Source organism: Urtica dioica, chromosome 4 (assembly GCF_054948205.1).
Source record: "Urtica dioica subsp. dioica isolate 48M chromosome 4, U.dioica_male_clone48M_v1_H2, whole genome shotgun sequence".
Lineage (NCBI taxonomy): Eukaryota > Viridiplantae > Streptophyta > Magnoliopsida > Rosales > Urticaceae > Urtica > Urtica dioica.
Genome location: NC_142759.1, coordinates 18,946,245 through 19,017,677, shown reverse-complemented (window position 1 = coordinate 19,017,677; position 71,433 = coordinate 18,946,245). Strand labels below are relative to the sequence as shown.

General features: G+C 36.6%; 5 protein-coding genes and 1 long non-coding RNA gene across 6 annotated transcripts; 4 read left to right on the top strand and 2 right to left on the bottom strand.

Annotated features, from left to right (window-relative positions):
- Positions 1-27,798: 27,798 nt before the first annotated feature.
- Positions 27,799-28,298, top strand: LOC149401012 (uncharacterized). Its single transcript, XR_016296831.1, has 3 exons — positions 27,799-27,915; positions 28,015-28,118; positions 28,204-28,298. It is a non-coding gene; the product is annotated as an uncharacterized LOC149401012 (long non-coding RNA).
- Positions 28,299-31,191: 2,893 nt separating this feature from the next.
- Positions 31,192-35,251, top strand: ATNUG2 (GTP-binding family protein). The gene is made up of 11 exons (XM_089612641.1): positions 31,192-31,482; positions 31,803-31,936; positions 32,043-32,172; positions 32,255-32,415; positions 32,812-32,913; positions 33,004-33,108; positions 33,242-33,370; positions 33,955-34,095; positions 34,256-34,356; positions 34,525-34,582; positions 34,713-35,251. Exons 1-11 carry the CDS (start codon positions 31,251-31,253, stop codon positions 35,073-35,075), a joined length of 1,656 nt encoding a protein of 551 aa, XP_089468767.1. The 5' UTR covers positions 31,192-31,250; the 3' UTR covers positions 35,076-35,251.
- Positions 35,252-37,562: 2,311 nt separating this feature from the next.
- Positions 37,563-38,807, top strand: LOC149401010 (uncharacterized). The gene is made up of 2 exons (XM_089613474.1): positions 37,563-37,932; positions 38,604-38,807. Exons 1-2 carry the CDS (start codon positions 37,612-37,614, stop codon positions 38,613-38,615), a joined length of 333 nt encoding a protein of 110 aa, XP_089469600.1. The 5' UTR covers positions 37,563-37,611; the 3' UTR covers positions 38,616-38,807.
- Positions 38,808-47,388: 8,581 nt separating this feature from the next.
- On the top strand, positions 47,389-51,883 carry LOC149401009 (MLO-like protein 11). The gene is made up of 14 exons (XM_089613126.1): positions 47,389-48,291; positions 48,744-48,801; positions 48,915-49,144; positions 49,226-49,342; positions 49,433-49,493; positions 49,593-49,678; positions 49,777-49,851; positions 49,950-50,035; positions 50,148-50,197; positions 50,284-50,324; positions 50,410-50,616; positions 50,699-50,766; positions 50,840-50,900; positions 51,237-51,883. Exons 1-14 carry the CDS (start codon positions 48,166-48,168, stop codon positions 51,618-51,620), a joined length of 1,650 nt encoding a protein of 549 aa, XP_089469252.1. The 5' UTR covers positions 47,389-48,165; the 3' UTR covers positions 51,621-51,883.
- Positions 51,884-53,227: 1,344 nt separating this feature from the next.
- On the bottom strand, positions 53,228-53,970 carry LOC149401008 (HrpN-interacting protein from malus protein). Its single transcript, XM_089612917.1, has 3 exons — positions 53,853-53,970; positions 53,654-53,747; positions 53,228-53,564 (listed from the first exon to the last, which is right to left on the bottom strand). Exons 2-3 carry the CDS (start codon positions 53,724-53,726, stop codon positions 53,464-53,466), a joined length of 174 nt encoding a protein of 57 aa, XP_089469043.1. The 5' UTR covers positions 53,727-53,747; positions 53,853-53,970; the 3' UTR covers positions 53,228-53,463.
- A 5,948-nt stretch (positions 53,971-59,918) lies between these two features.
- LOC149401007 (Plasma-membrane choline transporter family protein) lies at positions 59,919-64,618 on the bottom strand. Its single transcript, XM_089612640.1, has 9 exons — positions 64,223-64,618; positions 63,457-63,815; positions 63,215-63,360; positions 62,933-63,116; positions 62,717-62,790; positions 62,500-62,613; positions 61,984-62,340; positions 60,463-60,954; positions 59,919-60,337 (listed from the first exon to the last, which is right to left on the bottom strand). The coding sequence occupies exons 1-9, from the start codon at positions 64,420-64,422 to the stop codon at positions 60,125-60,127; spliced, it is 2,139 nt and encodes a 712-aa protein (XP_089468766.1). The 5' UTR covers positions 64,423-64,618; the 3' UTR covers positions 59,919-60,124.
- Between the last annotated feature and the right edge of the window lie 6,815 nt (positions 64,619-71,433).

Genomic DNA, 71,433 nt, shown 5'->3' with positions numbered 1-71,433 from the left:
CATTTCAGCAATCTTGTACATGAATTCCATATCTATGAGAACTTCACAAAGTTACTCATGACATACTCATAACTTAGTACTTCACCAATAGGCCCTGTTCGGAATCACATAGTGAGTCCGAACTCTGACTTTCTCAAATGAGAATATTAAGGTGTGAAATGGCATGTCTCATTTCAGGATTAAGGTAAGCATAATGCAATTCATACATAGTGACTTCGAGACATAAGAGGTTAAATGGTTTGTTCTTATCTTGTCTCTAGAAGTGCACTGGTCAATTCAGTACCTTCGGAAGATACCTAGAAGAACTATAGAGTCTCCAACTCTCAATGCCTCATAACCAGACATCATAGATTCTTCTAACAATCATACTGAGGTCAATAGTCCTTTGACCCTTAGATTGCGAATATATCGTTTTAAGCAAACTACGAAGAGTTTGTTCATGCAAATCTACATTTGTCTCTTCGTAAGTTGTTAAGTTTGTTTATGGACTAAAAGACTAAGGTTTTATCATAAAGCTTCAAACAAAGAAAGAATGAATGAACGTTTCAACTTTATTTTTAATGAATAAGCAATTACAAGCAAGAGTCTTCGTAAGACTATATGACATCAAATGTACATAAATAGACACTACTACTCTTCTTGTGGGCACCATTGACAACAGAGCATAATGCAGTATGGTTTCCAATCTCTAGTGTTGGGCTTGAACGATTCTGAGACTTTTGTGTTTCTAGCAGCTCTTTTATCATTGTTTTTGTTCACTATTCCCCCTTGAAGCCATTTGTCCTCGAAAATCTTCACATCTCCCCTCCCCACCAGCACCGTGGAGTTCTACTAGATTAGGGATTTCGCTTGGTAAATATCCTTTCACCCCTTGACCACGTGGTTTTTTCCTCAACTTCAAAAAAGCTTTTTCTTTACAATATTCCGCGTTAAGAATTTGGACCCAAAATAGCTTGGGATTCACCAAAAATATACCAAGCCAATTTGGCCAAAAAGGCTCTATTGAACTCATCCACGGACCTGAAACCCGGCCCCCCATTACATTTCGCTTGACAGATCTGTTCACAACTTACCAAGGCCTTATACCGATCATTCTCTAATGTTCCGGTCCACCAAAAATACCTCGTGGCTTTCTCGATTTTAATCCAAAAGGACTTCGGTAACCGGAAGGTGGACATGGCGTAAGAAGGGATTCATTGGACCACCGCTTTGAGTAACGTAGCTCTCCCTGCCTTGGAAATCGATTTGGCCATCCATCCTTCAAGCATATCGAAGACTCTATTTTTGAGCGCCTCGAAGCTTGCTGATCTATTTCTTCCCAAGAAAAGAGGGTTGCCTAAGTAAGTGATATCCTCCTCACATATCGGCATTCCCAACATGACGGAGATATCTCCTCTCTGGATTGCAATTTTTTTATAATAAGACTTCTGACTTTTGGATGTTCACTCTTTGCCCGGACCACTTTGGTAAATGTCAAGACACTTCATAATCTCGTTTACCTCCTCTTTCTTAGCATGGAAAAATAAGATAGCGTCATCCGCAAACATGAGATGCGATATACTCGACATATTTTGGCCAATGCTAATCCCGTTGAAAACTCATCTCTCATATGTTCTCACAATCATCCTACTCAAAACTTCGGACACTATAATAAAGAGATATGGAGAGAGAAGGTCACCTTGACATAAACCACGAGAGGGCATGAAACTTCGGAGCAACTTCCATTGAATAGAATGGCTTTGTGGCCGTAGTAAAACATTGGCTAATGATCTTAAGGGTTTTTTCCGAGGCCCCGAAGCACTTTAACACTTGAAGGATAAAGTTTCACTCAAGCCTATCATAGGTCTTGCTCATGTCAATCTTAATCTCCACAAGCCCATCCTTACCCTCCTTCCTCTTCATACCGGCCATGATCTTTCTCGCCAAAATCGTGTTCTCCGCTATCCATTTTCCAGGGACAAAGACTGATTGATAAGGCGAGATCATTTTATCCAAGTAAACCCTTAGTCTAGCCGTCAAAATCTTAGTGATGACATTGAAGCTCACGTTGCACAAACTAATCGGCCGGAACTTATCAAACGAGCCTGCCCCACTTGTTTTCAGAATCAAGAAAATATGGGCAAAATTAAATTTATTCAATAATTTTCCTTTTGGAAAATTTCTTGAACAAAATGAATCAAATCTCTACCCACAATGTCCCAAAACTTGTGATAAAAGACACCTTGAAAGTTGTCGGGCCCTGGAGCCTTGAGAGGGTGGATATCCCACACCGTGAATCAGTTGAATGAGCCCTTCTGAGTCCTCGAGAAAAGTTGGACTTGTTGTAGTGAAAATATCCATGTACTTTGAGTTAAGGAACTCCCCGATTTCCTCGTGATAATCAAGCCATCTCTCATCATCATGAGTCATACCCCCAATATAGTTACTCTTCCTCATTAACGTGGCCGTATGGAAGAACTTTGTATTAACGTCTTCATCCCTAAGCTAAAGTTCTCATGATTTCCGCTTCCACGCATTTTCTTTGGCACATTCAAGCTCCACTAACTCATTCTTTAAATCTGCCTCCGAGACCCCCACCTCCCTCATGTGCCTTCCAATATTTATCTCAAGAAGCTTCTCCTCACAAAACTTGATATGAGCGTTGTTGTGGTTTCATTTCTTACGTTGCCATTCCTTCAACTTTATTCCCTCCTTATAGATCTTAGTGGATAAACTCCAAGCGTTAGACTCCTTTCCTTTTTCGGCCCAAACTTTGCTTAACACTTTCTTATACTCATGATCCTTGGACCACGCATCAAAGTAGCGAAACGGTTTCACCCCCCGACTGTAAAAAAAATAGCAATTCAAAAGGATGAGGGCATGATCTAAGCCCATAATCGGGAAGTGTTTGACCGCCGATTTGCCAAATTTTCGAAGCCAATCCGTACTCACCACCACTTTATCCAACCTTTCTTCTATCTGATTCTCTTCCTATTGCCCGTTGCTACAAGTGAACAAATTTTTGACCACCCCAAGGTCCACTCCCCCCGCCTCCCAATGAAACTTCCTTAAAATAAACCCGTACTCCAAGTCACTATGGTACCTCATTTCTTCTCCGACTCATTAAGAATGAGGTTTAGATCCTTGTCTGACACTCACGGTCTAACCAAATTTGACATCTTGTACCAAAAACGAGCTCTCATGTCCCGATATGACGGCCACACTCGAAGAAATCCCACACCGAAGAAATCCCAATCCGCCACACCCAAGTCATCACGAATAACTGCCCAAGTAAAGTTTGACAACAACTTTCAAATTCCAAGCTTTATACCTCTCCTCCACCAAATACACATTCCTCCGGCCGAACCCACCGCTGCCACCGCCGTATCACCCCAAAACCTCAATCTTTCCTTAAGATGTTGTATATTTCCATACCTCATTTTAGTTTCCATAAGAAAAATAATATCCGATCTCCCATTCCCCACAAGGCTCTGAATTGGCTCCTCTATCGGTTCTTGATTGAGACCCCGACAATTCCATAAGAGAACTAACATAGACGAGGTAAAAGGTTGTTAAGGCTCGCATCCTCGGCCATGTTGGTAAGAATTTCATCACTCCCTTAGCATGAAGGGTTTCTCCATTTGCAATTTACACCTTCTTCTCTTTTGCACCATTTTGCTTCTTTTCACTTTGGAGTGATAACCTTCCTATCATTTTCCTTCTCTTCACTCAGCTTCTGCCCCGAATGATATTTATCCTCCTATCTGACTCTCCATCAGCTTGCTCTTTGCCTCGCCATGTTCCTGTTTACCCGACTTAGTAGTTTCCTGAGGAATCTCATCTACACATTTTCTTTTAACAAGAAATTGGTATTCTGGAATAGAAACTTCAAAGAGCCCAGTGTCTCTTTTGGTAGACTTAGAGGAAGGCCCACACTCATCCTCTTCCTCCATCATAACAGACGGACCAAGCCCATTTCCCTTTTTCTTGAACTCAACCATACCTCAGGCCTACAAGGGATACGAGGCCACTCACTTTGAACCTTTTCTACCTCTACGTTCTTTGTTATCACACACACTTTACCATTGTTGTCCGACACCAGCTGTCCATTATTGACATCCTGCTCAAATTGTGTATTGTGTCTCCCACCTTGAGTCAACAAAAGAGCAGGTGGTCTCGTCCTCTCAGCAATCAACATGTTGCTCATGCTAGCCCCCAAATTCAGAGAATGCCGTGTATCACCAAACGTCCCTCGCCCCCTCCTTCCTCCACTGGTTCGTCTTCTCCGAGATTCTCATTGGTCATCTTCTTCCACTACCCAAACACGTCACCGGGATTAATAAGATGTTTCCTTTTTTGATTTTCTGGGAAAAAACCCCATTTCAAGATATTGAGTCTAGTCAAGCGCCTTTTGGTGTTTCCCCCTACCGATGATAAATTCTAGACCGTTGTAGCAGTGCTTGAATGTTGATTCATCGTGAATCCTGCCATCGTAAATGTTTACTTCTGGTGTTTCCCCATACCAATGATAAATTCTAGACTGTTGTAGCAGTGCTTGAATGCTAATTCATCGTGAATCCTGCCATCGTAAATGTTTACTTCTGGTGAATGGTCGATCTTGACTTTCGCTCGATCCTTCCTCAAATAATCCCATTCATCGTGTCCAAGGAATCCACATTTAAAGCAGAGTATCCAACTTTTCGTATTTCCCCTGAATCTATAGCGGAAGCAACTCCCTCTTGTCTAAGAAAAAACTTGGGTAAACTTGCCGTGTAACATTGACCAAAGCTTTGAATCTAAGGTCGTTTCCTTCTTGCCTTCCGTAGCTTAGATATTTTTCAAACATTGAGACCAAACTCTCGACGCTTGCTTAGTTCAAATATCCTGGAGATAGACTACTCAATCTGATACCGAATGGAACAAAAGAGAAATCCAATTCGTTGATCCTCTTCTTCGCAGGGCAATCAGTAAGGATGAGCTTGAATTCCTGTGTCGTCCATGGCCGACCTCTCAGCACTCTCCTCGCATCCTCCAGGCTTTCAAACTAGAACTGTACGAGTCTTATTTCCTTCACAAACTACTTCTCTTTACACCTCCACAGACCTGCAAAAACGTTGAACACCTTTTTTCGCACTCCACCTCCATGGCTTATTTGACAACACTTTTTTGGAGAGAAATGTCGACTATGCACATCTCCCCTTATTATCAATCCTTCTCGTAATGACCAGATTTTTGGCCAAAAAGGAGGTCGTGAGATCAATCTCATTTTCCACTTCAGTGTTCTCTGTCATTTTGTTCCAACTCGAAGCACCTAACTCAGTGTTTCTCGACCAAAATCTCATCGTTCTTCTCTTTGTATTTCCCCAAACAAAAAAAAAACCTGAAAAACAAAGGGAAAATGACACATATGAACCCTGTGTCTTAGTGAAATATCGAGTAAAAGGTTTTAAAAAATGTCGAGTTCATACCCTATGTTTAACTTAAATGACAAAATTATACAATGAAATAGCAATCAAAATTACATATTCGAACAGAGAGTCCAGGATTCAGAGTTGCAATTCGAACACGGAATGAAGTCATCTCTTGGGAGATATGAATTTTATTATTTAATTTCGATTTAAAACTATTTTTTATTCAAAAATTCGAATTTGGAAGTTAGGGTACTGGTTTGGATTTGATTCGGTTTTTCTTATATAAGAGTTAAAATCAATGAAAGGGAGATTTGTAACACTTTCATTAATTTCAGGGTATAATTTTGTCATTTTAGTCAATAAAGGTATGAACTCGACATTTTTTAAAACAAAAAGTTAAATTTGATATTTATTAAAACACAATGTATATATGTGTTATTTTCTAAAATAACAAATGTCCCCACTTGTCTCTGTGTTTCCCAAGAAAACCACAACCAAACTCTCACCCAAATGACCAAAGACACTTACCTCACGACTCTATACCCCTAGCAATCATAACCCAAACCACCGTTACCTGAAAGACCCACCAAACAAAACTCCCAAAACCCTAAACTTGCTTCCGAAAAATTAGAGAGAAAAAACTTTCACTACACGACAGACATACGTCTCACTATACTCCTCTTTTTTTTATTTACATGTCTTGATGTTTTATTGATTTTTGTGTTTTAATCTCACGGCCTTGGTTTTCATTGTTTGATTGACAATATTGATTAAGGTTGTGTTTGTCATCATAGTTTCAATTGAAATTGAATTCTTGGAATTAAAAACAATTGATTTTGTATTTTTAACACCTATAGCGTTATCAGTGTTCTATTCTTTGAAATAAAACTCAAGCTGTTACATCGTTACTTTATATATTGATGCTTTACCTCAATACCAATGTACCATCATTTGCAATATAAAGATGCATTTATTTTATCATTTATTGTTATTATTTTTTATATGCACCATTACATTTGGTTTAAGCTAATGTCCTTATATAGCCATGCATTTATTTGAGGTGATATATATATATATATATATATATATATATATATATATATATATATTATATATATATTTGTAAAGTTATGTCTATATTTTTATTTGATACGATTCTATTGGATATTTAAACCTTATGTTTCAAAGGTTGTGATAGGACTGTGATCCGAAACCGACGAACCGAGTAAACCGGCCCTCCAACCCACTCCGCTGATCCGACGAAGTCGACCCACGAAGACCCGATCAGTTTCGGATTGCACCGAACCGAGCCGAAGGCCTTCGTCGGACGGATTCGGCTCTTGTCGCCAAAATCGCGGGTCACACCGACCCAACCTGAGGTAAGCCCTAATTCAGTACCTCTCTTCACTATATATTTGATCGATATTCGATAGTTCGATACCATATAAATTTTTTTACCCTCCCTCTCGTCTGACCTAGGGGTATTTGATCGACAGTCGCTACCTCTGTTGTTCGTATCGTACCAGGGGTATTGGTTTTTCACAGTCGCTACAATTTGAGCCTGTGTGGTTAGTGAGTTGCTGAATTGATTATGAATATTGTTTTGAATCTGTTTATGAATATTGTTTTGAATCTGAGATTTCTTACGAATCTGTTATGAATATTGTTGAATTGATTATGAATATTGTTTTGAATTTTGATATCAAATCGAACTCTTTTTTTGTTTTAGTTTTTTCAAACACCAAAAGCAGGAGATGAGAAGGGAGTTACATATTGGCTAGCACACAAACTCTGCTCGATTTTCTCTTGTTGGTTGAAACTTTGCATATCTCTCTCTCTGTAAGTAAAAAAAATTGACCTCTATGTGTTCGATGTATTGATCTGTGTACCATCTTATGCATGTTTTGAAAACTAATTAAGGACTGACATGATTATGTGTGTAACTGTGTGCACCATCTGTTTTACATTGTAGTGATGGTTGTAGTCATCTGTGTGCACCATCTGTTTTACATTGGACTGGCATGATTATATGTGTAACTGACATGATTATGTGTGTAAATACAGATGACTTGTATCTGTCAATTTTGTATTTAAGCTTTGTTTCGATATATTAATACAACACTTTGCAGATCAAGATTGCTGGATAGAAGTTTTTTGAGCCTGAAACTAGGCTGACCGACATCAGCTGAAAAAGAAATAGAGAGAGAGAAGAAGAAGAAGAAGAAGAAGAAGAAGAAGAAGAAGAAGAAGAAGAAGAAGAAGAAGAAGAAGAAGAAGAAGAAGAAGAAAACTTGCATTCTGCCAAGATTCGACTGACCTCAACACTGTTCTAAGGTGAGTGTTCTAAAATTCTCTTCTTTTCTTGCCACCTCATCAGCCGCATCAGATAAAGAAGATGAAGGAGGTGGACATATAACGTGACATGGCTGTTAGTTTGACTGTGTTTTGTAATAACTATAATTAGTTAGACAAATAATAGCTTGTATTTAAAGAAAGCAATGATCATTGAATCAGTAATAAGAAATCAGTTAGAAGAGGCTATCTCTCTAATATTCATCAAATCTATCTCTCTCTCTCTAGAATCTAACTGGGGTATATCAATGGCTGAATTGTTATCCATGGTAATGCTAAATAGAAGGTTAGTAAGGATAAAGAATGGTGTGAGAACTTTGACTGGGAATATTCGTATATGAATATATTTAGGTCTTTTTTTATTTTTTTTTACTAATAAGCTAAATAGCAGTCTTGTGCTTCTACAGCAGGTTAGTTTTTCTACTTCACCGAGAAAAATAATTAGACGAGCCATTTGGTTTATTCTCGTGTAGGGTTAAATAAATGGAGAATTGAGTATGTTGTTCTTGTTACACATAAATAAATAATTACTTGCAGTCACACCTCACTAGGACAAAAAACGTTATCTGGTGCGACGATTGTCGCACCAAATACCTCATATGTCGCACCGAATATGCCGTCGCTAAAGGCATTAGGTGCGACATGTCGCACCTAATAGTCATACCTTTAGATGCGACATATCAGGTGCGACAATGTCGCACCTAATATGTTTTTTAAATTAAAAAAAATTACAAAATCAGAAATAGATGTTGTTCGATCCAGGCGGCGGGGCGGAGGCTGGTCCAGGCGGCGGTGGGGCGGGGCGGGGGGCTGGTCCAGGCGGCGGTGGGGCGGGCGGGCAGGGGGCTGGTCCAGGCGGCGGTGCGGGGCTGGTCCAAGCGACGGGGCGGGGCTGGTCCAGGCGGCGGCGGGGCAGGCTGGGAGAGACATACAGAGTGAGAGATGGCCGGTGAGACAGATAGAGATAGAAATAGAGGGGGACGTACCAGGAAGGTCCGGCAGCGGCGGAGCGGAGAGGGACGGCGGCGGGGACTGGCTGAGAGAGAGAGAGACAGTGTGAGATGGTGAGAGACGGCCGGTGAGACAGAGAGAGAGAGAGAGAGATGAGGACGTACCAGGATGGGCCGGCAGCGGCGGAGCGGGGAAGGACGGCGGCGGGGGCTGGCTGAGAGAGAGAGACCTTGTGAGATGAGAGAGAGAGTGTGAGTTAATGTGTGAAAAAGGAGAAACGCAGGGTTTAAAACCCTAAACCTATTGGGTGCGACATTGTCGCACCTAATAATCATATTGGGTGCGACATTGTCGCACCCAATATGAAATCCCAGATCAAAAAAAAAATTCGGCGCGATTCGCTAACAAATTTAATTTTAAAACTCATTGGGTGCGACATTTGTCGCACCTAAAGGTATTAGGTGCGACATATTCATATTGTCGCACCGAATAACACTAAACATTAGCGAAATTTTTAGTCATCCGGATGAGTATCCGGTGCGACATGTCGCACCTAATATGGGCTTAGGTGCGACTATTAGGTGCGACATGTCGCACCTAATACCCTTCCACACCCAATATGCTAATTTGTAGTAGTCACTACCAGAAATATGGGATACAACTACAATTTTTTTTTAACTCCAGTTTAGCCTTTTAATGGAGTCTTTGTATACAGACTACGGTCACCTTTTTTTAGGTCTATATTAGACTCCAGTCGAATACAAAGCTGTAGATTGTTGTCAATGGTGCCCACAAGAAGAGTTGTAGTCTTTATTTTGTACATTTGATGTAATAAAGTCTCATGAAGACTCTTGCTTGTAATTGCCTATCTATTCATTAATAAAGTTGAAACGTTCATTCATTCTTTCTTTGTTTGAAGCTTTATGATAAAACCTTAGTCTTTTAGTCCATAAACAAACTTAACAACTTACGAAGAGACAAATGTAGATTTGCATGAACAAACTCTTCGTAGTTTGCTTAAAACGATATATTCGCAATCTTAGGGTCAAAGGACTATTGACCTCAGTATGATTGTTGGAAGAATCTATGATGTCTGGTTATGAGGCATTGAGAGTTGGGGACTCTATAGTTCTTCTAGGTATCTTCCGAAGGTACTGAATTGACCAGTGCACTTCTAGAGACAATACAAGAACAAACCATTTAACCTCTTATGTCTCGAAGTCACTATGTATGAATTGCATCATGCTTACCTTAATCCTGAAATGAGACATGCCATTTCACACCTTAGTATTCTCATTTGAGAAAGTCAAAGTTCGGACTCACTATGTGATTCCGAACAAGGCCTATTGGTGAAGTACTAAGTTGTGAGTCTGTCATGAGTAACTTTGTGAAGTTCTCATAGATATGGAATTCATGTACAAGATTGCTGAAATGCAATGTATGTCACCTCATGCTTTGTTCCTTGGAGTGTGAATAAATGAACTGGCCAGTGTCCAAATTGAGTCCTGACTCTTTTGGATGAAACAATGTGACTTGTTAGCTCCTCGTCAATACATTGTTTCTAACTTATTCACAAGCGACAAAGGAGTTGAGGAAATAACAGCTAGAAGGGTAAAATGGTAATTTAGTAAATCCCGACTAGCTGATGACATTCATGAAGGGTAAACATAGATAATATTCAGTGGATCCGCTCATTATAATTAGGTGAATTCTTGAGTAGAAAATAAATTCATTTGAATCGAGAGATTTTCAGTGTCAGCTCTTTAGTGGAGTCAGTTGGCATTAAGCTAAACTTGGAAAAGGTTTGTGAACTTTTGAGTCCAAGTGTTTAGCTCAAGCTTTGTTCATTTGGGTCCATGAGGTCACTGTCACGAATCACATCGATAGGAATAGTTAAACTGGAAGCTAAGTCAAAACAAGAACGAAAATTATCGAAAGGGTATTTTTGTCTTTTGAGACATAAGGATGAAATGGATGTCAATAAATTTTGACAAGTTCATTTGATGACTTAATGTCACTCGGCCATAATATGATTAATTGGGCCTTGTGAATTAATTTCATTTCATGAGAATTTTATTGAAAATTCTTAATGGGCCTTTCTCATGTTGTCATGAACAAATGAAGAAGCTTCTAGAAGCTCCTTCTAGAGAGACTTGGGCGCCTACCCTAATAGAGAAATAGGAGAGTTTATTTTGTGCATAAATGTATTTAGATACTTGCCAAAAGAAAAAGAGGAAACAAATTTCCTCCAAGAGGAAAGTGGGAATCGGCCAAGTGAGAGACAAGGCAAGGCCTTGAACAAAATTGGAAACAAATCAAGGCTTCTAGAAGCCTTGAGTTGGCCGAGTGTCTCAAAGGGAAAAAAGAGGAAATTGCTCATGAATATGTGATATTCTATAGAAGAGGAAACTACCTTATTGAAGGTGAGACCTCTCCTATAAATAGGAGCCTCATTTCCTCACATTTCATTCATCCAAAGTTTTAGAGATTGAGAGCTTCTCTCTCTAGACTTGGCCGCCCCTTCCTCTCTCTCTCTCTAGTTTATATTTTCGATTTTTCTTGTCTTGGCACCTAGGTCCTCACTCGACCTAGTGTTTAGCTCTACGACTTCGAGACTTGTTCTTAAGTCGTAGTGTTTAAAAGTGCCCACTCACTGATTCCTTCTTTTCGAGTGATTTAGTGATAGAAACTTTCGTGGTGGCTCGAGGTGCCGAGGAAAGAAAGAGAGACGTGCTGCGAGGGGAGACGAGCGTTGCAACTTTCCAAAGGCTTCTACAAGGTTCAAGCTTCAAGAAAGGTTAGTAACTTTAATAGCTCATATTAGTTTTTATTTACATGTACATGCTCTTGTCTAGGTTAGTAAAAACTAGTTTTACTTAAAAAGAAAATTTTTAAAATTCCGCCGCTTAACGAAGCGTTAAACTTTTTCTTAAACCCTAGATCGATTCCAACAAATGGTATCAGAGCTATGGTCAAAGGAATGCATGTGCATGTTTTTAAATTATGAGCTTGAAAATCGTTTTCGAAAGTTTACTAATTTTGTGACAAGTTAGAATTGTAATCTTAGATTTTTTTTTTAATTTATTGCTCTTGTCTCTAAATTAAAAACCATGTTGTTTTTCTATGAGTTTGGGATGATGTTAAAACACATTAGAATCAGTTCTAAAAGTTTTTAATTTTTTATATTGAAAAACGTGTTTTAAAGGTTTGAGAAATTTCGAGTAAAATTTTGTGACTAGTTTTGATATCTTGCTAGTTTCTTATTTTTACTTGAATCGTTTTATGCATGTTGTTATTTCTTTTATTCTATGTTATTACCTTGCTAATAAAACACATATAAAAGCTTTAAACAACATCTTAAAACGTTCCGTTACACTTGATTCTTTTTCGCACCTAAGTAGGACCAAGCTTTAATTTATTTCTTTTTCTTCGAGCTGGAGTAAACCCGCATTAAAAGTGGCATAACTCTCTGCTCAGAAATCGAAATTTGATGATTCTTGAATCAAATTAAAGCTCTGTCTGTCCTCTGTCCAATGCCACCGGTTTCGGCTGAAAAGGACATCGGAGCCGCCAGATATGGCGATTTTACTCCGAGGTGCGCGGCTGTCTGAAACTCCAGTTTTTTAGAAATCCGGATTTTCAAACCCCACTACCATGAGTTATAGAACTCAAACGAGAAAATTTTCTTGAGCAAAAATGTTTTTCATATGATTATAAACATGATGTGTAAGATTAAAATGTTTTGTTTTTTGAAAGTTTAATTGAAATTGAATCTTTACAAAACTAGTTTGAATTTTGAAAAACCGTTTTCACTTTCAAACTTGAAAATATTTTGTCATCCAAATCAAATAAATTTTCAAAATGTTTTCAAAACTATATCTATATCACATATGTTCAAAATCTATATGCTCTTGAAAATTTGAGTGGGAGGTCTCCTTGTAGACAAGCCGAAAAATAAAAGGATGTGTAATCTCAAACTTTCAAGTGTTCGAGTGAGTTGAAGTTCACACTTCCCTCACGCACTTTTCCGAAATAGAAAATAGGAAAAGATCGAGTATGTCCCTTGTGCCTTTATGCACTAATACTGTTATGAACATGTCGATCTAGGATTCTCTTCTAGTTGTCCGCTCTGTCGCTCTCTAACTAGGAAATTTGTTTCCGAACTTATAAGAGTCGATGAACCAACTCCAAAAACTAAGTGGGAGGGTTATATTCGTTGTTTGTAACCCGCGATCCCCAACACTAGTGAAAGATGCAATAACGTGGGACTAAGAGCCGCTCTTGCGACCCTCACTTAAATGTGAGTACTCCAAGGCGTTATTGTTTCGATCATTGCTCAATGAGCTACGTCCGAGAGTGATGCAATGATGGCAAGGCCTCCCCTTGGGGGATTGTTTTTCAAAGCTGATCTTTTGGACTAAGTGGTTGGTTGCACACTTAGGCTCAATCCCTAGTATCCTCCCTTGAGGCTCTGCGAAAGGATGTGAGTGATCAAACCAATTTACAAGGTGGCTAGTCAAAGCTGATGTATTGACATCTTGGCTTAGCATTAATGATGTGTCATTTACTTATAAATGGAGATTTTTTGCGGCCTTCTCTTGAGGGAGTAAATTATCGTTTGGTTTATAACACCTTTGGATTTTACAAAAGTCTTAATAAAACTTAAATCCTAAACCAAAGACTAATCATAAACTTGTTTCAACTTTTATAGGCAATATGTCTCTCAACCCTCTCTCTACAATTCTTTCCTCGAATAAACTCGAAGGCGACAATTACGTCGACTGGAAACGTAACCTCGACATAGTCCTTACTGTCGACAAGCACAAATGGGTTCTCACCACCCCTTGTCCTCAAACGAATGATGATTCGACGCAAGAGGAGAAAGACGTCCTGGCGGCCTGGATTCGATCCGATGAGATTGCGAGATGCTATATTTTGGCATCGATGAACAATGTGTTGCAACAACAACATCGTGATTACGAAACTGCCACCGATATGCTCTACAATCTCCATGAGATGTTTGGAGGGCAAGGACGTCAAGCTAGGCAACAAGCGGTCCGACAATTCATGAACTGTCGTATGAAGGCTGGAACTCCCGTTAGAGATCATATGATGCTGATCATTAGCTATCTCAACGAGATGGAGATTCTTGGATCTGAGATTGATGGGGAGACTAAAATAGATATGATCTTGGAAACTCTCCCCGAAACCTTTGATACCTTCAAGTTGAATTATTCCATGAACAAGCTAGAGTACACTGTTACCGAGCTCATGAAGGAACTTCAAACCGCTGAGGCACTCACTAAGAAAAAGAGGGCTCAAGGAGAAGTACATGCTACTGCCTCCACCTCTGGATCTAAGAAGAGACCTCGCAACGCCGAGAAGAAGAACCAACCTAAGGTTCAAACGAAGAAGAAGGCGCCAAAGGCTCCGAAGGTGGACAAGTCTAAAAACAAGTGCCACCACTGCAACGAGCCTGGTCACTGGCGTAGGAACTGTCCTGCCTACCTCAAAACCAAAGCAAAAGGTATTGTACTTGTTACTGAAGCCTGTTTAGTAGCTGATAATGTATCATCGTGGATTATTGACTCCGCTGCTACTAACCATATTTGCTGCTCCTTGACTGGTTTTAGGAAAAGCAAAAGCTTAGAGGATGGCGACTTCTGCTTCAAGTGGGGTGATGAGAGCGTGGTGTCTGCGAAGGCTGTGGGATCCGTGACGCTATCTTTTGAAGATCGAACTTTAAATTTGAATAATATTTATTATGTTCCTTCCTTTAGGAAAACCTAGTATCTGTTGCTCAACTTTTCGAGCAAGATTATTATTTAAAGTTTATAAAGAATGGAATTCGTATTTCTTTTTCTGATTCTTTCATCACTGATGCATGTATGAAGAATGGTCTTTTTTACATCTATCCCACTCAACCTTCTCTTTTAGACACCGAAATAGATAACGATCTAATTAGGGAGCCAAAGAGGATCAAACTTTCTGAATCCTCCGATCTAACAAAATCAACATACCTCTGGCACTTAAGACTTGGTCATATCAGTCTAGATAGGATTAAGAGACTTGTGAGGGATGGTCCACTCCAAGCCTCTGCAATAGGCTCACTACCTACTTGTGAATCCTGTATAGAAGGAAAAATGACTAAGCGACCTTTCTCCGATAAGGGTCGAAGAGCCACTGAGTTGCTGGAACTAATACATTCTGATGTATGTGGTCCGCTCAACCAACAGGCACGTGGAGGATACGAATACTTCGTTACCTTCACTGATGATTACTCAAGATATGGGTTTGTCTATTTGCTTAAACACAAATCCGAGACCTTTAACGTATTTAAGGTCTTTAGGGCTTTAGTGGAAAAGCAAACTGGCAAAGTGATCAAAACCCTTCGATCTGATCGAGGTGGTGAGTATATGTCTGGAGAGTTCGATGACTTTCTTAAAGAAGAAGGTATCGCTTCTCAGCTTACCGCACCTGGCACACCTCAACAAAACAGAGTGTCAGAGAGAAGAAACCGAACTCTTATGGAGATGGTTAGATCAATGATGAGTTACTCATCACTCCCGCTTTCCTTTTGGGGATATGCCCTCGAAACAGCCGTCTACATTCTGAACCAAGTTCCGTCCAAAACGGTTCCTGGTACTCCTTATGAACGATGGACTGGCCGTAAAGTGAATCTTGGCCGCATCCGAATTTGGGGTTGCCCTGCACACGTGCTGAGGCAAAAGACTAGCAAGTTGGCTAGTAGGTCAGAATTGTGCCTGTTTGTAGGATATCCGAAGGAAACCAAAGGTTTTACTTTCTATAGTCCCGAGGACGATAAGACTTTCGTTAGCACGAATGCTCGTTTCCTTGAGGAGGACTTTATGAAGGATGCGAAACCTAGAAGCAAAATTGTGCTTGAAGAAAAGTTGGGTGATGAAGCTTCTACCTCATCTGTAAGAACTGTTCTTACCCCAACTGAAACACAACCTAACTCATCAGAATCTCGTCAAGTAGTACTTCGACGTAATGGGAGGGCTACTCAAAAGCCTGACAGGTACATGTCTTATGGAGACTCTCTTGTAGCCGTCTCCGACATGGATGACCCTGTTTCCTATAGCCAAGCGATGGCTTGTTCTGAATCAAACCTTTGGCTTGACGCCATGAAAGTTGAAATGCACTCGATGTATGTCAACAAAGTCTGGAAACTTGTAGACCTTCCTGAAGGGATTAAACCCGTAGGGTGTAAGTGGATATACAAGAAGAAAAGGGGTCCTGATGGGAACGTCGAGACGTTCAAAGCACGACTTGTGGCGAAGGGTTATACCCAACAAGAAGAGATTGACTATGAAGAAACCTTCTCGCCAGTCGCGATGCTTAAATCCATCCGCATACTCCTATCCATAGCTGCAGCTCTCGACTATGAGATCTGGCAAATGGATGTCAAGACAGCCTTTCTGAATGGCAATCTTGACGAGCGCATTTACATGGCTCAACCAGACGGTTTCGTGGATAAAGGTCAAGAGACCAAGGTTTGTGAGTTGCTTAAATCCATTTATGGACTAAAGCAAGCATCTAGATCATGGAATATTAGATTCGATGAAACTGTAAAGAGCTTCGGCTTTGAACAGTCAATAGATGAGCCTTGTGTTTACAAGTTAATACACGAAGGCAAAGTTGTGTTTCTGGTACTATATGTCGATGATATACTACTCATTGGTAATGACGTGGGTAAGTTATCTGAGGTTAAGGTCTGGCTAGCAAAGCAATTCGATATGAAGGATCTAGGAGAAGCCGCGTACATTCTGGGAATCCAAATCTTTCGAGATAGGAAAAACCGGACCCTGTCGCTCTCTCAAGCATCTTATATTGATAAGGTGATGGATCGCTTCTCGATGCAAGACTGCAAGAGGGGTCAAACACCCTTTAGGCATGGAGTTTCACTCTCTAAGGACCAGTCTCCCAAGACTGCACAAGAGATTGAAGACATGAGGAAAATTCCTTACGCCTCTGCCGTAGGAAGCCTTATGTATGCTATGCTTTGCACTAGACCTGACATCTGTTTCGCCGTTGGCGTAGTTAGCCGTTTCCAATCCAACCCTGGACCCGAGCACTGGATTGCTGTTAAGCATGTTCTTAAGTATCTTCGAAGAACTAGGAACTTGATGCTTACATACTCAGGTACTGACCTGACTATGACAGGATATACCGACTCCGAGTTTCAAGCGGATAAGGATTCCAGGAAATCCACTTCGGGATCTGTGTTCATCCTTAATGGTGGAGCTGTTGTGTGGAGAAGTATTAAGCAATCTTGCATTGCTGACTCCACAATGGAAGCAGAATATGTGGCTGCTTGTGAAGCATCCAAAGAGGCTGTATGGCTTAGAAAGTTCCTTAAGTATTTGGAAATTGTTCCAAACGTCGACGAGCCCATGGCCCTTTATTGTGATAATAGTGGGGCTGTCGCTAACTCAAAGGAACCTAGAAGCCATAAGCGCTCTAAGCATATTGAGAGGAAATACCATTTGATTCGAGAGATCGTGCAGCGCGGAGACGTGGAAGTGAAGAAGATCTCAACGGTGGACAACCTCGCAGATCCATTCACCAAGGCCCTAGCGAACAAGGTCTTCGACCAACATCGTGAGGGATTAGGCATGAAGGACTACACACACCTTCTTTGAGTCAAGTGAGAGTTTGTTGTCAATGGTGCCCACAAGAAGAGTTGTAGTCTTTATTTTGTACATTTGATGTAATAAAGTCTCATGAAGACTCTTGCTTGTAATTGCCTATCTATTCATTAATAAAGTTGAAACGTTCATTCATTCTTTCTTTGTTTGAAGCTTTATGATAAAACCTTAGTCTTTTAGTCCATAAACAAACTTAACAACTTACGAAGAGACAAATGTAGATTTGCATGAACAAACTCTTCGTAGTTTGCTTAAAACGATATATTCGCAATCTTAGGGTCAAAGGACTATTGACCTCAGTATGATTGTTGGAAGAATCTATGATGTCTGGTTATGAGGCATTGAGAGTTGGGGACTCTATAGTTCTTCTAGGTATCTTCCGAAGGTACTGAATTGACCAGTGCACTTCTAGAGACAATACAAGAACAAACCATTTAACCTCTTATGTCTCGAAGTCACTATGTATGAATTGCATCATGCTTACCTTAATCCTGAAATGAGACATGCCATTTCACACCTTAGTATTCTCATTTGAGAAAGTCAAAGTTCGGACTCACTATGTGATTCCGAACAAGGCCTATTGGTGAAGTACTAAGTTGTGAGTCTGTCATGAGTAACTTTGTGAAGTTCTCATAGATATGGAATTCATGTACAAGATTGCTGAAATGCAATGTATGTCACCTCATGCTTTGTTCCTTGGAGTGTGAATAAATGAACTGGCCAGTGTCCAAATTGAGTCCTGACTCTTTTGGATGAAACAATGTGACTTGTTAGCTCCTCGTCAATACATTGTTTCTAACTTATTCACAAGCGACAAAGGAGTTGAGGAAATAACAGCTAGAAGGGTAAAATGGTAATTTAGTAAATCCCGACTAGCTGATGACATTCATGAAGGGTAAACATAGATAATATTCAGTGGATCCGCTCATTATAATTAGGTGAATTCTTGAGTAGAAAATAAATTCATTTGAATCGAGAGATTTTCAGTGTCAGCTCTTTAGTGGAGTCAGTTGGCATTAAGCTAAACTTGGAAAAGGTTTGTGAACTTTTGAGTCCAAGTGTTTAGCTCAAGCTTTGTTCATTTGGGTCCATGAGGTCACTGTCACGAATCACATCGATAGGAATAGTTAAACTGGAAGCTAAGTCAAAACAAGAACGAAAATTATCGAAAGGGTATTTTTGTCTTTTGAGACATAAGGATGAAATGGATGTCAATAAATTTTGACAAGTTCATTTGATGACTTAATGTCACTCGGCCATAATATGATTAATTGGGCCTTGTGAATTAATTTCATTTCATGAGAATTTTATTGAAAATTCTTAATGGGCCTTTCTCATGTTGTCATGAACAAATGAAGAAGCTTCTAGAAGCTCCTTCTAGAGAGACTTGGGCGCCTACCCTAATAGAGAAATAGGAGAGTTTATTTTGTGCATAAATGTATTTAGATACTTGCCAAAAGAAAAAGAGGAAACAAATTTCCTCCAAGAGGAAAGTGGGAATCGGCCAAGTGAGAGACAAGGCAAGGCCTTGAACAAAATTGGAAACAAATCAAGGCTTCTAGAAGCCTTGAGTTGGCCGAGTGTCTCAAAGGGAAAAAAGAGGAAATTGCTCATGAATATGTGATATTCTATAGAAGAGGAAACTACCTTATTGAAGGTGAGACCTCTCCTATAAATAGGAGCCTCATTTCCTCACATTTCATTCATCCAAAGTTTTAGAGATTGAGAGCTTCTCTCTCTAGACTTGGCCGCCCCTTCCTCTCTCTCTCTCTAGTTTATATTTTCGATTTTTCTTGTCTTGGCACCTAGGTCCTCACTCGACCTAGTGTTTAGCTCTACGACTTCGAGACTTGTTCTTAAGTCGTAGTGTTTAAAAGTGCCCACTCACTGATTCCTTCTTTTCGAGTGATTTAGTGATAGAAACTTTCGTGGTGGCTCGAGGTGCCGAGGAAAGAAAGAGAGACGTGCTGCGAGGGGAGACGAGCGTTGCAACTTTCCAAAGGCTTCTACAAGGTTCAAGCTTCAAGAAAGGTTAGTAACTTTAATAGCTCATATTAGTTTTTATTTACATGTACATGCTCTTGTCTAGGTTAGTAAAAACTAGTTTTACTTAAAAAGAAAATTTTTAAAATTCCGCCGCTTAACGAAGCGTTAAACTTTTTCTTAAACCCTAGATCGATTCCAACAGTAGATAATGGTCTATTTTTCTCTACAGCTAATATAAAAAAGTAGTGGTAATACTCAAAAAATGAAAAATGATCAAAATTTCACCATTTTTAAATGGAGGAAAATTTCCCACAAAATTTTGGCACATTTACACTACAGTCAAAGGTAAAGAAGGAGTTGTAATACTTAAAATATAAAAAATTAACAAAACTTTACTATTTGAGTGTGGGAGGGAAATTTCCCACTCACAAATTAGATTAAGTATTGGAAATTTTCATATTCCCACCAATATGAAAATAAAGTAAAAACGACTTAAGTATTGGAAATACTCTAATATTTCACACATATACTTCAAAAAGTTCTATCTCCCTCAAATATTACTCGGAGACAGACTTCAAAAAAAAGTTCGACGCCTCTCTCACCGTCGCTTAGCTCTTCCTCGACCACCGCCGATCCACGACGACTTTCACCACGGCTTCTACCTTCTTCACCTTCGACCTCGATGCTTCTTTTTCTTCTTCGTTATCCGTGCGCGACCTCTCCACCACCGCCGACCAAGACCTTCAACCTCGATTTTCTAGGTTAGCCTATCTCCTTCTCTACTTGTATCTCCAGGCCTCGAGTATTCCTCTTCATTCTTTTTCTCGAATTTGTCGCTAGAAATTTCTGTGGTTCGTTCATGAATAAGAGATAGGAGTTTCTATTTGAAAATTTCTTCTTTCTTTTAGTTCGATTTAGCTTTAGAAATTAGGGGTTTTTTATTTCTCTTGCTTGTTCTGTGATTTTCCGTGGTATATGGATTGGATTGGGCTCAGTTTGTTGTTGTTCTTGATCTGAAATTCCTTGAGTTAGGGTTCATGAATTTTAATTGATTTTTTTGCCGAAAATTTGTAAAGAAATTGGGTTTTTTCTATGTTGTTTAGCTTGAACATGTTAATTGATTTTTGGGTCTTGGTTTTGAGAGTTGAATTGGAGTTTTTGCTTGGTCAATTTCAGATTTTATGTGAATTGGGATTTGATTTAGTCTCTTACATTTGACGTGTGCAAGGAATAGGTCGGCTGAAAAATAGAGGGTTCTCGCCGGAGAAGATTCAAGGTCGCTGGACATCATTCAAGGTGAAGGACATCATTCAAGGTCTAGGGATTTGAATTTCAAATTGATTTGGGGGTTTTTGAGGTATTAGGATTCTAGAGTGTTGATCTATGTGCGATGATGATTCTCGTACTTTGGCTGATTGTTTGGATATTGGATTCGCTGTGGTTTTTCTCTCGCTTCTGACCTCTGTTTGTCTGATTTTTGTAACTAGGAATATCATATTTTTGGCCGTGCTTTTAGGTCTGAGATTGAGATTGAATTATGATATTAAGTAATGCTATTGTGTTCTCTCAGTTTGATTTCGTCTTAAATGTAGTGAAGTTTGGTTTAGTTGTTAAGGCTTTAGCATAAGAAGATTTGCAAAGATATAAGTCAAGTAATTATAGGCACGTTCAAAGAAGTTACGATATAGAAGTAAAATATAAAAGTACTGCAAAAAATATTTTTTGAAAAATTATTTATTGATCGGCACAAATTCTACAGCTACTCTCAAAATCATGTTAAAGCTCTTGTACACTAATCCATTCATGTGTCGCAACGTTCTGTGCTCGCAAAGCTCTGGAAATGGAAGCGCAGGGAAATGAACGATGCTGCACGATATGTACGAGTTCTCAACCTCTCCGCTCCGCCTCCGAATCTGATAGCCGGAGCTCTGTCACTCTCTGCCGCCTCTGCAAAAAGGAAGCTTTGCCGACTCTGTTCTCTGGTCGCGATTGTGTTCTTCACGCTCAGGTCTAGATTATCGTTGCTATTTCAAAGCTGATATGGTTCTCTTTATCTCTCACATTTGTTTTTTCCATTTTTCCTTTATGATATTCATCATGTTTTCTCTATTCGATGTGACAGTCTTGTTGTATCAAAGTAAGATTTATGTTTCTAATTTTAATATTCCACACTTGATTTAATGGACGCTTTCATTAACATATTTATGAACTCACGTAACATGTTAATCTTATTAGAGAAACTAATTATTAAAAGATTCTGATTGAGAAGCTTTCCTTGATAATACAGTTGGGCTTTTAACAATTTGTCTATAATGTGTGTGCAGAGCTTCCACAGCTGAGGGGTACAACATCAGCGGAGTTAGGCTGTGATCCCCGAGGATTTTCTCGTTCTAGAATCGACACTTCTACATGGTACTGTGCCATTGTTGCAGGAAGACAGGGCCCATAACTCAGTAAAATGCGTGAAGTAAGTATTTCTCTTACATTATATTCTTTTTTTACTCTCGGCATGCTTTCATCAAAACTTGCAAAGCCAAATGAAATGACAACATAGTATGTGTTCTTTTCCCGGCTTTTATACGGCCAGCACTGTAAGAAATATCGTGAATAGTAGACCATCAAGTAGAACACATAACATTTAGCTATCGATCGATGACCTGTGCCTTAAGTTTTATGATACTTCGAAGACAAAAAATCTAATCTCGTGTTCTTTTCTAAATTTTGGTGTTGTTTCTTGGTTTTGGACAGATCAAGACCAGATTTGTAAACGCCCAGATTTTGCAGGTTTTGGACAGATCAAGACCAGATTTGTAAACGCCCAGATTTCTAAACGCCCAGATTTTGCAGTACCACTCGGGCCTTGGTGCACCCCTCCTAAAAAAAATTATTCTCGTAGCTAGTTCTCAACCGATGAGAGCAACTATGCTGTGCGCATGGTATATCTCATGTTTTGCGTTTCAAAGTTGGTCTATTTACTTTCTTCTCTGTATTTCTTCTGCAGTGGAGTGGTCATAGCTGAAGGAATTCTGAGTGATAACCATGTCTTTCATAATGGTATGTCTTGAAACTTTTACAATTTTATCATGTGTGGATGAATTAATGCACGTTTTTTTAGTGATGTGGTACTGTTATGTTGAAACTGGACATTGTCAAATGTATTTTTAATAATGAATGATTTATTTTGACTCTGTACTCTATATTTTATGTTATTGTTAAGAAGACTAAACGATTTTTATTTATTATAAATATTCTATCATTTGTAAATGAGGTCATGCAGTTTCTTTTGTTAATCTTGTTTGTTGAAAAGGACATTGTAGAATGTATCATATGTCAACAACTCAGGTGTTTAATACTTTATGTAACTGATTAAAAAGAAAGAAGAATGATATAATTATTTTTTCTTCCCAAAGAATTTCGTCTGATCGTTATGCACTTGAAATTGGGTTTATTTTTAGAAGAATAAATCTATGATGTCAAGTGAAACATCAATGCAATTAGGGATTCGGGTTTGAAGAACACCCTATTTTTGTTGTTGTTTATCATATCCTGTACCTTTAAGGGGATATGATCTTGTCCATAATGTTGGGGCATTTTTTGGGTTCCCTGTGTAAATAGGTCTATGCCGATAATAGTGGCTAATGTTTCGTTTGTGGTTTGTTTTCTGGGGTTCGCGTGCTGGATTGACGTTGGATCCTAAGGATAGGCATCTATCAACTCATCTTTTTGTGCAAGTGACTCGAGTAATTGTTGTTGGAGTTTCATTCCCATTTCTGAAATACTTTGGTTATGGCTTGGACTGGAAAGAGGCTCTTGTTCTCATATGGTCAGGTTTGAGAGGGGCTGTTGCATTAGCGTTTTCCTTATTTGTCAAGGCAAGATATTTTGTATAGTCTCACTTCTGTTGTCTTAATTTATCAACTGCCTACTAATAAGGAGATTTTTTTTTTCTTCAGCGTACAAGCGACAACTTGAACTCTCCACACCTAAGTTCTGAAACTGGAACAACGGTATGTCTGTTTTAAAATATCTCTTGGTCATACATTTGAGAGTTTTACAATAAAGATCAGTCCTTTCAATAAGAGCTGCTAATTTTGGTGATGTTCAATGGGATGGGAAATCTAAATATGGCTGATTGTGTTTTGCGAAATTCCAATAGTGATACGCTAATTAAAGACCCAAAAGAAGTAATCTACTAATCTTGTATTGCAAGTCTGTTAAATCAATGTCATTTGGTACTGGATTTTGTGAAGGCTTGTTTTGGTTTCTTTGTTTTGGGTCTTGTGTTTGTGTGAGGGTCTAGGCTCCGCAATGAGTTTGTTGCGCGGCATAGGCGGGCTCCACAGAGCTCACAACGATTCTGGAAAGCGGAGGCGCTGTGAGAAACGGCGGAGGCTCTGAGCAACGTGGTGGCATTGGCTTGGAAGGTTCGGGCCCCGGATCGGTACAAGTTATGCTTTGTCCCCCCTCTGCCGGTAAATGACTTGGTCTTTGTTTGAATGATAGCTCTGCAAGTCCTACTTGAAAATATAAGAGTATAACTGTTATGATTGGTCATGCTTATTATGGAGTTCACTTTCCAGTACTAATTTTGGGTGTATTTCTTATATTCCAAAAACTTGTAATGCCATATTTATGTAAATGATATTTATTATTGATTGAATGAAATATGAGATTTTTGGATATTATTATTATGTGTTTTATTGGATATTTATATATTATAAATGTATTTAAATATATATTTTTATTAAAAAAATGCTCTACAGAAATAAGATGTAGCCTATATTGTAAAAATATAATTTCATAAATATAAACTACAGCTAAACAATGTAGTCTTCAACAGAAAAGAATGGAGTTATAGGCAAAGAGATAAGACTCCAGTGCAATAGATGCCACAAAAACGCCGTAGTCTGTCCAACTCAATTAATTATAACTACTCTTTAAAGCTGTAGTGTTTATTGACTCAAAATTTGAACAACTACATTATAAAAATGTAGTCTTCAACAGAAAACACTGGAGTCATAGGCAAAAAGATAAGACTCCAGTGCAATAGATACCACAAAAACGCCGTAGTCTGTCTAATTGACTCAATTAAGACTACTTGTTAAAACTGTAGTTTTTTTATCTTATGTAATTGAGTTCTATATAACTACAGCATAACGTTGTAGTAATTATAGATGCACTAGTAAGACTACATCTAAACAATGTAGTTATATATTTTAACTACAGTCTTATAAAACAGATACATTACGGCCAAACACTGGAGTCATAATCAAAGAGTAAGACTCCAGTGCAATAGATGACAGTCAGTAAACTGTAGTGGATTTAAAATGACTACAGCGTTCGGCAGTAGTTAGAGGCCAAATTTCTGGTAGTGAGTGCCTGTCTCCTTGCGGACTTGCTTTCACACCAGATTATCGCTAGTGATTTCTTTTTCATTTTGCTTGTTATGTTAAGAGTGAAATAACGTTGAATTAGTAAGGTCTTCATAGCGAAACAAAGTCCATATAGTGAAATATAAGGGGTATCATTTATATATATTTCACACTCTGGTCTGTTTGTTACCTCTTTCTGCAATTAGTGTATAATCAAATGAAACTAAAACAAGTTTACTCCCTGAATTTTGGAAACTACCATTTTTTTTTTGTTACTGAAGCATTGTGCAAAAATATCTCTTGTTTAGTTATGAAAAGCAAAATCATATCTCAGGTATTTTTTTCTTTGGGTACCTGCAAGTGCGTGTAGCAGGTTTTAATACTTGCTCCCTCTCACGCACATACCAAGGCATCAATTAAGGCTCGATACTTGGTGATTTTAATTTTGTAAACCTTTGTGTGGAGCCATAGGATCATTAATTATGATGCTCATGAAATCTGTCGATGGGCTTTGCAATTCTCGATATCTGGGTTCTTTTTTGTTGGAGAAACCCGTCCCTTGTGCGACAAGTTATTTGCTGTGAGAATGTGGAGTAACAAAGCAGTTTTCATATTAAAAAAAAAGAAAGGAAATATTTGAGTTCACTTTTTGTATGATTTTTTGTGTGTGTTGTGTTGACTAATTTTGGGGGACTTTTGCATTGCAGGCTCTTTGCTCTGAAGTACGCCACCGATACTGCCTGGACAACTCACTCCGAAGAGGTTCTGGAATTTTATAGTGATTTGGTGGAGGTAGATAGCGTTCACTCGTGTTACTACAAGGACGAAAGCAGTCTTGTGCTTCTACAGCAGGTTACTCTCTCTACTTGCACCGAGAAAAATGATTTGTGGCATTCATGTAATTTTGTAAAATTATATAGGTATTCCTCGGTACTGTAAAAATAACAGAGTATGTCCTCTGCTTTATATATATATATATTTTTATATAAATAATGTGCATGTAAGGCTATGCCAAAACTCTAATGTGTATGTAAAGCTATGCCAAAGCTCGTGTATAGATTATTATTGACTTTTTTGTAATTATTATTCATTTACACTTAGTCTTGAACCGAGTAATCATTGCTTTTTGTTATTTTTAATTTCTTAATACAGACCTTTGATTACAATGGATACTTTTTTGGAGCCAATTCCAATAAGTGATCACGAGGAAGATGATGAAACTACAAACAACACTCAAAGTAGTCAAACAACTTTGGGGAAGAGAAAGCCTAAAAGAAGATCTGAGGTATGGAACCATTTTGTCAAAACTCCAAATGGTTTGAGGGCTATTTGTAATTATTGTCAAGAAGACTTTGCATGTCATGGAAAGAAGCATGGTACGAGCACTTTGAATTCTCATAAGGGAAGGTGCAAAAAATTCCCGGGAAGGCAGGAGAAAGATGATCCAAAGCAAACAGTTTTGATACACAAAAACGAGAGTGGTGACATGGTTAGTAATTTGACGATCACTAACTTCACTAAGGAAAAAGGTAGGAGGGCTTGCGTTGAGTACATAGTTGGTGCCGAGTTACCTTTCAAGCATATTGAGAATTGTTTTTTCAAACGATTTTGCTCCACCATTCAGCCTAGACTTGCTCTTATTTCTCGAGTTACAGTGGCTAGAGATGTGTATCAAACATATTTGGAAGAAAAAAAAAATGAAGACAATCTTGCAAAAGTATAGAGTGTCTCTAACTACAGATACATGGAGGTCTATTCAGAATCTAAACTATATGTTTGTCACCGCTCACTTTATAGATGACAACTGGAAGTTGCATAAGAGGATCATCAATTTTTTCCTTGTTCCGAATCACAAAGGAGATACTATTGGAAGAGAGCTCGAGACATGTATCCACGAATGGGGAATTACAAAAGTAGTTTCAGTCACAGTCGATAATGCTTCCTCAAATGATACAGCGTTGACTTACCTGCAAAGAAGACTACAAGACATCCCCGGTTGTGTTCTTCTGGATGGTAAGTCTTTGCATATTCGTTGCTGCGCTTATAGTGAATTTGATCGTAACTGAAGGTTTGAAGGAAATCGATGATTCTATTGAGATGATCAGAAATGCAGTGAAGTTTGTTCGGTCTTCTACAACTAGAGCAAAGAAGTTTGAAGAATGCGTCGTTGAAGAAAAAATCGACTCTAAGGCTGGTTTGTGCTTAGATGTTCCCACCCGATGGAACTCGACATATCTTATGCTAGAGACAGCACTAAAATACCAAAAGGCATTTGATATGATGGTGGTTGATGGAAATTACAAGAACTATTTTAGAGAGAATGAAGATGGGAAACAACGGAAAGGGCCTCCAATTGATATCGATTGGGAGAAAGCAAAAGAGTATGTTACTTTCCTGAAGACATTCTACGAGGTAACATTGATGTTCAGCGGGACACACTACACTATGGCGAATTTGTTCTTCCGTGAAATCTATGAAGTTCGACAGCACAAACAAGTATTTTAAGAAACATGGCTTTCAACATGAAGGCTAAGTTTGATAAGTATTGGGGTGATGCGGAAAAAATCAATGACATGCTGATTATTGCCGCTGTTCTTGACCCTCGATACAAGATGGGACTTGTGAAGGTTTGTATCGAAATAGCAACCGGTGAAACAATGGAGGCTGATATGGTGTGCTTTCGAATTAAAGAGAAGTTGCAAGACTTGTTGAAGTTTTACAATGAGAACCATACGTCTACCAAAGAAAAACAATTGTCTCAATCGCAGCCAATTCCTCAAAACAAGAGTTGTACTTCGGCCATCTTGAGTAGACTTATGGAAACTTGTGATTACAGTCATGGTGCTAGGAACGAAATTGATGTATACTTGATGGAATCACGCGAGCCGCTTGTTGTGTCTGCTGAGTTTGATATACTTTCATGGTGGAAGTTGAATAGCTCAAAGTATCCAACGTTATCATCCATTGCTCGAGACATCTTAGCAGCTCAAGTTTCAACCGTTGCTTCTGAATCAGCATTCTCTACAAGTGGTCGAGTTCTTGATAAATTACGAAGTTCTTTGCACCCAAGAATGGTAGAAGCTTTGATTTGTTTGAGGGATTGGTTGATTGGCGATGATGTGTCACTAATTGTGGAAGAACTGAAAGAAGAAGTAGAAAATCTACAATCTTCCGAATCGATCGTGAAAACAGGTAATTTATAACCTCATTCCAATATTAGAAGTCCCAAAAAACTATTCATATATCAACAACATTTTATTCCAATATTCTTTTGTACTTTTGTAATGGCAGAGATATTAGCAGGGACTCTTAACTTCGAATCAGGAGGGTCATGCTCTTTTTCTGGCTCGGGCTCTGGGTCTTATTTTTAAACAAAATATATTGTCATTATCAAGGTAAAAATAAAACATATATGATATATGATTCATGATCTTACAATGAGAATTCGAATTAATTTATTATTAATTATTTGTTTTGTAGGTCTTTGTCGTCGTGAACTTTAGCAAAGAGCAACGGACTTGAGTTCCTTTTTATTTTATTTTCTGCATAAGACTTGAGTTTTTCATGATCAAGAGAAAAAAATATTTATTTATTTTTGGTGATTTTCTAATTCCTATGATTTTTTTTTCTTTTTTATTTTTTTATAGACTTGCTTTAAATATTTCTATTGATTTTTGCTTAATGTTTTACACTTATTTACATTACTAAATTACGGTGAACCCGAACAAACCGACTCTAACCGCCCCAAACAAACCAATCCAAACCAACCCGATCTTTTTTGGATCGGGTTGGTTTGGTTCACAGACCTTTAGCGGTTTGGTTTGGGTTTTCAAATTGACAAACCGAATGCATCGGGTTGGGTCCGTCAAAAGTATAAAACCGAATAACCAATCCGATGTACAGTCCTAGGTTGTGATATAACTTTTATTGAAAATTAAGCTATTGTTTTAATTTTGATATTCATATGATACGATGATATTCATATGATAAAATTTATTAGTCACCAACCAAAAGTGATCAAATTATAAAATTCTATTTTGAGTATCAAATTAAAATAAATTCGACTATTCATATTTACGTTATGCTCTTAATTTGAATGACATTATGATATTTTTAAAAAATTTATCATGAGTAATTGAAATTCGTGATTATAATATATTTTGGAACGTCCAAAGATTGATTATTCGTTTTATAATTAACGAACATTATCGTAGTAAATTGATATGTTTGGTTAGGTATGTTTAGTATATCCAAAGATTGTAAATATATCTAATTGAAGTATGTCAATCACCTATTATGTGAAGAAAAAAAGAATTATATTGAACACCAATTATGTTACCTTATCGTATATATTATTGTTTCGCCCAAAGGTAGCTTTAATATATACTTTATGTTTACTTATGTATTTGAATATGTATTATAGAGTAAGTTTATTACTTAAAGCATTAATGTGTGAGCATATATTACGTATTTTGCAGCCTCTTTTCTTGTTTCTCTTCAATCGCAAGCCACTATTGTTATCAAGTTTAACGGGCTAAGTTTCTCTTAATGGTCTGAACAAATTCAGTTTCACCTTGGTGTTCTGGATCTTGATTTACCCCTCATAAGTGAGAGGCCTGCTGCTCTTACTGAAGAAAGCAACAGTGAGCAAAGATCTTTTCATAAAGCTTGAGAAAGATCTAACACACTGAGCCATATGTTTATGTGAATGACTGTAGAGAACAACATCAAGTCCACATTAAAGAAAATTGAAAGTGCTAAGGAATTTATAAAATATGTGGAAGATAGCTCTCAGTTCGACTTTGTTGTTAAGTCGTATGCTGGGGAATTAATGGGTACGTTAACCACCATGAAATTTAATGGTTCTCGTACAATATATGAGCACGACGTTGAAATGATGAACATTGCAGCACGACTGAAGACCATGGGAATAGAAGAATAAAAATTTCCTAGTAACTTTCAACCTTAATTCATTACATCCTGAGTATGGTACATTTCATGTACATTACAATGCTCTGATAGATAAATGGAATGTGCGTGAATTACAAAGTATGCTCATTCAAGAGGAAGAAAGGCTTAAGAAATTTGTGCATCATTCAACCAATCTTGTTGATCATAAAGGAGCTCGAAAAAAATCACAGAAGAATAATAAAAAAGGGCAAACAAGGACTGTCAAAGCTTAATCAGTCATTTGTCTAGATCCACAAAAAAGAACGAGCAAAAGATAAGTTTCATTTCTATAGAAGTGGTCTTTGCTGGGGATATCCCTTCATTTTTTTCATTTTAGGATTTTATTTGTCGTTTGGTTGATTCGATGTTTTTCAAATTTTAACTTTCTATGTATATTTTTATTTTGAATTAAACTACTATGAATAATTGACTTATTATCATGAATTTCTTTTCATCAATTTATTTCCTAAATTTAAGTAGATATATTCTTTAATTAATGTTCCATATTGCAAGTTTACGAGAATGCTCTTCCGCGACAAAAACGTGTTACGATTAGGTGTAATCAAGTTGGGTTAGTCAGTTTTTTTATGTGCTATCAACCCGAACTGTTATAACTACTTTTTAGTTTTAAAATTCAAATCAACTTGATTGAAAGGTAAAACCAAACCAAACCAATAAAAAAAATAATCAGGTTGGACTGAGTTGATTTTTTCGGATTATAATTATCGAGCAATGTCCTTATAACTCGAATAAAAATTATACATGTATATTATATCTAATAAATTATGTCAAATAAAATCAAAATTTTATTTATCTCTAGAAAATTTACGTATTAAGATAAAAATTATGCATATTTTTAATTATCAAATCTTCATGTATTCGAAAATAATAAAGTATAATATTGAGTATTTTTATTAAATTATAATGTTATTAAAAAATGATAATTTTTAACAATAGTACATATAAAATATTTACAATCTTAAAAAAATTAAAAAAATTAACACCATCGTGTTAGTTTGGTTCAACTCAATCTCATGACTATAAAAAACCAAATTAACTCGAAACATTTGTGGTCTGGGTTGGTTGCAACTCAAACTTCATTGAATTTTAATGGAGCGATTTAAAAAAAAAAAAAAATAAGGTTTAGTTTGAATGATCGATTGTTTAATTTGATGAACACCCCTAATAATGATAACCGATAGTTTGTCAAATATTTGATGGGAGTAAAATATAGAAAAAATAAAGATTAAAGGGAAACAATACAAAATACAATGCGAAGTCATACAATTTCCGTAATACAATAGACAAAAATGTCATTTATGAAAAAGAAAATAAAGTTAATACGGTTGTTCTCGTTGGTAATTGTTTTTTATGTTTTAGGGTTGGATATTTTCCCATTTATGAAGTCCACAAAATGAAATTTTCCTTATAATTTGGGGGATTTTCCTGTAAAATTATGACAAACCGGGGTAACTTTTACATTTTAAGTAAAATAATAACATCTATATAAGTATCATATCCGCCGTGAGAGAAAATCATTTTCTCCAAAACCCTAAAGCGGTTAGTATTCTCCGAAGATGGTGAAGAAGAAGGAACGAGGCTCGAACATATCGGGGAAGCCAAAGCATTCCCTGGACGCGAATCGTACGGAATCGAAGAATAATGGCTTGCGTAGTGCCGCGACGGTTCGCCGTCTCAAGATGTACAAATGTAGGCCTGTTCGTGACCGTGGTGGCAAGGTTTTGTCAAACGAGTTTCAGTCCAAGGAATTACCCGACACGCGAATTCAGCCCGATCGTCGCTGGTTCGGTATGAACAATTTTGGATTTCCGAGACTAAGAATTGCTTTCGCTTCTTAAATTAGGTCTTTTTTCGTTTGCTTAAATTAAATTTGGACTAATTACTGATGTTTTGACGAGTTTTATATTGTTTTATGGTGTCATTTTAGTGTAGCTGACCAATTTGTCACTCGGTGCTTAATTTTTTTTTTTTTTTTTTTTTTTTTTGTTTTTTTTTTTTTTGTGTGTAGCACACTGAATTGAAACATTTCAGTTTTACATTTTGCTTGCATTTAATTTTTGGGTCAGACTTTTGAGTGACTGTGTGGTTTGGTTGGCTGAATTGTATAGGAAACACTAGGGTCGTGGGTCAAAAGGATCTCGAGTTTTTGCGTGAAGAATTGGAAAGCCGGTCAGCCAACAACTATACTGTTCTTATGAAGGAGAGGAAGCTGCCTCTGTCCCTCCTGACTGATCACAAAAAAGTATGTTACTTAAGAAAATACAAACTCACCAATAGTTTACGATTCAGTTCCCATGGAAATTTAAAATATACATTTGAACTGAACTGTGATCTTAATATCCGCGAAGCAAGCCAGAGTTCATCTACTTGAAAGAGAGCCTTTTGAGAATGCTTTTGGGCCTAAGATGAAGAGGAAGCGGCCAAGACTCTTAGCGGCAGATTATGAGTCTTTGATCCAGAAAGCTGGTGGTTCTCAGGGTAATCAATTTTCATGCCATGAGGATTTTTTTTTTCAGACAAGAAAGTAAGTTAATCTTTTTTAATATTTGGTTATGTACAGATGCGTATGAGCTGAAGCGTGCTGATGCTCCGGCTGTAGAAGGCAATGAAGAGGATGGAATCAGAGATTTGGTTCGCCATAATATGTTTGAGAAGGGTCAAAGTAAGCGGATTTGGGGGGAGCTCTACAAAGTGATAGACTCTTCAGATGTTGTTGTCCAGGTCAGTACTGCATTTACTTGGTCAATATATGGCTGTTATTTTCTATTTGCTTCTATTTAAGCTGTGCGGTCAATCTTTAAATAGCACCATGTCCAGTCTGCAAGTTTTTCCTTCACCCCTGTGTGATGTTTTTCATCACATAATAAGCATGGTCATGTCATTTCTCGAGTTAAAAAAAAAGTTGTACGAGCTGAGTCCTCCATCGGCTCTCTGGGCCTCCGGATATACCTGGAATTTAATATTATTTATTTTAGTTGCTCAATAGTCAATTTCATATTGTACATTATATGAATCACAGACCAAGGTTCTTTTTGGGATATGTTTTCCTCTTCAATATATATCTTTTGTCTGTCTCTTCTCAAATGAAAACCCCACCCAACTTTTTTTTTTTTACAGGTTTTGGATGCTAGGGATCCGCAAGGTACAAGATGCTACCACTTGGAGAAGCATTTGAAAGCGCATTGCAAACATAAAAATATGATTTTCTTGTTAAATAAGGTCTGTCACGCCTCTCCCACTAAAAACTATTATTTGTTTTGTCATGCACGTAATATATTCTAAATTATTATATGTATCAAATTTGCTCAGTGTGATCTAGTCCCTGCATGGGTGACAAAAGGATGGCTCAGGGTTCTATCCAAGGAGTATCCAACTCTGGCTTTTCATGCTAGCATCAACAAGTCATTTGGGAAGGTACTTTTAATCATCTTTGTTTGGATATCACTACGTACTATGTCGTATTGTGTCTTCAAATTTAAAATTTAATTTAAATTAGGTACCAATATTTAATACAGCTAGTGTATCTTTGTTGTCTTGTTACGTGTAGGGCTCCCTTTTATCAGTTTTGAGGCAATTTGCTCGCTTGAAGGCCGACAAGCAAGCAATTTCTGTTGGTTTTGTCGGATATCCCAATGTTGGGAAGTCATCAGTTATAAACACACTGCGAACTAAAACTGTAAGTTTATAATCTCTATCTGTGCTTTTGTCATCATCCAGTACTAATATTTTATGAAAGAAGTGTCAATGTGACTTGAATTCATCTCTGAATTTAATAAAACGCCATTACATGTATACCAGTCGTAATATTGATGTTGTATGCTGTACAGTTAAATCTTCATGACTACTTCCTCATGTCAATTTTAACATTTTCTTTCTCTTGTTTGAAATGATGTCATTATTACGACTCTCTGTAACTCTTATTGTGAACTTGAGACTTGTGTTTTTGTGAATACTGTCACATTTTCCCTTCCCTATTAAGCATTAAGCTGTAAATGAGTATGTTCTACCTTATAATGATCAATATAAAATAGCCCCCAAAAAATTTACCAAGTTCATGTTATGCGTAATTAGTTTTATTAAAGGCTAGCTTGTGCAATATAGACAATTTGATTTATCCTCTTAGATATATTCATAAAGTTTTTTTTGTTTTTGTTTTTGTTTTTTTTGTTATTTTGTTTTCTTGCTTTGTAATCTGATCATTTGAATGCTTGCTAGCTATATAGATGCCTATTGTTTCTAATGGGTTCCTTCTCCACATAGGTCTGCAAGGTCGCTCCTATTCCGGGGGAGACTAAAGTGTGGCAATACATCACTCTCACGAAGAGGATTTTTTTAATTGACTGCCCTGGAGTTGTTTATCAGAACAAGGACACAGAGACAGATGTCGTGTTGAAAGGAGTGGTATGTTTTTTTTTAACGGATTCATTTACATTCATTGTTTCTTCAATAAGTTGAAGAGTCTTTGAAATAGTGGTTTATTCATAGTCTTCAAATTTGCTACCCCTCTGAAACAACGTTTCTCAATAAAATCTTAACTTTTTGTCACGATAATATGAAACAGGTACGCGTCACAAACTTGGCAGATGCCTCAGAACACATTGGAGAAGTTTTGAAGCGAGTTAAGAAAGAGCACTTAGAAAGAGCATACAAGATTAAGAGCTGGTCTGTCACTAGCATCTATGTACTTATTTTTGTTCAAAATTATAATATCAAACTATTAAGATACATGTCCAGCAGATTGACTGGAACTAATGGTTCCTGTTGATTAGAGAGGTTTAGTTAACAATACTCTTTTCTTATGTGCAACCGTCTCTTTCCTATGATGTTCAGGGTCGATGACAACGACTTTCTAGTTCAACTATGCAAAATGTCCGGAAAGCTTTTGAGGGTAATCAATTTTTTCCCCTTTCCCTTTCCTTTTCATTTCCTTCAGTGGCTGTTAAATAAACACACCGAATCAACCATGCAAATCGATTTGATCAATGATTTAATTATTGGGGTCCTCTGTGTTTTATCAGGGCGGTGAACCTGACTTGACGACCGGTGCGAAGATGATCTTGCACGACTGGCAACGGGGAAAAATCCCGTTTTTCGTGCCGCCGCCAAAGCAAGAAGACGATGAATCATTGGAGCCTGAGCTCAAAGGTTTAGACCCGGTCGAGGCCGATAATTGCAAGGCCTCCGCGGCTTTCAAGGCCATTGCGAGCGTGATCTCGTCCCAACAGCAAATGAACGTCCCTGTTCAGAGAGACCTCTTCACCGATACCGAGCTGAAAGGCGAGGCAAACGAGCCGCTCCCAACCATTGATGCCGAGGACGAGGAAGAGGAAGCAGCCTCTGAAAGCGAGCCGGAAGAAGAAGAAAAAGAAGCTAAACCTTGATAAGAGTGTTATTTCATCTGGAAGTTTTGTTTCTCAAGCCACTTTTAAGTATTTTATTTTGAATAATTATAGAAGCGGACATTCTTATTTTGTCTTTTGCGTAGCTTTTAATTTTTTCGTCCAGTGTCAACATTATTATTTCCAGTAGTAAATGCCATCGTTTATTTTACGCATTATGATTTTTTTGTTGAATTTGTTTTCTTTGTGGAGTCGATTTCGTGCGCTTTAAATTTTGTCTCTTGGAACTACAGAGCCGTCTAAGCTGTATTTGATTGAGGAAAATTCCAATGGGAAAGCATGTATCTTGGCTGTCAAATCTTCACATTATACGGTGGAGTCAAAAAGTGAGATTCTACACACTATTTTAGTCCAAGTTCCTATTATTGCACATAATTAATGACATTAAGTATTGTTTTCAGCTATAAGGCTAGTGAATTAAGATAGACCGGGCTGGTTATATCTGTAAATTATTGATTTCTTATGATTCTTTTCGTATAATAATATTTGTCTAAAGGACTTTCCTTAAAGGACAATAAAAAGAAGATAAAAAAAGAGAGTATAATTTCAATTTAATGACAATTATTTAGGGCAGCAAACTACATAAAATTCAAGGGGTCCATTGACCGATCTCTTCACATGCGTCAATAGAAACGGAAGGTAGGCATTGAATGTCTTGACCATTATATAGAGAATACTGGTTCCTCTTTGGTTGTCATCGATATATTGTATAATTATAGTAAGACGTGTGGACAGAATCTGTATTACAGCTAATATATATATATATATATATATATATATATATATATATATATATATATATATATATATATATATATACCATACCAACTAACCATTGCCTAAGAATTAGAGGCGAACAAAATTTCAAGACGTCTTCTTTTCTTCGTATACTATCAGCAACCCTGACTAAGTTTGAAGTTTGAATCTTGACTGTTTGAAGATACGATTGAATGAATTAAGAAGAAATGAATAAGCCTTGAGGCGTTAGTTATTTTTTAGCTATTTTCTGGTACAGGTCCGAATATAAGAATCCTGGTGTAAGCTTAGAACTCTAGTGATGTAAAATCTTTCTCGAAACATATTTAATTTCAAAGTGCATAAAAAAATTGTTCAACAGAACAAGAGAGAGAGAGAGAGAGAGAGAGAGAGAGAGAGAGAGAGAGAGAGAGAGAGAGAGAGCTATTGTTTATTCAGTTTTTTCACCATTTCCTTTTCATATATGAGAAATACAAAATGTCACATGGAAGGAAAGAAATTATGAGCACTTAAATTATTGGATAAATAATACATAAACTAAGCGATATAAGTTTAGCCAATGGACCCTAAATAATATGGTGGTCATTTTATGCTTTATTTTTTATCAAAGACGAATATTTCTATTTAAAAACGGATCTGGCATGATAATTGGATTATATAAACGACACAAATAGTGAAATCATTTTAATTATGGAAAAAAAATATTTCATCTGCGCCCCCTCTAATAATCAGTCATAATTTCCAATTTCTACCAACTAGTTGTATTTTATTTTTATTATCAATCATGTGGTTTTAATGTAATATCCCAATTACAATTGTTGTCAATTTGTCATAACTTTTTCTTACAAAAATATAATACCTTTAAGTTTAGTCATTAGCTTTAACTAATTATTCTGAATTTATTACTTTTAGTTTTTGGCCAACTTAGCTTGAGTTGAATTTTTATTGTATTTATTCGGACTTAGCTTGAGTGTCTGAAATACTTATCTTGCTAAAATTTATATTTATAATATAAAATGTTGGTTATTAACACATTTATTAATAATTGTTAATAATAAAAAATATTATAATAGTTGTCTCGGTGAAAATTTGTGTATGCCGACTAGAATAAGCCGAATACAGCATGGATCTATTTGCCAAATTAATCTTATATTACACCAATCTAGTTAGAAAAAGAATTAAATAAGTAAAATTGGGGGTATTACCAAGTGACAATTGAGGGAATGTAGATGCAAATAGGATTGTAAAGTGCGGGAGTTTGTGGAGAGATTTTTTGTTGTCACCTCTCACCTTTTACAATGTTAGATTTCATCGGTCGCGGATTGCTCAAACCCACATTTTGACAGCATTATTGTGATAATCGTGGCTCACGTTTGTGCTTGAGAGCTCTCTTAATAATGCCTTTTATTTCATTGGTAGCTTCTCCAAACTTTTTCGATTTTATTCAAGAGTCTCGGACCTTTTATCTTAGGGAAATGGTCGGATCTACTACTAATTTCAATTATTTTGACCAAAATATAGAGTTTCTTGTTTTGGACACTTTTAGTAGTTGTTTAAGTGAGCAAGTACATATTTGCCCTTGACTTATTTTTTGTTTTGAAAATACCCCATTAAAGAAACCAGCCATTTCCCTTTCACAAATGAATAAAAAGTCAGTCTCCGTACAAAGAAGCCCTCAATAAACCTCCAATCTCCAAAGCCCTCGCTGTATCTCTCGGGCTTGCTTTATGCACTGAAACGAAGAGGGCGAGAAAAAGGAGAAATGGTTTCAGCGGGACGTTGTGTTTCTTCTTCAGACTACGTCGTAATAAAGTCCCCGAACAACAAGCGAGAATACAGACTCATCGAACTCGATAATGGCCTCTCGGCGTTGCCCGTCCACGATCCCGAGATTTACCCCGACGGACCACCCGCAGCCGAGGACGACGACATGGACTGCGATGAAGACGACGACGACGAAGAAGAAGATGAATCCGACGACGAGGAAGACGGCGAAGAGGACGACGATGAAGAGGACGAAGATGAAGGCGAGGATGAGGAAGGAGGAAAAAGAAGGCCCGTCGGTGCTTCTCAGACTAAAAAGGTTTGCTTCGTCTCTGAAATATGGTCTGTTATGGTTTGAGATCTTCCGATTGTTATAAGAGTCCTTTGTGATGATTATGCATTTGTATTACTATGAAATCGTTTGATAGGAAATAAAAAATGCCTAGTTGATGCGATGGAGAAGGGTATTGATTTGAGGAAACAAATACTGAAGCTGTGTAAAAATTATTATCATGGTGGATTAATGAAGCTAGTTATTATTGGTGGAGGTAAAGTGCCCTTTTTTTCTTTCTTTTATTTGTTAGGAAGTTATCCTTGTTTTTCTTGACGGACCCAATTGAGGGACTGCAATTTTAAATTGTTGATGTCTTGTACTCTTATATATGGAATCAGTAATAGCTTCATCCATTAGGTAACTGGTAGTTTAATTTCTGTTCAACTTCATACATGAGAAACAGTGTTTGAATCAATTTTCAGGTACACATTTTGGTTTCTTATCGAGTCACTTCTATCGTCTATATCTAGGATACTTATTAACCATTTCCATTGTTGTAAAAAATCATGTGATATTCGTACTTGCTGGGTTAAGAAGGCTATGTTTTATGTGTGCCATGTGCCATTTTTTACCCACACGTTGTTGGTTATGTTGAGATATAAGTTTGAAGTAACAAGGATAATTGTCCACTAAATTGTCAACTGTCTTTGTTGCAGAGAATTTACTAGCTTATCATGCAGAGAATATCATTTATGGGGACTATGTTTATAAGACATGGGATGCGGAGTTAATAAAACATGTAGCTAGTTTCTTCAGGCCTGAAAATATGAGGATTGATGTGGTCAAGGCAGTTGAGTACTAGACCCACTGCGTAGACATGTCTGCTTTAGATGCAGCTCTGATGAACATATTTAGGCGGAAGCTCGCGATAGATTTATACCATCATGGGGCGGTGAAACTTGCGACCGGCTACGAATCTGACAACGAGTTTCCGACATCTTTGGCCTAGGATGTTTATATTTATATGAACTCAAATCTCAAACTATGTTTTATATTTCTGTATGGTTTTGTATGACTTGAATGCCTAAAACTACTATATATTTTGGTTTATATTTTTGTATGGTTTTGTTTTGATATGGCCGTGTCTATAGTTGTGGACCGATTCTAGACAGTAAATATCTACAATCACCACAATTGTAGACATTAATATCTACAATCACTAAAATTGTAGACATCAATGTCTACAATTTGAACAACTATTGTCAAGTATGTTTAGGAATTAAAGACGTAAAAAAGACATAAATTACTGAAATAATAACATATAATTAGTCATTCATCCATTACTGAAATACACTCCAAGTTCCAAAAAGACATATAATTAGTCATTCAACTATAATAACTAAAATTAGTTCCAAAAACACATACAACTATAATAATTAATCTATTCCTCTCAGAAAAAAGAACTGGACGGTTGCATGTAATCCGGTTGTGACCAATTTCTCCATATCGCGAAAACTTCCTACGAATAGGCTCTTCCCCTTGAGAAGGTATTCGTCTCTTCTTCGGTCTACCGGTAACACGTGATCTGTATGTCGGAGGCTTGTCTCTCATTTATACGACAAATATGTTCACTCTCAAACTTGAATAAGAAAATTCAGAAATCAGAATAACTTTAGATTGATATGTATAATTGTAATAAAAATTGTCATAAACTGTAGACTTATAAGTTTACAGTTAACAACAATTGTAGATATCGACGTCTACAGTTGTAGTAACTGTAGACTTATAATATCTACAATTGTTACAACTGACATTCCTGCATAGTAAAAACGCATATCTGATTGTTATTATCGTGTATGAAAAAAATTAAATGTCTACAATGAGACTATTTGTATATATGTATATCTACAATTACACCAATTGTAGATATACATGTCTACAATTCTTGTAATTGTAGATATACATGTCTACAATTCTTGTAATTGTAGACATATAGGTCTACACGTTCAGCACTTGTACAACTATATTTTTTGACACTTTTAGTAGTATGTCTAATGTATAATGTCTATTTTATCCTTATTTTTTTTTACATTTTATTTCTTTTTCTTTATTTCCCTCTATTTTTTCTATTTTTTTTTTCTTTTCTCTCTATGTTCTCTTTCCCTCTCTTCTCATCGATCCCACCTCCCTCAGCTTCCTCTCCTCTTTTTTTTTTTTTTTTTTAAAAAAATCATTCTCTCTTTAAGATGTTTCATACGGAAATAGTTTTTTTTTAATACTTGTATTGGATGATTTTTTTTTAACTCGTATCAATCGTACGTCTACAATTTTATGTTATTGTAGACAAAATTATAATTTTCAAAAATTTGTAGACATAAATGTCTACAAATTTTTGTAATTGTAGACATATACAAGTCTACAAATTTAAAATCAAAATATTACTGAATATTTAACAAAAAAATTGTAGACGTCTATGTCTACAAGTTCGATAATTATAGACATGTTATCTATAATTTCTACAATTTCTATAATTGAGACATGTATGTCTACAATTTGTATAATTATAGACATATATCTACAATTATCGATACTCATATTAGAAATTTTTAGACATATATGTCTATAATTATCGCAACTGTAGATATACATATCTACAAATATCGAAATTGTAGATAAAAAATAGTAGCAAGAGCAGGATAGTAAGCTATATGCAGGCTTGACGTGTGGGTTAGCCTAATAAATTTACTAATTTAGCCTCTAACGTATATGTTATTGTTGAAAATCTACTTTTCTGTATATGTTATGAAATCGGAAGCTTGTGAATCCATCTTACAATTAGAATCCAAATTCATAAACAGTAACAGAGACAATCAGAGTCACATGTACCTAAACTTTTCCATAAGATCAGTAGAGAAATAAACGAAATTAAAATAGTTGATTTTATGTATATAACTGCATACAACATGAGTAATTTTTTAATTACAATAATGAGAATTGGGAACAAAGATAGAGTTGAACTAAAACTACCTGGTCTGAGCCGTTCACTGATCTGCTTCTTGAGCTCATCGTTTTCCAGCAAAAGGACATTCCCTGATATCCAAATTCTGAAGAGAGTCCTCTACTGGAATTGTACGCAAGCCCATTTTGGTCCAGCGTCTCAAGATGAAACATAAAATAAAAAAATGGATGTGGGCAATATTAACTCCATAATGTTCCAGACATAAGTACTCACCATAAAATCAATATTAGGGATGTAACTTGTGATGTTCCAAATGATAAGAGTAGCGATGGATGTGGGCAGTAGTACTAATCAGTGAACTCAAGGAATATATTGTTGGGGCATTCCTTGATCTTCTTCTTGAGCTCATCACTCTGTCCCAACAACAAGGGACATCTCTTAATCTGCAAAAGCTCAAGAGAATTCGGGAGTTGTTCTATTCGGACCCATCAAATTACGGTGAAGCCACTCTGCCACTATGGTCCGAGAATTTCTCGTCGATCATGGTTTTGATCGCCTCGGGTCTCCCTCCGTGGCGGTTTCCGATCTGGAGATTGTAAGCCACATCGTCAATTTTGCACCCCTTGTCCTTCATGGCTTCCCAAAGCTTCTCGGCCTCAGCGTGCAAAGCACCCCTTATCACAGTAGCATTGGTTCCTGACGCTCCAAAAGTGTATATGTGATTCTTCTAAAGAAAGAAAACATAAAAGTATCCAACCAAAAATGCCAAAGCTTTCGATTTCAATGGAGTCTAGTGGGCGAAGAATTAGGCTTACAGTGATGACCATTCCGTAGCTGATAATCGCAATCAGCTCTTGGTGCATGAATCCCATGTTCCTGGTCCCGAAGAACCTGATGGCCCTCGGTCTTTGCTGCTGAATCGCCAGTAGCAATTCCTGCCGAACAAAAAAGTCAATGGCGAATTAGATTACTAAGCGAAGAATGAAAACCAAACGAAACCGAGAATATAATTAAATAAGAACCTGAAGATAATCGACATCGGCGAGGATGCGCCTGAACTCCGGTTCCAAAACAGCGGCTTCCCAAAGCTTCTCGACCTCTTCGCTTAACTCGTTCTTGTACATTGCGTTGATGATAGTAGTCAGAGTGCACTGCGGTGACTTCGAACCCTTTCTTCTCCATCTCATGCATCGTCTCAACGGCTTTCTTGGTCAACCCTTTCCCGCAGTACGACTTCACCAGAATCCGGTACGACATGCCGTCCGGGGAAAACTCGAACCTCTTGGAAATTTCGTCGAACAATAGGGGTGCTTTCTCGAAGAGCTTCGAGTTGTTGCACGCGGTGAGTAGCGCGTTGAAGGTCTTTGATTTTGGGGTCGTTTTGGTGGGATTCGATGAAGGTCTCGACGTCGGATAATCTCCAGGATTTGGGGAGGTTTCGGACGGTGATTTTCGGGGCGTAGCGAGAGACGGACTAAGCGGCGAGTCTTCCGGCGGGACGGAGGGTTTTAGGGCTTCGTCGAGGTCGTTGGCGGATCGGAGCTTGGGGGTCGGTTTGGAAATGGAGATGGAGGTACAGAAGCGCCGGAGATGGCGGAGATAAGACGAGGATGCCATTGGTGAGTTCTGCGATTCTTTTGCAGCAGAGGAAATGAGAAAGGTATAGGTGAGTTTGAGGTTTGAATGAACAAAAATAAAAATTGAAGGACAAACTGGGTATGAATTATTTATCTCTCCTAAATTCGCTACTAAAAGTGTGTAAAAACAAGGAGCTCAATATTTTGGTCCAAAACAATAAAATGACTACTAGATCCGGCCATTTCCCTTTATCTTATGTACGTTTTTTTTATCAGATAGTTGTGTACTTGTAAAATCAACGACCCATAAGCTCACCAATAGCTTTATTGGATTTGAGTCATATGGACCAATCATATCGTCGTCAAAAAGTCAAAGCCATGCAGGTTGGAGAAAATACACACCCTCTCTTTTAAAAAGAAACAGAGTACTCTATTTAATTTTTCAATCAGCCCATGCACACATGTCATGCCACACTCGCATCATGTATAATAAATGCCAAATTCAGGGTTATAAGTAAGAATGGCAACGGGTTTGAGTTTTAGCGGGTACAGCATTATCATACCCGTACCCGCAAAAAAAAAATACCCGTTAGCCCATACTCGTTAACCCGTTTATTTAAACGGGGCGGGTAACGGGTATACCCGCCGGGTGACGGGTGCCAAAAATATGCACCCGTTAACCCGTTTTTTTTAATAAAAAAAAAATTCGACTCATATTATAAGAAAAAAATTGTCACTACTACATAGGTTATATAGTAGTATAAAAGCTGAAATTATATGTGTGAGAGTACGTATAAGTTATATCGAAATTCTATGATTTTTTTTAATGTTTACGGGTCGGGTTAACGGGTCGGGTATGTTATTTCTGCCACCCGACCCGTACCCGCTAAATATGATAACGGGTATTACCCGTTAACCCATTTGAGCGGGTATCACCCGGCCCGTTTAGTTCGGATACCCGACGGGCTAACGGGTTTCGGATTAAACTGCCATTCCTAGTTATAAGTTCAAATTTGACTATATATAATTTAGCATTGAATTAGAGTATTTTTAATGGTAAGCAAATATCATATTTGCTTAACTTACCACATAAAGAATTTAAGCTACAATTAATTTAAGCAAATTTGCTCTCTATTGGTAAGCTAAATCACTCTCCTAGTTTAACTTTATCCCACATGTTAATAATTAATATTTTATTATTATTTTCTATTCAATTCCCACTTATTAAATAAAATAAAAATAAAAATAAAAAATGAGCTCATTTAATTTGCTAAACTATGTAGCTTAGTTAAGCTAATAAAAAGTGCAAAATAATGATAAACAACTAGGTTACAACTTTTGATAATTGCTAATAAATCATCACAATTGTTAAGTCACAAACCATTAAAGATGCTGTTATAGTGCTATGCAAAATATTAACAAAAAATCGGATATAAATCAATCTAAATCCAAATTTCAGTCCCACGTCAACAAACCGAATCGATTTTGTAAACAGGTTCGGTTATTGATTTTAAGAATTTTGAATTCGCTTAAACCAAAACCAAACCGAATTATATTTAGTTATGTCAAATAATGATATATTATATGGTTGGCTCAAGTGGTAGCACAGTTACGTAATTATAAATGTATTGCAAAATGTTCTCTTTTCTTTCATAGGAAAATGACTGTGTACCTACAGATTCCATAATTATTATCATCTGATCTGATCGATAAGGCATGGATTGGATGTTACAAGCCAGTCTTACATAATTGTTCTATTCCACATATGTGAAATGTGATATGTCTTTAGTATATATCACCACATAATTTATATTTTTGTTTTAATATTTTGTAAATTTTATATATTCACATCTTGAAATATGAAACTATAAGATCTGATACGCACACACTTAATTACATTCAATGAAAAAACAAAAGTTAACTAGAGATTATCCCATTCCCACAAAAGTATTTTTTTATTATTAAAGTTTAAATGATTTTTATTATTATTACTATTTAATGTAATTATTTATACGTTATGTATTATGTGTGTACATGTAAGAAGAAAAATAGTTATAAAAAAAAAAACTTAACTAACACATTAAAATTTGAATGTTTTCAACCTGGGATGATAATAGTTTATTGTTAATTGTGAATACTGTGATGCAAAAAGTTGTTATTTTCTTCTCGTCTACTCTCTGTGACATTAGGTTTTCTACCATGCTTTAATACAATTATAGCAATATATGTTCAATCTTCTTCTATGTTTCATTTTTGGTTTATATGGAAATGGTAATCTGACCAACTACATACGCGTGCATGCATGGAAATTGGAAACCCCCCCAAAGAGAAGAAGAAGAAAACTATAAATACGCGTGCACTGATAATTATTAGTAGTCTATTATAAAATTATATCATGTAATCCAATATATCATAAATCAAAGAATACTATATGAATAAAATTTCAGACAAGAGAATCTAAAAAATTGAATATAATTGATATGCCTTTCAGGGAAATTCGATACATCTAATATTTTTGCCAAAAAAAAAAAAACTCATATTGTTCCAAAGCCTATTTTCTCGATTTCTTTATAATATATAATATTATATATGCATCCAAGGCAAATGTGATAAAGATAGTCATTTACCCAAAAAAAAAAGGGAAAACTACAAAATAGTGTTTTTAAAGTGCAATATTTTCAATATGACGGTGTGGTTTAGATCTTTTTAAAAATAGTGTTTTCTAAAATTATAAACTGTTATTCAAGATTAATATTTTTCTTATTAATAAATCTTAATTTAAGTTGTAAACAAAGTTAAATAAAGACCGAAACGATGGAATTTTTTTTAAAAAAATGTGTAAATATAAAAAAATGATTGTTTACAAACTTTAAGAAATATTATTTTCGCGATAAAAACTTTCGACGAGCACTATTCTTGCTGTAAATTTTAAAAATATACTATCACATACAATATCCACCCAAAAATAGAGTAAAAACCCATGATTCAGTTGTGATCCTATTTTCTAGAATTTTTTTTATTTTTATTTTTATAGTATATTCAAACTGTTTTTAAAAAAAATTCAATAGTACTTTTACCCACAATATACTATATGCAGTCATTTAAGAGTTAAGAGCAATAGGGTTTAAACTAATATCCCCATATTTTACCAGTTTATTAACGATTTTTTCGGTGGATGTAGACACTGAAAATGAAAAAAAAAAAAAAATTTGATATAATTTTGGTGAAAATTACATTAAAACCCTAAATTTCAGCAAAAATCTGCTGAAAATGCTAATATCCCACAAACTTCTTATAAACAAACTTCTAGTGTTTTTTACATCGGAAATTTGGACAAATTATTTTCAATCTAATTTTATCTACGATTTATTCGTTAAACATTATTTCGATGAGCATTTCACGTAAAATCGAACTATGAGCCGATCATCTGTAAGTGTAACCGGTGGTTGAATAATTGTTTATTTGTTTTATCTAGGGACGTGATGGAAAATGGCAAAATCACATCAGGAAAATTTTGGAATTTTTTGGGAAGTTGAAGCTAGTAAAGAAATGAGTAAACCTAGGGGCCGTTTGGTTTAGTTTTCTAAACTCGTTTTCTGTTTTTAAATTCTGTTTTCTGATTCTAATTTTTAAATTTAAAAAACATATTTATAATTACGTTTCGAAATATTTTAAATGTTGTTTGGTTATGTTTTCCATTCAATTGTATAGAGATAAAATAGAAAACAAATTTTCATTGTTTTCTGTTTTCTAAACAAATTTCAAAGAAAACAGAAATATGATTCTAAATTTGTTTTCTGAATTTATAACCAAACAGTTTTTCTAAAACTGTTTTCTAGAATTTAGAATCAGAAAACAGAAAACAGGAATGGAAAACTTAACCAAACGGGGCCCTAGTAGTTACGAAATCAAAATAAAAAAGCATGTCAAAATGAGCTAAGTTAATTGACCCCAAAAAAATGCATGTCTTCAAACTCCCATGTCGCACTTTTTATTCAGGTGTTAAATTGGAAAGAATGTGCACACTAGTAGACATGTGTTACATAAGTCTATGTATAGTTTGTCATTTTAGCAGAATTATATATTAGAAATAACTTAATACTTTATTATTTGTTGAAGCTGACACCGGGTGGGTCCAAAGTTTAGAAACTGATTGATGTCTAAAGTCAAATGTGGAAATGATGTATATAATATATATACAGTTATACACACACGTAAGAGATTTGAAGATTTGGGCGTGAATCTCTGCCTAATGGGTGGCACATGAAACTTAGTTTTCTTTTTTAATTTTATTCATTAAAACTAAAACTTATTAGTTAAATATACGCACACGTCACTCTTAAGCTGTCTTCTTCACTCGATTTTTCTTTTCAAAGGTTTGTCATAAATTAATATTAGTCTCTTACTCTTAATTTTCTTGACAATCGCTGTGCTTTAAAAAACCATTTTGATAAACGGACAAATATTTGGTAAATATTTTTAAAATAACTATTGTCGAGGTCGTTTTTTCTTATCTATTGGGAAAAAAAAAATCGCACATATTTCTATTCAATAAAGCGTATCTCACGGTCTCACCCCCATTTCCTTCCATTCTTCATCTTTTTTTTTTTTTTTTTTTTTTTTTTTTGTATTTTGATTTGATTGTGGAGTCTTCTGCTGAATGTGATAAAATCATAAAAAGAAAAACAATCCAACTCGCATTCTATGAATACATTGGAAAAATGCTATTCCATAACATATCAAAAACTTAATCAATTACTTAATTTTTGTTGTGAAATAAATTATTTTATTAATATCCAAAATCCAAATAAATATCATATTAGGACTATTTCGTTAATTTTTAAGTTTCACTGCTCCTCCAAAAAAAAAAAAAAACGTTACTTCACGTCGTTTTTAAAATTTAAAAGCAATAAAAGCGAATAACTACCACCGCATTATGGCCAAATGGCCCTAGTGTGTTTGTTCTCTTCTGAACTACTATTTCTTGTATAAAACCCCGAGAGAAAGAGAGATTCAAAGGAGATCCCAAGAGAAAAAAAAAAACTAACGCCGAGAAGAAACTGTAACTTCGAGTCATCCCTCTCTCTCTCTCTCTCTCTTAAGTTCCCACTTCCGAAGAATGTGAAACAGCATTATTCTTAGTCTCCAAAAAGAAGATAATCAAGTGTTTGTGTCTACACGCACCGAAAGAAAAACAGAGTACTTCTTCGCTCGGAGAGAGAAGAAGAAGGAGAAGAAGAAAAGAAATAACTGTCTGTTTCTGACACGTGTCCGTGCTCCGATCCAAGACGAGAAAGAAGAGCACTTGAAACGACACTACCACTTCATTCGCTTCTGCGGATTTATTTATTTATTTATTTTCAAAAACACAGAAGCGAAGCTCTGTTTCGTTTCCTCGCCAAATATTGAAGCTTTTTTCTGTAGAAATCTTCCGAGCGTTTCTTGATTCTTGAAAAAAAATAAAATCCCTTGAGAGGAGCGAGTTAGTCGCTGTGTATCCGCGTAAAGTTTTGAAAGCCGTGTCCCTTTCTTCTTCTTCTTGATTCAGAAGAAGGATCAGGAAATTAGAAGCGAGTGATTTGTGATTGGGAAACAGATAATGTAGGTTAATTAAGTAATTTCCATCAGTAATTTCTGTCGCAGTTTCAAATAGATCGTTGAGAAGTTAATCTGGGTTTTTTAGATTGTGAGAGTATCTTATAAGAATAGGAATTAAGAGGTGTTAAGCGTGTTGTGGAGAAAATGGGAGAGAGTTCGGAAGGAATGAGATCCTTGGCGTTGACTCCAACGTGGTCCGTTGCAACGGTACTCACAATTTTCGTGGCTGTCTCTTTGCTCGTCGAACGTTCTATTCATCGCTTAAGTGCTGTGAGTTCTTACCCCTCTTTTTTTTTTTTTTTTTTTTTTTTTTTTTATGTGTGATATGCCTTTGTGGGGTTTACTTTTTGTTCTCTTCTGCTTTCTATGCTTCCCTTTTGTTTTTGTTTTGGTCCTTCCTTTGTACTGTTAACTAGTCAGTGGATGATGATTCTTTGTCGTGGTAGAACAAGAAACGGTTTTTTTTCCCATGAAGATTGAGACTGTTGTGAGCCCTTACAACTAATTCTACTATGATTTGTTTGTAATAATGATTTAGATGCGTTTGGCATTATTTTGCAGACTGATTATAAGTATTCTTCTTTTTTTTCCTTTGTTATTATTATTAAGATTTTGAAGTTTCTTGGTGTTTCATTCAAAAACATTGTGTTGAATGATAAGCTTGATAGACTTCAGCCAATGATATAACTTGACTGTGAGCTAATTTAATTTTTCTGGTTCAGTGGCTGCGTAAAACCAATCGAAAACCATTGCTCGAAGCAGTGGAGAAAATGAAAGAAGGTTGTACAAATTTCACTCTCTTCTATTGTGATTCGAAGGGACTTGTTTTTTTTTTTTTTACATGTTCTTCTGGCTGATGGGTTTCTATTTTTCTTCTCAATGTTTTTGGTCAGAGTTGATGCTTCTCGGATTCATATCTCTCCTCTTAACGGCCACGTCAAGCACGATAGCCAATATTTGCATCCCATCGAAGTTCTACAACAGCGCTTTCGCTCCGTGCACAAAGAAAGATGTTGACAATGAGGATCTAAAGAGTGACTCCCATGAACGCAAACTCTTGATGTCTCCTGTGTTGTTTAGGAGAATGCTAAACGGTCTCAGCGAGAAGAACACTTGCAAAGAGGCACGTCTCTAATTGACATCCTTTGTTGCTTTTCCAAAAGATAGTTTGAGAATCAATTGGAATGCTTTTTTTTTATTATAGGGTTACGAGCCATTTGTATCGTACGAGGGTCTCGAGCAATTGCATCGCTTCATCTTTGTCATGGCAGTGACACACGTCTCGTATAGTTGCTTAACAATGTTGCTCGCGATCGTCAAGGTAAAAAGCATCTACCACATTGCGTTTCACTTTTATTTTTATTTTTATTTAACTTTCGGGACTTTGTTTTGTGTTGGTAACAAATTACAGGTCCACAGTTGGAGAGCTTGGGAAGAGGAGGCTCACAGGGACCAACACGATTCATTATCCGGTGCGTTTATGATGACGATCGTAATTAAGAACAAGTATCAAAATATATAGTGTGTTTATAACGCAATATATAATATTAAATGTTGTATATATATGACAGAAGTGACGAGACAGATGACAATGCGAAGGCAATCAACATTTGTAAAAGTTCACACTTCCAGCAAAAATTGGTTCCTTGTCTGGGTGGTAAATAAATAAATACATCAACCAAACTCTCTTGGTTTCTTTATACAGAGATTTTGATTCATTTTTACTGAAAGTTTCGAGCTTTATATCTCTTGCAGACTTGTTTCTTCCGTCAATTCGGACGCTCAGTGGTCCGTGCTGATTATTTAACGCTGCGCAAGGGTTTCATCACGGTATTATCGCAATCTCATCCATTACAACTTATTGTGCGAAACTCTGACACTGATATTGTTATTATTATTATTATTATTATTATTTTTCGATGCGACAGAATCACAACCTTTCAGAGAAATACGACTTCCACAGCTACATGATTCGTTCAATGGAAGAAGAGTTTCAAAGGATAGTTGGTGTGAGGTAACTAACACTCTCTCTTTTGATTCATAAACATATTTCTAATCCCTTGTCATTATTGAACATAGAGACATTATGCTGATATTTAATTACTAATTTGTTTAATTTATTGCAGTGGTCTACTATGGGGTTTTGTGGTTGCTTTCATGCTGTTCAACATTAAAGGTAAATTATAACATGACGGTTATAAAGCATACAAATGGTGTCTTGACAAAAAAAAATAATTTAATGTTTTTTATACAATGTCACAGGTTCTAATCTGTATTTCTGGATCGCAATCATTCCGATTTCAGTAAGTTTGGAAATCTCTTGATTTATTTGTGTATGTTACCGAATTCGTCTAATATAGTTGCCGTTGATTTTTCTGAAAATTGCAGCTGGTGTTAGTGATAGGCTCGAAGTTGCAGCATATAATTGCCACGCTGGCGCTAGAGAACGCCGGTATCACCGGACTGTTTGAAGGAACAAAGTTGAGACCTCGTGATGATCTCTTCTGGTTCAAGAAACCCGAACTCTTATTGTCCTTGATCCATTTCGTCTTGTTCCAGAACGCTTTTGAACTTGCTTCCTTCTTTTGGTTCTGGGTATGTTTTTTTTTTCCTTCCTCTAAAAGGCCACAAAATTTGCAGTTTTACTAATTTTTGTTTGGTTCCGTTATCACTGCAGTGGCAGTTTGGTTACAATTCTTGCTTCATTCGGAATCATATTCTCGTTTATACGAGGCTGATTATAGGGTACGGAACACAAAATTTTCACTCAACTTTCGGTCTCCTTATAAAAATCAATATTTTTTTTTCCTCTTTGTAGGTTTGCTGGGCAGTTTCTTTGCAGCTATAGCACTTTGCCTCTATATGCATTGGTGACCCAGGTACAATAATGAAAATAAGAAACAAATATAACATGAAAAACAACTTCGGCTGTAGTATAATCTAATCACCGGTTTGGTTTTGTAATTTTTAATGTCTAGAAAACGGGAAAAATCGAATGTGCTATATTTCATTGCGTAAAAAAAAAATGCTGAAAATTACTGAATTTCCGACATCATTCCAATGATTTTCGCTCTCTTAAAAGTTTCAAATTAGTGTCATGAACTCTTTGTCTGCATTTCTATTAATGGTCTACATTTCTGTACATCAACCAATCACCAGCAACCGATATTCTAAGCATTTGCTATTTTTGCTTCATCGTTTAATTTTATTCACAGATGGGAACAAATTACAAGGCAGCCCTAATCCCGCAGAGAATAAGAGAGACGATACACGGATGGAAAAAGGCTGCGAGAAGGAAGAGAAGGCTGGGAATGGTGATAGACGACGCGACGGTACACACGGACGCGAGCACAGTGATCTCAGTCGAGGAGTACGACGACGACTATCTCGAGAACCGCGAGGCCGACACGAGCTCACACACCGTGCTCGAAGTGCAAAGCGACTCCGAGGCCGGGGCTTACGCCGCCAACGAGACTTCGAGCCGGACCGCCACGCCTCTCTTGCGGCCCTGCACTTCCGTCCCCACTTCCGCTATGCTGACCTTTCAGCAGCGAGACGGCACTTTCAGGTCCGCTTCGATGCCCGTTCGCAGAGAATGATGAATGAAGGGGAAAGAAAGAGTAGTACTACAATGCCTATGCAAGTTGAAGCTTTTTGCTTTTATGAGGGTATAAGTGATTAGATAATTCATATATACTACATGCTAATTTATTAATTAATTTATTAATACAAAGTGTAACATAAATTGCCAAAGTAGTGGGGTTATAGTTTATCGTAAATCTTGTGTTTGTAGTTTGTAGTTTGTACAACATGTTAACTTAAAACCTTGACTTATCTCAGTATAGCAAATCACATTTTATTATGAATGGCTCACTTTTATTATAAAATGTTATGTTTGTGTTTCACGGAAAAACCATGACAAATACCAGTAGAGCAAATCAATCTTTATTTATGACTATAAATACTTGAAGGAAATAACATGTTCGACTTCAAATGTATATATTTTATAGAGATTGGGAACACCCATATGAAGATTTAAGCTTGAACCTGTGGAGCTTGGGTGTCTTTCTTGGGGCTTTCGACCTTGCGTTCTGAATCTCGATTGTTTTTAGGCTCTTTTCCTTGGACTCTTTCTTTGGGGGCTCCGGTCCCACCGGTCTGTCCAGTGGAGTCTTGGCTCACTTGGAAGTAGCAATTTTGTCCGCAGCAGCCAGGCCCAATGTCTACATTAGGCCCCCCACCGCCACCGCCCACTCCAATCCCGATGCCCATTCCGCCCCTGCCCCCATACCTGCCCAACCCTCCTCCGTTGCTTCCGATACCAATCCCGATGCTCGCTCCACCCCCACCGTTATTGTATCCATTTCCGTTTCCATACACGTTCCTGTACCCGTATCCGTTCCCATATCCGTTTCCATAATCATTCCCGTACCCGTTTCCATACCCATTCCCGTACCCGTTCCCATACCCCATCCCGCTTTCGTACCCATTCCCATACCCATTTCCATTTCCATTCCCATTCCCATTCCCGTTACCATTCCCGTTTCCATTTCCATTACCGTTCCCGTTTCCATTTCCATTTCCATTCCCGTTACCACCATTCTGATTCCCATACCCAATTCCATTATTGTACCCGCTCCCATTACCGTTCCTGTTCCCATTACCATTCCCATCGTCACCGGCGGCTCCGATTCCAATACTGATAGCCGTGTCGACCTTGTTGTCATTGGGGAGCCCATCATGGCCCAAATGACCAACAAGGTGGTCGGCATTGGGTTTTAGTTGGTCTCGAGAGTGAGGGTCATCAGATTTAGGGGATGGTGATGGGATTCTGATGGCCTCAGAGAAGCCCAAACACAGAAATGCTACGAGAGCCACTTTGAAAGCACTTCTTAGAACTGCCATGTTTTTGTGTTTTTCTTGATGAACTGGATGTTGAAACTCGACTCACACATGGACTATATATATACCTTCATTATTCTGAGTTTCTCCTTGGAACGAGGAGACATGCATTTTGTGCCACCGAAGCTTAACAACTGAACCTAAAACCAACCCGTTTTGCATGTCCTGAATGGATTTCTTGCATTCTACGCAACTTCGTCGCTAACTGAGTAGTCATTTCATTTACTCAAGAGAAATGGCAGGAGATAAATAGCAAGAACCAATAATTATAATAAATAAACACTTTCAGGTGTTAAAAAAAAAAAAAAAAAAAAAAAGCGTTTGTTGGAAACAAACAAAAACATAGAATTTATTTTACAAAATCAGCCAGGCTTCGAACTCCAATTTATTCTCATATCTTCACGCATTAAGAACAGTGACAAACAAAAACTGTCCCGAAAATCTCTCGAACCATGTAACCGAGAGGAACGCGACACCCATAAGAAAACCAGAAAGAAGAAAAAAATATGAAAACGTTACAAAAGAGTGAGAAATTAAACATCAATCGGTTTCGCCGGAGCCAGAATCGAGGGCCTCCAAAGTCTCCTCAAGCATTCGATTCCTGTTCTGCATTTGCCTCTCGACAGCGACCATGTACAACCCTAAAACAAACAGCGATCACCGTTACAGTTAATGGAGCAAGATATTCCACAAGCACAAAGTTCAATTCATCGTTTCAGACTCATCTTACCGACTGCGCTTCCAAGTGCACAGCCCCAGAGAACCCTCATGGACCATTTATCCCCAATCCTTCCTCTGCACATTTTGTCCGGTCACGCTAAACCCTACGATGGCCATCAACAAATACGATTCAAAATGTGTAAGAGACACTCGTACTATGATCAGTCTGCATAGTTCTTCGGAATCGGAGAGAGGGAAAGAGACTTTACCTATACAAAGTCGAATTCGGGAATGGTTCTCAAGGTTTGTGCGAGTCAGAGATGAGTCAAACTGGTCGAATTTGGAGGAGAAAGAAGAAGATGCAGATTACTGAATTAGCTGGGTCGAGCTTTGTGAAGGTCCATAATAAGTACATGCCCAATTCAAAGCCCAATCTCCTCACAGCGCAAAGAATAAAGGGAAGGAAATGTGAAAATAGTCAAAAGTAACCGTTTTTGTAACTTTCTTCAATATTAGCCGCTGAACTTTTTAATTTTCATAAATAATCATTTTCAATAATAGCTAATCAGATTTCAATAGTTGTTGACCATATTTCAATAACTATTGACCAGATTTCAGTAACTTTTTACCATATTTCAATAACAGTTAACAAGATTTCAATAATTGGTTATCATATTTCAATAATTGTTGGCTAAATTTATGAAACTTTGGGGGTATTTTTGTCCGAAAAAAGAAAAACGATTACTGGCGAATATTTTTAAAATATGAGTGAAATATGAAAAGTGAAGAATGTTTTAGGTTAATCATGAAATTTTTTCGAAGGATATTGAGTGTTTTAAAAGTGCAACCTTCTTCCTATGATAGTGACTTTTTAAATTTTTTTTAATCAGTCGTAATTTTTCAAAATGTAAATAAAAGAGTTAGGCATACGGTCACGTTAAACCTCTTGCGTTAAAATTTTTAATTAATTATCTATTAATTAAAAAAATAGTTTAAACTAAAACAAAATACATGCGTCCTATTATGTGAGACATAGACATGAGTTGAACTATTTTCTTAATATTTAAATAATTGTGCTATTATTTCAATCGAGTCCACATTCCAATCCCCACAAGGAATCTTCAAGAAGGAAGACTTGGCTGGGGAGACTTTGGCCCTTCTTATTCACATGAAATCTCATTTATCTTCACATGATTGGAAATAGTGAAATCGACGGAACTACATGATTCACAACTATTTCGGCCAGCCTTATCAATTGATCGGTCAGGTTCCTAGGGATGAGATTCGAGGAATCCGATGAGACTACGTGTCGGCTCGGCCCCTTGATCACCATCAAGCCCAATGGGGTCCTCCTTTGAGCGTGGACGCGGCCGTTGATGTGGACAGGAAGAGGTGTGTGGCGTGGGGGGGCATTTTCCGAGATAATAGAGGTATTGTTTCGAGTGCCTTTATTGTTCATTTCGCCCGACACTTTGCCCCCTAGTAGCGAAACCATTGCCATGGAGGAGGTGGTGAACCTCATCAAGAATTGGTCTTGTCATTGCTGATATTATTTCTCTTACATCCGAGTTGTGTTCTTTTATTCTTATGTTTCTCCCTAGGATTTGTAATGCAGTGGCTCACAAACTTGCTAAGAGCCCTGGAACTCTGACTTTGCCCCCAGATGTACAAGCAGATATTGTTGGAATACTTGGTATTAAATACCAATATAATGGTTGATTTGTGGTAATAATTTGAGTGGGGTCCACTCATCGAAATTGAATAGTTCCAAGTGCTATGTATTCATTATACCGGGGGGTATTGTTGAGCCGATTTCTCGTCCCAACAATCTATACCAGATTTATTCGAGTTGTCTCGTATATTTATTTATATAAATTAAGGGTCTCAGAATCCGATTATGAAGATTGAATCGAAATCCGAAAGAAATTAACAGATAATATGAATTAAAATATAGAAAGAGCGAAAGGGAATTCCTTTTATTAATTATTGAATATAAACCTTACAAGAACATGAAGTTGTTTTAGAATAAGCAGGAAAACTCTAAATGAGTAAAGAAAAATAAAGCGCAATCTCTCTCTAGAAAATTCAGTCCCTGTAAAATGAAAATGGAGTTAGCTTTTATAGCTAGCTCGCTGATTCTCCTGCTTCTTCAGATCGGCACACGTGTATGAGCAGAACCGGTCTTCCATCCTTCAATTTCGCGTACATTCCCACTTTTAGGCGATTTGACCGTTTCTTAGATGATCCGTCGTTCAAATTTCTTGGCAGGACCGTCTAGGAACACTTGTGGGTCCGGGTCCAGTTGGGATTCTTCGAAATATTGTCTTGGGCCGATCTCGCCTGCGCCTAGGTTTATTAGGCCGAACTGGGCTTTGGGCCGAACTCACGATTGTCTTGTCCCCTCTGGGCCGAGCTTGTCTTGGGCTTAGTTGGTCCAATTCGCATGATGGAAGGGAGAGATATTCACTCCCACAGGTATAAGATTGAATATTTATTTGTCAAAATCGGACCTAAAATGAATGAGAAATTGATGCTTAAAGGTTACAAAAAAGATCAACACATTATGTGTAAGTGAAGTGAAAATCAAGAGTCCCGCATGAGTTGGGTAAGTGTGTTGTGTAGTGTTCATATTCTCTCCTCTTTCTTTAAGGGATAAGCAAGTGAAAGAGAGGAGAGTGTGAGTGGGTTATCTTTTTACCCCTCACGCGCGCGCGCACACACGCGTGCTGCCGCCGCCGAGCCGGGCTCGGGCTCAGGTTTCGGGAATGTCTCGGGCTTGGGCCTTGGGCTAATTCCTATCATTTTATTGCAAATTTCACTTCTAAATGTTTTAATTCCTCAAATAACTCGTGTGTTATATTGGGAATTAAACATTGCGGTTGTAAGGCTTTAAGGCCTGAAACGTACGAGTTAATACTCTGAATGTTTTGAACTTTGTAACATCTCATTTATCACGAGTTATGGAGGATTATGGTATCCGTTTTGAGTTGTTGCTCAGGGTATGTGTATGCCTATAAAAGGCTGAGTCTTCTCTCATTTCAAAGACACAAAAAAAAAAAAAACCACAATCTCCCACTGTTCCTGAGCTTCCCGAGCTTCATTCTTCCCCAGAAACATTTTTCTTTTGTTTGTCTTTGTGATAATTTCTGATACAGGTTCTAATTCGTCGTCGATACAATAAGTGGTGCCTTTGTGTGTCATGTTCGTCGTTGTATCTTGGGAGGCTGTCGCCCAAGTAATCCAGCATCTGAGGAGGGCGATTAAAAGCTTCAAGTAAATCGTCCAACGGACCTCGACTCTTTCCTTGCCGACTTCTTCCTTTTTGTTACTATTTCCGGTTGTTGTTCTACATTTTATTTTCTTGCTTCTGTCTTTATTTTATTGTCAATATTATTTTGTAATATTGCTAACAGATAAAATGGGCGATTCGGTTAAAGTTTGAGTGCTTGTAACGATTCATTGTTTTGCATTTTGATCTTCACAATCTGAGATAGCGTAAGAGAGGGACAAAGCTGCACTAGATCATTTAGGATCAAATCAGAGTAAAGCATTATTGACGTGTGTGTGATTGTTTGCCATTCCGTCCATCATGACTTGGAACACAATAAATCAGTTCTTGATTGACTAATTAAAAGATCCGTACTAAATTATTATTTTAACTATGTCCAGTGATCTCGAGTCTCGACACTAACATAATATTAAGGTAACTAGCTATTTTCAGTACTATAAGATGTTGATTTATTACTCAAATCTAACACGCATTCACGTGCACACACACGTTTCGTTTAACTCTTCCAACTTACTCTACCTGAAGGATTCTCAATGAATTAGTAATCTCTATATATCTGTAACATAGATAATAGAGAGGAGAGCATTTTCAACTTTCACTCATACGCCGCCACGTGGCGTCGTCAGGCGGCGACACGTGGCGGCTTTTTTTTTTTTTTTTTTTTTTTGCACTGTGCCTTTTCGTGTTTTTTTTTTTTTTTTTGCCCTATGCCTTTCCGGTTTGTTTGTTTTTTTTTTCCTTTTTTCTTTTTACTTTCCTTTCGTTGGGGTTTTTTTTTTTTTTTTTCAATCTATTTTGTAAATCTTTTTTTTATGTTTTTTTTTTCTCCCTCTCATCAATATATTTTGTATAATTTTTTTTATGTATTTTATAATCATAATTACTAATGTTATATTATACTTTCTTTTTCTCTTTGATATTTATTTCCTTTCACTTTATATGTGTCTCCATATTTCATTGGTTCTTTTTTTTTAAATTTTTTTTCAATCTATTTTGTAAAAAAAAATTTATGTATATTGGTTTTTTCCTCTCTCTCATCGATATATTTTGTATAATTTTTTTTTATGTATTTTATAATCATAATTTCTATAACATAGATAATAAAGAGGAGAGCATTTTCAACTTTCACCCACACGGCTTTTTTTTTTTTTTTTTGCCCTGTGCGTTTTCGTGTTTTTTTTTTTTGCCCTATGCCTTTCCGGTTTTTTTTTTTGTTTTTTTTTTTCCTTTTTTCTTTTTACTTTCCTTTCGTTGGGTTTTTTTTTTTCAATCTATTTTGTAAATCCTTTTTTTATGTTTTTTTTTCTCCCTCTCTCATCAATATATTTTGTATAATTTTTTTTATGTATTTTATAATCATAATTACTAATGTTATATTATACTTTCTTTTTCTCTTTGATATTTATTTCCTTTCACCTGATATGTGTCTCCATATTTCATTGGTTCTTTTTTTTTTAAATTTTTTTTCAATCTATTTTGTAAATTTTTTTTATGTATATTGGTTTTTTCCTCTCTCTCTCATCGATATATTTTGTATAATTTTTTTTATGTATTTTATAATCATAATTACTGATGCTATATTATACTATGGCCCCGTTTAACATAACTTTGTCTTTAAAAAAGTGCTTCTAGATTTTTTTTTTTTAAATGACAAAGTGTTTGGTAAACTGTTTATAAAACAGTTGTTGCTGGTAACATAAACTGATTTAGCGTTTGGTAAAAGAAATATTTTATAGTAAAAAGACTAAAATAGACATGTTCTTAATAATTAAATAATAATTATTCATATGCTTATTTATATACATATATATAAATAATATTTTGTACGAGGATATTACAGTAATTTATATAGCAAACTTAAAAACACTTTTTCTAAAAGCTAAGAATCCTAACTTTTCCCTCTCATGTACAAAATCTAAAAACGTTTTTGAAATTTTTTGTAAAAACAGTTTTGCCAAACACCGGATAAACAGTTTAGTTTTTTCTAAAAACAAAAACAAAGCTTTTTAATCTCAACCAAACGCAGCCTATATCAATAACATACATTATTTTGAGTGTATGTTAGTTTTATATTTTCTTTATTAGTTTCTCTTTGATATTTATTTTCCTTCACCTTATATGTGTCTCCATATTTCATTGGTTCGTTTTTTTTTTTCAATCTATTTTGTAATTTATATATATATATATATATATATATATATATATTGTTTTTTTCCCTCCCCCTCTCATCAATATATTTTGTGTAATTTATTTTATGTATTTTATAATCATAATTACTAATGCTATATTATACTGTGGCCCCGTTTGACATAGTTTTGTTTTTAAAAAAAGTGCTTTTATAAAAATAAAAATAAAAATTCAAAAAATGGCAAAGTGTTTGGTAAACTATTTATAAAACAGTTGTTTCCTGGTAACAAAAACTGATTTAGCGTTTGATAAAATAAATATATTATAGTAAAAGAAACTAAAATAGACATGTTCTTAATAATTAAATAATAATTACTGATATGCTTATTTATATACATATATATATATATATAAATAATATTTTGTACGATGATATTACAGTAATTTATATAGCAAACTTAAAAACACTTTTTCTAAAAAAAAATTTAAAAACAGTTTTGTCAATCACTGGATAAACAGTTTTGTTTTTTCTAAAAACAAAAACAAGGCTTTTTAATCTCAACCAAACATAGTCTATATCAATAACATACATTATTTTGAGTGTATGTTAGTTTTATATTTTCTTTATTAGTTTCTCTTTGATATTTATTTTCCTTCACCTTATATGTGTCTCCATATTTCATTTGAAAGCGAACGCAAGTCTTATTTACTCATGAAAGTCTAATCAATGTACAAAATAAATATTTTACATTTTATTATTCGTTTATGATTTTTAAGGGTTTTTCTTAATTACCGGTTTCTTTGGTGCCCATTGTTTACAAATCTTGATAACACAAATTAACCTCTACAAATTTTACTTGTTATTATCATTTATAATATGCTAAAATCATTCGAGCGTAGCGCGATGTTGAAAAACTAGTAAATAAATAAAAACTTAATTTTCCCTCTTTGGCTTTTCTTCCGAGCCATTTACAGCAACAAGCAACACAAAAATGTAGGGAAAAATGGGCGACTATCAAGTACCTAAAACAAAAAAACCCTCTAATCATAATAATAAGATTTCTCAACTTCCATAAAGCAAAGGGAACCAAAAAAAAATTATAATTGTAAATTATAATACATGTATTATACGTTAGTTTCACTGGTGGGTCCTTGGGTGAGTCTCTGGGTCTCGTCGTTGTGGTCATTGAGGGTTTCGATCAGTAGCGGTGGGGCATACTGTGCGGTCCCGTGGTGCTCCTCGGAGTCCTGGCAGAACGACAGAATGATCGTATCGATCGACATTTCGACCACCGAGAAGAACAGCGTTGCCACCACGTAGCCCAAACCCCAACAAACCTGCACAAAACTAATTTCTTCATAATAATACTTTGATAAGCAAAAAGTATTAGGGACTATTTACGCAAAGTAAAGAATAGTTGAAGAAAATAAAAAAAAAACGTTGGGAGGAAGAGAGGACTTGCCAGGACAGGGAAGAGCGGGGACGAGATCTTGTTGTGGGCGGAGCGGTACTTGTGGGTGTCGAGCATGAGGAAGGCGAAGAGGGCGCTCGAGAGGCTGACGCAGAGCTTTCCGAGGAACAATATCACGTCACCGATCACATTCACTTTTCCGATCCTGAGTATGTTGTTCATGATGAGCTCCGTCGCGATGGCCGACGATTTACAGAAGCTCTTGCCCGTCATCGCGATCATGATGTACGCGTTGCGGTTCACCGATCGGATGGTCCAGTCGATGCAACGCAGGGAGAGCCGTGTCGTGTGGTGCGCCGCTCTTCCGAACCAGTTGTCGGGCGCGTCGCCGCCCGAGACTTTGAGTCTGCGTCGGACCGACTCGAGCGCCGACCGGAACGATTCCACGAACGAGAGGACGAGAGAGCCGAGAGCCACCGAGCCCAGGCTGTACCGGATCAGCCGCTTCATGGACGAAAATACCGGGAGGAATGGGATATCGGGCTGCATTTACAAAATTCAACACCCACAATCAGTTGATTTTTTTTTTGTTTTTTAATTTTATGAAGGCTATGTTTTTTAGCCAAGGAAATGCAAAGAGAAGATAAAAATATGCTTCAAAACACATTTTAATTAATTTTTTAACCTCACCTATTTGGAAAACTATATGTACCTTTCACATTCAGACTAAAATAGCCTGATATCACCTCATAAAACTCACTTTTCTCTCATTTTCTCCAGAGAACAAAAGGAATGATTTCTCGAGTAAGATTTGAGGAAGAAAAAATTTGAAGGAAAATATATAGTCAAACTTGGCTTTCATTTTTCCTAACAAAAAAACTTATGGAAAAACTAAAGCCAAGGGAACTGTTACAGCCCGGGATTCGATCTCGAAACGGGAGCTTTGCCACTAAACTTTTGGGGATTCATTATTGACTGCCTTTTTTCATTACCTTAAAGGTCTCTTAAATAGACCAAGGATTACAACCTAATGGGAATCTAAATCATAACTCTAGCTACATAAGTAAACCTTATATATTAATCTAAATTCGGAATAATAAATTGGTGATTTGGCTAAATAGCCGATTTAGAGTTAAGGACTTGCAAAATAGCCAAAGTTTGCCTAAAATTAGAGGAATAACCAAAATGTGCAGTAAGCAGGTTTCAAAAACAAAATTAATCCTAGGATTAATATCTTTGAAAGTGATAAATTGTTTAAAATAATTGTCAAAAAATTTAATCATGGTGTGAAAAAAAAAATTTGACAACGTAACTTTGGCTACTTTGCTGAAAATTTGAAACTTGAGCTATTTTGCTAATCAATTAGTTTCAAATGGTTATTTTTTTGTATAATTATTCCATAATAAAACCCTAATTGAATAATTGAAAACCCCTAATTCCTCTAAATAATAACCCTAGATAACTAAGTACATTTTTTCTATCTTCCTTGATTTTCAATATCCCAAGTGCACTATTTTTTAAATTTTCTAAGGACATTCTAGTAATGAAAGAAAGAAAGAAAGCTAGACATACGGATGTTTGGCCGCGGGCCCAGTAATAGGAGGCGACGGAGCCGGCGATGACGGTGGAAGAGCATGCGATGAAGAAGTGGGTGGCCCAGAATCCGCCGAACAAGTGGAAGAAAATGGAGATGGTGATGTGGGGCGTGTAGCGGACGCTGAATCCGCAGCAGCGGTCGCAGTTGACTCTCTTCGCTGCGAGGTCGTACGAACAGCAGTTGGAGCTGCAGCTGTTCTGCACCACCTCGCCGGAGCTGAAAAGATGCAGCGCCGCCGACAGCCAGAACATGTAGAACACCGCCAGCACCGCGTACGGAATCACCGGAAATATCATCAGCGCTTGTACTTCTCCTATCACCTTCGCCGCCACCTGAAATCCACACTCCTTCACCGCGTTAACAATGGGACTAAAATGATACGATTTTGATCAATTATTTAGATCAATATGCATAAAGTGACAATTTTTTTTTTGTTTCGTTTTTGGGGTTGGTGTGGATGAAATTTGTAGAATCGTGTGTGCATTGCTTGCCTTGAGGACAGATGTCGCCATGAGAATGCGGCGGACTATGGCGATCGATGTGAGAACGGAAACAATTGTGATGAAAGTCATCAGGACAGCGATCCCGCGGATGTGATTTAGTTCCTGAGGTTCTAAGGGGTTAAACTTTAGAAAAATAAATATGTTTTTAGTGAATGAATGTAAAAAAAATTCAGTTCCGACGCGGAAGCTAAATGACGATACCGACCCTTGCAGCTACTCGGACATACGGATCGTGCTCGCCGATAATCGGGGTTATAGCGTCATTTCCTATCCATCCAGCTAAAAACCAAGGGAGAAGAATGTTAAGAACCTCTAACATTTTTTTTTTAATAGGAGCGAAAAATAAATTTAATTGGAGCTAAAAGAGCAAGTATGTTACTGATTTCTTACTAACTATCTACTAATATAACAAAAAAGGTACCTTTTAAGTAGTAAAACAAGGTGACTGATATGATAAGAATGTTGAAAAGAGCAACAGTTATCCAAGGCATTGCAGTGACGAAATGCCTGATCAAAAGAAGCCAAATCACCGCCAAAAATAGCGGCAACATTCCTCCGCACACAATCAGCACTGGCCACGATTTCCCGATATCCGCCATGTATCTCTGCCCATACGAATAGAATCTCTTTTTTACTTTGTTTTATTTTACAAATAATCTATACCGGAAAATATTGATTAAAAAAAAAGAGCAATTCCTCAAACCTTCAAAACAGATGACTGAGAATTGATGGAGCGGTGAATCGATTTGTCGATGAGAATGTCTTCCTCGATATGAACGCCGCCCATTTGCTGCCACATCCTCATAGACATGTTCGACGCACGAGCGATGAACTGGCAGCTCCAATAAACTGAAGGAAAAGAAAGAAAGAAAAAACTCAAAAACAATTCGGTCAATTATGATACCATGTAACGATAGCGAGCTTTTTTTTTTCCTTTTCAAATACCGTTTACGCTCGGGAATATGACGGGGTAACAAGGACCCAGAAGCTGGAGAGAGTTGTTCCTCATGTCGGGAGTGAGAAACTCGAAGTAGTCGTAGTTTCGGTCGATCCAATCGTCCATGGAGAGACGAATATCGGCTTCCGGGTAATCGCAGACCCAACTTACGGAATCATCTGAGGGCATTGGACAGTCCATTAAGCATATGCTCCGAGCATCGGCCAACTCAAAGTCACCGTCTCTCAGGCCGCTCTGGTAGACTTGGTTCGGGTTCAGCCAATACTTGAGCTCCAGCTGGCGGAGACCTGGCTCCGCGTGCTTGTCTCCGCACACGTTTCCTTTGTAGTCCAGCCCGTAGGTGAGCCTGGTGAGTCACGTCACACCCGATTAAAACTCACTAGAGAAGACAATCCAGGGCACAAAAAATCATATCACAGGCAACATGAAGAGTAGGTTTTTTTTTTCTTTTTTCTTTCTAGGCTCAGTGAAAAAAATTACAATGCTGGACAAGGCATAAGAATTAGTATGAGTTTCCATTTCCTTTCCACTTTTAGATCCCTCTTAGGCACAGATAATCAAGTTGCCAAATACAGATATTTCATTATTAAACGAAAAATACACACCGGAATTGAGGTTTGAAACAGTTATCAAAGATTACTCGTTTATGTGAAAACAATCAGAGATTAAGATACAAAAACTGAAACCCACTACCTTGTTCCTCAAAGGGCTATATAAGTCTAAGGAAACAGAATGGAAAGAGGGCATTATTACCTTAGAGGGTTTCCTTTGTTGAATCCGAAGCTCGAGTTGACAATCATGGCAACCCAGAAAGCGATGAAGATCAGAAGAAACACAACGTCTTTGCATTTCCTGTTGTGCCTTATGATTCCATTATTAGTATCGCCCATTTGCTCACTATTCCCATCGCTCGATGGGAATCTCCCAATCACTGCCCCTAAAGGACCTCTCATTTCCCTTTCTACTTTCACTCCCTCGCACTTGTGCGCAATTTAAAGATAGTAATATTAATAATCTAACAATCTTCTCCACTGAGTAGAGAGAGAGCGAGAGGAGAGAGTCTTTTGAAGGCAAATAAAAAGAAGGTAAAGTAGACGAAGTACAGTAGAGAGTATTAAGCTTGGAGTGTGTGAACAAAGCTTGAGTTTTTCACATAGGTTTTATTTATTATTTACTTATTATATTAGTTTGTATAAAGCACTTTGGTTAAGAGACAAAGATAGTGTTTTATTATTAAAACTCCCAGTAGCTACTGTCTCTTAGCCTCCATGTCAGACAGATGGCTTTGAGTTTGAGATATTTAAGTCGGCTCGGCTCGGCTCGGCTAATCAGTTACGCGTATTTGACCGGTTGCTTTTTTTTTTTAAAGCGGATTGTGTTACAGACTCCAGTCCTAGCTTTCTTTTGTACTACCAATTATTTTCTCATTATTAAAAAAAAATTATATACAAATAATATGTTAGTACATTGTTGCGAAATAATTAATATATTTTCGTGTGGAAAAAAATATAAAGAAACGTTAAAAAATATTTAGGTTTGACAAAAATATATTTAAAGTCTTTTGAAGCTGACGACTGAAGACCTGACGACTATTGCAAGGTTTATTAGTTGGGGGTATTTTGAGAATTTCAGACCTGTCTGTTAGCCCTAGTGTCTTTCCTATAAATACCATATGCACTGATGTTCTTTAGAGAGCGCAAGATAGTTGTACATATTTTTTTTCCTCCCGATTTGAGTTTTAGTGAGAATTCTGCAACGGCAAAGTGGATGTAGTTTTCGCATTGAAAGTGAACCACTATAAATCCGTGTGTGCTTTATTTTGTTCTTCACGAATTTTATTTTCTGATTTTACGTCGGATTTGTGTGTTGAATTCTAACAGCGCACAGATTGCATCGCCAGTCACATAGTGTTACGCGCGTTCCGCGAGGAATTGAAAGTTCAACCTCGCGGCGCGAACCCCTATCCGCGCGCCGCTCGGTGTCATCCAAAATTCGCCAACAGTTTCATAACGATATGGGCACTCCGCAAACTTTCAAAATGCTTCGAAGAACGACACGACCTTCCACTGTGCGCCACGAGGCTTGTACTGCAATCCGCGAGGTCCGTCAGGCAAAACAGGCTACTAACGATTTTTGAATCGTTATGAGCCATTGGATCTCATTTAAAGGACCTGATGATCCGAAAATAACTCCAAAACCTATAAATAGAGCTCGTGTAACCTAAAAACACACTTTTGCTTTTATTTTAGTTTAGCTTAGGTTTTCATTAGTGTTTGGCAAGTTGGGAGAGAAGCGGCAACCAAAGAAGAAGACCACCGTTCGTCGCGATTAACAACCGCGATTCAGCGTTTTATCTTTAATCTCTCTCCCTTGGAACTCTAATTTATTTTTAATTGTTTTGAGATGGTTTTTATGGTTTTCTTTTATTTATTTTGCTTTTCTGTTACTCTCGTCTCCATGAATTGAACCCCTTAGGGGTGATGGTTTAGCTTTGCTTGAATATGGTTGTGGATTCATAATTATTTAATTGAAATATTTTATAGTTCATTTTCTCCATTGCTTGAATTAACTATGTGGTTATTGCTTGTTTGAGATTCATGACCTCATTCATGATTTTTAGGATTGACTTGATGCTTGAGAAGTATTAGGTTGATCATGCATAAGAATTAGCTCACCGTAGTACATTCCTAAGCTAGAGATGATTAGGCAGCTATGGAATCGTGATAACGCTCTTGTTTTTAATGCTTGTCGTATTTTTAGGATTTGAGATCGAGAGATAAAAACCCAGTATTGACATAGGTTGTTAAAGGCTCGAGAGAGGACTAAGAAATCGTGCGTAATTCTAAGAATCCCGACTAAGAGAATTTAGCGAAGCAGTTGCCCTTCCCTTCCTCACATCCGTTCACTATTGTTTAATTTGTGTTTTAATTTATTTTCTGCAAATTAGTTAATAATCACCCTTCATTCTCTTGAGTTCAATTCGTGACTAATTGGTTGAGTTTCAGTTAAGCAAAGTTCTCGTGGGATCAACTCGTACATACGATTTAGTACTTGAGTGACTACATGCACTTGCATGTGCGAAAATATCGCAACATGCACCTTTGCAGATGTAGTTTGAACATCTCTTGTAGTATGTTCCGAAAATAGTACAAAAACTGCAAATTGCTGCAAATTCACCACACAAAATTATATTAAATAGCAATTTTTTTTTATCTATCGCAAATACCAAAAATATCACAATTTTTTTTACTATCTATTTTTGTATTATAAAAAATAAATATCATTAATTGATGATATGTAAAGGTAAGATATTATATTTTATTCATATTAAGTACTTTATTTGTTTATAGGATAACCAGTGATATACTTTTTTTTGCGGTTTACCTTGCTGTAACAATATTTATCAATACGGATTGCTTGTAAAGTTAGTATAATAAGGCATTATATCACAAAGAGTATGCAATATACTTATAAAATCAAACATGGTTATAAGGATGTAACCAACGTTTGGTAAATTTTGTAATCTAGCCAGAAATAAACGGTTAGAAAATATCGGAAATACCTTTATGTAACATAAATAATAGAAACCAACTATTAGCCAACGTTTCAGCTAAACAAAACTTATCGAGTGTAAAATAAACAAAAATTAACCCAAGAAATTTGATATCGCAACTAATTGGACTACAAAAAAGGAAATAATATATTATGGAATAAATCAAGTTAACGTGTATTAAAGCTGCATTATTTGGCTGAGATCAAACGTTGATTACATGTTTATGTTTAGCCGATTTTAATAAAGATTAATGTAGTAATTGATTTAATGACTAGTAAAGTCACGTCATCATTTGTGTCTACATTTGAAATTTAAATGAACGTTGGCTAGATTGCAATATCAATATTACAAGTGACTTAGTCAGTGTAATTTTTTGAATAGTAAACGGTTTTTTAATCATTGCTTACAATAGTAGAGCAAATTATACATTCAATGTCATATGATATAGTTATGTTTTATAGAAATCAAACTTTGCATAAAAAAAGAAATAATGGAAAATCATAAATAAATTTAAATGCCAATTTTTATTATTTCACCCAACAAAACTAAAACAAAAATTTATTGCAACTAGCCATTTCACTAATTCATTTTTAGATTTTAGTCTAAGTTTCATTTTATTAAAAAAAAGCTCACCGGGTCCGCGATAAATTAAATTAACTAAGAGTTAATGTGATTTACCGCGAACCTAATGAGTTTTTTTTTATTAATAAAATTAAACTTGGTTTTTTAAAAAGATGATAAGCTATTGATCTACTGGTGTACTGGCCCCAAACTAAAAGACCTTTTAGATCGGTTGTTACTATTAGATAATTGGTAGTAAATTATAAGTCCTTTAAATGACGTGCACTCCAATTATTATTGATCAATTTTGCAGCCTTATATGAGTTATTGAATATGATATGTTGCTTTTTTTTTAATAAAGGGTTCATGAAAAAAAAAATATATTGATAAAAATTAAAGACTTAGATTACAATAATAACGCAGATAAAATTAAAAAACTTCTACAATAAAAATATGAAAATGGACCACAAACAATCAGAAATACAACAATATAACTTGTGGATTACCCGTCTATTCAGTTAACTAGTCATTATTAGACTATTACACGAATCACGAGCGAAAATACCAGTCTTCTCTTATTGCATATTGCGGTTTAGACCAACTGCACCCGATAACACCATTTTTTACTCTATTGGTGTTATCGGGTGCAGAGTAGACCAACTTGTGGATTACCCGTCTATCGGGTGCAGTTGGTCTACTCTGCACCCGATAACAATATAACTTGTGGATTATCCATCTATTTTCTACTCTATTGCATAATACTCGTAAAAAATAACTGCACCCGATAACACAATTTTCTACTCTATTTTACAGTACATGTCACATCAAACACTATCTCATCTCCAACCGAACTCTATTTTTTACACCAAATTGAAATATTAATTTTATATTCAACTTTCTCTTATTTATTTCTATACCCTTATATTTATTTAATATCTTTCAATTATACCACTTATTTATTATTTAATAATGAAGTATTACTCCATAAAATTATTCAAAATACAAATTAACACAAAGTAAACTTAATATTTATTAAAAACAATATACAATACAAAACAAATAACATAAAATAAAATAAAATAAAGTACAATACACATCTGAATTAGAATATCTCTCCCACAAATGGTCGATCAATGCGTTTCGGAGCGTGATATGTGCATCTTTGTCTCTTATTTGTCTGTAGCGACCGAAAAACTCTTGAAATCGTGTATCATCATTCTCCGCTAATTCAACCCTCAATGGTGACGTTTCTATGTTAACTTCAATGGGCACGTTGAGATCACGTTCATCTTATATTATCATGTTATGCATAATTATGCATGTAGTCATTATATCTTTTAAGACATCTTTTCTCCAAAATCTTGACGGTCCTGCCACAATTGCAAACCATTCTTGGAGAACTCCAAATGCACGCTCTACGTCTTTTCTACAGGATTCTTGCTTCATTGCAAAATATTGTTTTTTTTTCGGCCACGGGGTTCTCGAATAGTTTGAACAATAGTAGATCATTTTGGATATATACTATCAGCCAAATAATAACTCATATTATACTCATTTCCCTGTATGATATAATGAGCGGGGAAAGCAATACCTTGAGTGAGATTGGAAAATAGGTGAGAAGACTCTAACACGTTGATGTCAGTGTTGCTTCCCGGCATGCCAAAATAAGCTTGTCATATTCAAAGATCATAATCAGCCACAACTTCTAGAATAATTGTAGGTTTTCCGCTACGACCCGTATATTATCCGGCCCACGCGGTAGGACAATTTTTCCATTTCCAATACATACAATCCAAACCAAGGAATAAAATGTTGTGGAAATTCCAGGAATTTCGGATGGAAAGTCGTTGCCGGTGACTAAACGGCCTCCGGTAGTCAAGTGTGTTGTTTCGTCGCTAGTTGTCGTTCGAAATTCCAAGAAACAGCACGCCGTTTCGCTTGAAGTTTGTCGTCGCATGTCGTTCAGAAACGCGTATAAAAGCTTCTGTTTTTCGTCTGTTGTCGGCGACTTTCGACCGAAAAGAAAAAGAAAATGAAGTTCCACAGCGAAAAAACACGGACCAATAATCTCCAGCGACAAGGGCGTGGGTTGGCGATTTTCCTTCCATTTCGTCACAGTAAGGTCTAAATTCAGCAAATTTCCGGAGAAAATCGAAGTTGTTCGGCGAATTTCCATTTCTTTTCGTAAACCTAATTTCTGAAACTTGGATCTTCATTTTGTTGAGTATTTTGATTTTTTTCATATAATCACCTTCATGAATGTTGTTTGTAATGTGACGATCTATGATATATACTTTTTACAGAATTTTTGGAGAAGTTTCGGAGAAACACCATTATTTTTTCCGGCGAACCACCACTTTTTCTGGCGAACCACCACTTTTTCTAGCGACTCAAAAATCAGTTTTTGAACTTTTTATTTCTGTTTTAACTCTAAAATCAGGTCATGTGGTTAAATTTTAAAGTATATAAACTTATGTTTTGAATAAGTTTTCATTATGTTGTGTTGAATTCATGTTGTTTGATTTTAATTTGAAATTTTAATTGTTAGACTTTGAATTGGAAATTGAAATAGTTAGACTTCGAATCGAAATTAATTTTTCATGTATGTTAGAAATGAAATTGATAGAGTAGGAATTGAAATTGAACTAGTTAGAAGTGAAATTGAAGTAGTTAGAAACTTAGAATTGAATTTATTGACATGTTGAAGGAAATTTGTTGATATATTGAAATTAATTTAGTTTGAGTAGATTTTGAATTGAAATTAAAGTATCATGTATGGTAGGAGATGTGAGCATAAACATAAAAGTTGAATTCAAATTGAAGCAGTTGGAATTGAAATTGTTTTGTTTCGAATTGAAATTAAATTAGTTTTAATAAAATTTATTGACATGTTGAATGTAATTTGTGGACATATTGAAAATTTGATATTATTTTGATTGAAATGTTGAATTGAATATGCAAGTATATCGAAGATGAGCGAGGAAGGAGTTCGTAAGCATTGCACCCCAGGTGCAACAAACCCGAACCACTTCACGTGCAATTATTGTGGGCACGTTACCAGGGGAAATCACACGGATGAAGTTACACTTAAGTGGAAACGATCCGAAGAAAAACGTGAAGGCATGTACGAGTGTTCCTTCAGAAGTACGCACGGAGATGTTAGCGTTACAAGAGGCGGCTGTCCAGAAGAAGAAAAACAAAGGCGTCCTTCAAGAAACCGTAGACGAGCACGTGGCCGGACGCTTCGGTCCGACTCACGTAGAGCTTGACCCCGACTAACAATACGAACGTGATATGATGCAAGCTCTTAAAAGAAGTCGTCAAGAGACACAACCGGATGCTTGGAGATCCGGCCCTGGTGGGGGTTCAGGGATTTCGCCACCGCCACCTCATTTTCGGCCAGATAGTGGACGACAACCTACGATCCCGGAAATCACGAATCCTAAATTGAAAGGGCGTCTGGGAAAAGCTGTTAGCAGCTACGTCATCCCGAGAACATACCAGCCGCCAAACTGAAGTCGCCGCCAAAGTGAACATACCGGTTTTAATTTGACAAGTATTGTGGTGTCCAACTGTACTTTCATTTCAAACTTCACAGGTCCATGTATTCCGCTTCCGACTCTGTATGAGATTTATAACACGTACTTGAAAGCAGAGGTTGCATCCGTCAAGAAGTACATCGATCAGCAACGGGAAGTGTGGAAGGAATATGGTTGCACCATAATGTCGGACGGATGGACGGGACCTACGCGTTTAAGCATCATAAATGTTATGGTGTACTCAGCGGGTAAGACTATTTTTTTTTAAAGTTAGTTGATGCATCAGATGAGATCAAAAACTATTTGTACAT

What these genes read in the sequence shown, in the direction of transcription:
- ATNUG2 (XM_089612641.1), top strand. Translation starts at nt 31,251, where the DNA reads ATGGTGAAGAAGAAGGAACGAGGCTCGAACATATCGGGGAAGCCAAAG. An exon ending in GAAAGCTGGTGGTTCTCAGG is followed by an intron (nt 32,173 to 32,254) that starts GTAATCAATTTT and finishes GGTTATGTACAG; the next exon opens with ATGCGTATGAGCTGAAGCGT. An exon ending in TCAACAAGTCATTTGGGAAG is followed by an intron (nt 33,109 to 33,241) that starts GTACTTTTAATC and finishes TGTTACGTGTAG; the next exon opens with GGCTCCCTTTTATCAGTTTT.
- LOC149401007 (XM_089612640.1), bottom strand. Translation starts at nt 64,422, where the DNA reads ATGAGAGGTCCTTTAGGGGCAGTGATTGGGAGATTCCCATCGAGCGAT. An exon ending in CTCAGTCATCTGTTTTGAAG is followed by an intron (nt 63,117 to 63,214) that starts GTTTGAGGAATT and finishes TCGTATGGGCAG; the next exon opens with AGATACATGGCGGATATCGG. An exon ending in CTTGTTTTACTACTTAAAAG is followed by an intron (nt 62,791 to 62,932) that starts GTACCTTTTTTG and finishes CTTGGTTTTTAG; the next exon opens with CTGGATGGATAGGAAATGAC.
- LOC149401009 (XM_089613126.1), top strand. Translation starts at nt 48,166, where the DNA reads ATGGGAGAGAGTTCGGAAGGAATGAGATCCTTGGCGTTGACTCCAACG. An exon ending in CATGCTGTTCAACATTAAAG is followed by an intron (nt 50,198 to 50,283) that starts GTAAATTATAAC and finishes ACAATGTCACAG; the next exon opens with GTTCTAATCTGTATTTCTGG. An exon ending in TCGCAATCATTCCGATTTCA is followed by an intron (nt 50,325 to 50,409) that starts GTAAGTTTGGAA and finishes TGAAAATTGCAG; the next exon opens with CTGGTGTTAGTGATAGGCTC.
- LOC149401008 (XM_089612917.1), bottom strand. Translation starts at nt 53,726, where the DNA reads ATGTGCAGAGGAAGGATTGGGGATAAATGGTCCATGAGGGTTCTCTGG. An exon ending in TGCACTTGGAAGCGCAGTCG is followed by an intron (nt 53,565 to 53,653) that starts GTAAGATGAGTC and finishes TGTTTGTTTTAG; the next exon opens with GGTTGTACATGGTCGCTGTC.
- LOC149401010 (XM_089613474.1), top strand. Translation starts at nt 37,612, where the DNA reads ATGGTTTCAGCGGGACGTTGTGTTTCTTCTTCAGACTACGTCGTAATA.